The sequence below is a fragment of the Lathyrus oleraceus genome, chromosome 1 (assembly GCF_024323335.1).
Source record: "Lathyrus oleraceus cultivar Zhongwan6 chromosome 1, CAAS_Psat_ZW6_1.0, whole genome shotgun sequence".
Classification (NCBI taxonomy): Eukaryota; Viridiplantae; Streptophyta; class Magnoliopsida; order Fabales; family Fabaceae; genus Lathyrus; species Lathyrus oleraceus.
This window is the reverse complement of record NC_066579.1, coordinates 154286516-154358604: the sequence shown is the minus strand read 5'-3', so window position 1 is coordinate 154358604 and position 72089 is coordinate 154286516. Positions and strand designations below refer to the sequence as shown.

General features: G+C 39.1%; 1 protein-coding gene across 1 annotated transcript; it reads right to left on the bottom strand.

Moving 5' to 3' along the window:
* Positions 1 to 40616: 40616 nt before the first annotated feature.
* LOC127123555 (elongation factor 1-alpha) lies at positions 40617 to 43357 on the bottom strand. The gene is made up of 3 exons (NM_001427570.1): positions 43170 to 43357; positions 41913 to 42384; positions 40617 to 41813 (listed from the first exon to the last, which is right to left on the bottom strand). The coding sequence occupies exons 2-3, from the start codon at positions 42372 to 42374 to the stop codon at positions 40932 to 40934; spliced, it is 1344 nt and encodes a 447-aa protein (NP_001414499.1). The 5' UTR covers positions 42375 to 42384; positions 43170 to 43357; the 3' UTR covers positions 40617 to 40931.
* Between the last annotated feature and the right edge of the window lie 28732 nt (positions 43358 to 72089).

The following is a 72089-nucleotide window of genomic DNA, read 5'->3' as shown; positions in this document are numbered from 1 at the left end:
CTAAATAATTTATTTTTTAAAATAAATATTCAAAACAATTCATTTTTTTAATTATTTTTCAAAGTAATTTAATTTCAAACAAAAAAAATCTCAAAATAAAGGAGGCTTCAATCCAATTGGCGTTTTTGTACAAAACATAAGAGGAGACGTCAATTTAATTAGCGACAGTGTACAAACATATAGGAGAGATAATACATTCCCTCTCCTACGTCTTTGTACATTATCGTCAATTGATTTGACGTCTCCTCTTATGTGTTGTACACATACACCAATTGGATTAACGTCCCCTTTATTTTAAGAATTTGTTTTATTTAAAAGTGGATTACTTTAAGAAATAGTTGAAAAAATAAATTATATTGAATATTTATTTAAAAAAATATGTTATCTAGATAAAAATTTCTAGTAAAGAGTTGAAATTTACTTTGTAGTCAATTTCTAGATGATATTAGTTTATATCCTTCAAAACATACGTGTTTGTACATTGTCGTATTTGTACATTGTCGTCAATTGGATTGACGTCTCCTCTTATGTGCCCGTCCCAGATAATCGAACAAAACCTACGTGTTTGTATATTGTCGTCAATTGGATTGACGTCTCCTCTTATATGTTGTACACATACACCAATTGGATTAACGCCCCCTTTATTTTGAGAATTTTTTTTATTTGAAAGTGGATTACTTTAAAAAATAGTTGAAAAAATGAATTATATTGAATATTTATTTTAAAAAATAGGTTATATGAATAAAAAATTCTAGTAAAGAGTTGAAATTTACCTTGTAGTCAATTTCTAGATGATATTAGTTTATATCCTTCTTTAGTTGAGTTCTAGATTGTTTTCAAGTTATTAATTTATTTATTTTTATTTACATTCCAAGTTAACTTCTTGAAAGGCTTTTGGAGATCAAATTTATTTCAACTTTGGAGTGCAAGTTCTCTCGTATGTCTCTCATATATATATTCATTTATACAATTTTAGTTCCTTTAATTATTTTTGGGCATTTTAGCCATGTTAATTTTTAATTATTATATTTAAATTTATTTATTTTAATGAAAAATAAAAAATTGGTGAATGTTGGTAATAGTCATCGTGAAATCTATCTGGTACAAGGATAAGAGTTTTCAGTAGAATGAGAGAAGTGTATATGCATGGTTAATTTTTTTAACGCTTAAGTTGGTGAGATTAGAGAGACATGGGTTACCAGAATAAAGTGAATCATACTTTGGTATGACATGAAATCACTTTTATATATGGGCAACAGTTAGATCCACTCTCGGTGAGTGCGGTGTGAAGTATGAAAGACCGTTGGATTGACTCTGAAACAATTGCCCTCTTAGTTCTTGCTATTAGATATAAGCTTATGATTATTATAGATTTATCGAGATTGGCCTTAAGAAGTGTCGCATCACGCGAAAAACCGGCGGGAAAAGAAAGAACAACAGAGCCGCCACCGTGCGTTATTTATCCCAAAAGAGGGAAAGGAAACGCTCAGAGTAAACCTGGGAAAGAACATGGTCTCGCGACCAAAGAGGATGGGTTCGGGAGTCGGTTATGCGAAGGGAAGGTATTAGCACCCCTACGCATCCGTAGTACTCTACGGGATCCACGCACAAAAGGAAGGAAAATGGTTGCTAAACACTGCTCATAAACACACACACACACCGGCTGAAAGAGACACAAGAAACTGACTGAAACTGAACTCGGCAGGATGTCGCATCCTGGGCCTACTTAGTCTATCAGGCATAGACATCAGAGTCGAAGTAGTTCGGACTGGGGAAACGACACATGCTCGCTAGGATATCGCATCCTATGCATACGTATCTTCTCGGACGAGAGAAGAATCAGAGCATTCGTAGCTCGGCTGACACGCACACAAACAAACACAGGCAAACGTGGAGCCCGACTGCCAATCACTGGACTTATGTCAGCATCCGAACCTAAACTCACACAAAGAGGCAAACGTGGAGCCTGAATGCCAATCACTGGGCTTACATCAGCATCCGAACCAAACACACGCACACTGGAACCTAACTGCCACTCGATGGACTTACATCAGCTTCCAAGCACACAACAAGACAAAACAAAGACACAGGCGCCCGGAGAGATCTGCTCAATCTCCTGCCTACATACTTCATCTGGTATGAAGATCAGGGCGATGTAGTTCCCCTACAGAGGGATAAAGGACTAGCCTAACCAGATAACAGAGGGAGACACAACTAGGGAGACTACGACTCGAGCCTAGATGTTATCATGCAAATCATCCCTAAGTTAAGGTTTCTAGCTAACTGGCACAGGGAGCCAACCTATCCTAGTCATGACTTGCACAGGAAGCAAGCCACACACACACTTAACTTGCACAGGAAGCAAGTCAAGCAAAACCTACTTGCACAGGAAGCAAGTCTAAACTAAACCTAACTTGCACAGGAAGCAAGTCAAACAAACCTAACTTGCACAGGAAGCAAGTCAAACAATCCTACAAGCACAGATAGCACACACTATACACAAGCAAGTGGCTCAAACAAGGGTTAGGTTTTAGTCGAGGGGTCATATCAACCTCAACAAACAAACCTCTGGAACTGGGTGAAATGTTGCTCTTAACCTTGCCATTGAGAGACTAAGGTGAAGCAGATGAAAGGTGAGTGAAGATAAGACTTCACAGCTCTTATCCCTGGCCTGGGAGAGCTCAAGACAAGAATGTGTGGGTTCAGAAAGTGGGAACCCTTCTACACATTTGATACTGACTCAACTGTACAATTGTACAAGATCTTGGGTTTTTATCTGTAATGCATCAACACAGTGGTGTGAGCAAAACAGAAGACACACTGAATAGCAGGGGATAGGTTGCTTATCCCTTGGTTCTGCCAATTGCCTCTTCACTTAGGAGGTCTTTGACTCTATGCAAGGACAAAATTAAACATCCACAAACATTGCCTCTTAAGGAGGACTTCAGACAGTTGCCTGGCCAAGTAACAGACCAGGTCTTCCAGACTACATGAAGATTAGAAATATACCTCAATGCAAATTGCTTATACAAGCAAAGCAAAGCAAAAATTCACAAGGAACTAAGTGTCGCATCCTGCGAAAAATCAACCGGCGAGCTAAAAATAAAAACACACAGAGCCGCCACTGAACGTTATTTATCCCAAGATAGGGAAAGGAAACGCTCAGAGAAACCTGGAAAGACATGGTCTCGCGACCAGAGAGAAAAGGTTCGGGAGTCGGTTACGCGAGGGGAAGGTATTAGCACCCCTCACGTCCTAGGTACTCCTAGGGATCCACGTTCTAGAAAGATAAGGTTGCTAAACATCACACACACACACGGGGAACGCAGGTGGGATTAAGAGGAACGGGCTCGATAAGGTATCGCACCTTATGCCTACATATCTTGTCTGAACAAGAATCAGAGCCACTGTAGTTCGGCTTACGCACGCCAAACAACACAACACATACAAACAAGCAAGGGTGGCAAACATGGAGCCCGACAACCACTGGATGGAATTATGTCGGCATCCGAACCAAAACACACTCAAAAGGGCAAACGTGGAGCCCGACAGCCAATCCTGGGCTTACGTCGGCATCCGAGCCAAAACACGCACAAAACGGCAAACGTGGAGCCCGACTGCCAATCACTGGGCTTACGTCGGCATCCGAGCCAAACACACAGTCAGATAACAAGTAAACACACGCAAGAAAGAAAAAGGTTGCCCGGAGTGGTCTCGCACGACCACCTGCCTACATACCTCGTCTGGAACGAGGATCAGGGCGATGTAGTTCCCCTGAAAGGGACTAAATTGCTAACCAGAAACCGGGGAAAGATACACAATTAGGGAGCTGAGACTCGAGCCTAATGTTGTCATGCATCGTTAACCCTAAGTTCGGTTTTCTATCCTACTTGCATAAACAAGCCTATCCTAACCAGGAAAGAAGCTAGCACACAAGCATACAATCATACATCATCAAATGAGAACAGGTATCTCAAACAAGCATGTCAATCAGATATCCACATAACACGCACTATAGCCAAACAAGGGGCTCAATCAATCAGGTTTGACTGCCTAAGCAAGTCGTCTGTACAGGCTGGTTTTGCTCTTAACCTTGCCATTACGAGGCTAAGGTGAAGCAGATGTAGAGGTGAAGTGAGGATCAGACCTCACAGCTCATATCCCTAACCAGGGAGAGCTGACAAATGAGCATGGGTCCAGAATAGGGGAACCCTTCTATACTCGATGACTCTGACACAACAGATCTTGGGCTTTTGATCTCAATGCTACAACCATGTAATGGGAGCAAGGAGAAGACTCACTGAATAGTGGGGGACAGGTTGCTTGTCCCTACCTTCCACCAATTGCCTTACTTGAAGGGCTTTTCCTGCTTGGCTTAAAAATAAACATACACAAGCATTGCCTCTTAAGGAGGACTTCAGACAATTTGCCCGGCCCGGTAACAGCCGGGTCTCCAGACTACATGAAGTTTTAAGAAGTTACCTCAATGCAAATTGCTTATGCAAAGCAAAGCAAAGCAATAGTTCACAAGGAACTGAGCAACTAAAGTACCTGGAAACAATCAAACTCAGTCAGTATTCAATCAGACAAATTGTACAGCAAACAATCAAACAGTTTAAACAATACAACACAAAGCAAGCTCAAGGCTTAAGCCCAAGCTCCAACACCTACAAAACAATGTTATGTTAGTGTACAAACATCAACAACACCAATTAAAATGGACTTGTATCATTCTCCATGTACATTATGCTTTTGATCCTGAAAAACCAAGCAAACATTAGCAACTAGACCACTAGGCCAAGCCTAGGGTCCAAAAGCAAGAAAAAAGTTAAAACAGCAAGGTATTCATTAACCAACATCAAATTAACATCAAACACAAGCAAACATCATTGGTCTCATGTTTATATCATCCACCAAGCTCATGTTATGCACAAAACAATCCATATTGGTTCAAATGAAGCACCAAACATACAAACAGAATTATTGCATTCAAATCCATACCAAAACACATCCAAAAATTCTCAAATTAAATACACCTAAACAGGGGTCTATCAAGGTCTACCATGTCAAATTTGAGCTCAATTGGGCAAATGGAACCATGTCAATGAAAATCAACAAAAACAGACACCATTTCATGCTTCAATTCATACCATCAATGCATACATCCACTTCAAAAATTCATATCTCATTGAAAACAAAAAAGAAATGGATGAGACCAAAACAAGGAGGTCCTAAAATGTGTCTAGTTCGTGCATATCAAATTTCATGGCCATACAATACAATGTGAGCATTTCCCAATCATTCTACCAACCTATGTCATATGAGCTTGCACAAATGATCTCCAGAAATGAAAACTCATGATCAAATAGAAAATTCAGTGAAAAATTCTACAAAAATTCATACAACATCACGACATGCCAACCAATCATCATGCAAAATTTCAGCCAATTCCAACATGCATAGGTCATCCAATTAAATTCAACAAGTTGACATCAAGAGGTGTGACACAAATTGTCACACCTAAGTTCCAGAATTTGCTGCTCTCTAACCAGGTATCAAAAATTCATGAAATTTACATGGAAATGACCATTGATGTGTCTAGAATCATCACAAAAATTTTCAAGAATTTATTTTACATTATGAGGATTTCATGATCAAAATGGTGTAAGGTATCACAAATGCACATGTGGAAGAAACCCTAGGCAAAAATGCAAAATAATCCAAGCATAACTTTGACCAATAGGTCAAAAATCATCTACATTCAACCACAAAGTCAACAAAATTATTTCCATATTTTTGTGATTTTTCTATAATTTTCTATGATTTTTCTAAGGTGTTATGATATTTATTAACATTTTTTAGATTTTTATTGAATTAATTAAATAAATAAAGGAAATGGCATTTTGGTAATTAAAGAGGCGGGGGCGGGAAACTCCCAGTTTGAATTTTTGAAACGAAATCAGGATCTACAAGCCTCTTCATCGTCACTTCCGTCCAGAAATTTGAAGAACGTCCAAGAACACGAATTCTCAAATCTTAACCAAAACTAACAAACTTATATCCGTTGGAATCGTACGAACGTGTAGTACATGAATCTCAACTCCAATTAACCTAAAACTTCCTAAATCTCAAGAATCGATGAACCTAGGGTTTTAGATCTAAACTTCGAGTCAAGATTTCTCAGCCTACGATTGATCATTTTCAATTCCGAAACCAGCACCGTAATCTACGCGACAAGACCTTTCTCACGCACACAATTATTTGGCAAAGCATGACGATCGAATTTCGATGATACCTGCTATGGCAGTGGTGGAATCGGTTGAATTCGCGCGCGATTTGGCAAAACAGCAGCAGTATTGGCTATAGGAAGAGTGGTGTGAAGCTCCGTTTTGCTCAATTTTGCTCACAGCTCTTGAATCCGCGATTCACCATGGATGGAGCTTGAAAGTGCAGCAGCTTTTGGCGCGGCTTTGGAGGTTGAAACATGAAAACAGATGGAGTAGAGGTTGAGGCAAGATCAATGCAAAAAGAAATTCGCAAATTGATCCACAATTGGTGAAGATTGATGAATTTGAAGATTTGTGTTCTTGATGGAATTTTGAGAGAATGAGAGGTTTTTAGATCTGAATTTTGTAAATGTGGAGATTCTCTTATGATTAGGCAAGGATTTAGAATTTATATGGATGCTTAATCCTCCACTAATCCACTTAATTAGTTAAATGGTAATGTTAAGTGAAAGTGCAATTTCCTTCAATTTGGCCAAAATGCCCTCTCTCCAAATCAGTTCATGTAGCAGCTCAATTTTGGTTCCAACAAGTCCAAAATGTCATATGCAATGTGTAGAAACAAGTTTCATTTCAATTGGATGCCTATTCTTGAATTTCACTATGTGGTAGAAAAAAGTCCAATTTTGCATTTCCATTCTTCGAGCCAAAACTCAAATTATGAGGCCTAGCCATGAAATGAATATTCAAACATACTTAAAATGCCATTCCTGAGGTGTTGGAAAAAGTCCCATTCAAAAATTCTAATTATTTTGACATTTGGACGATTTTGCCCCTGGTCCAATTCAGCTGTCCAGTTGAAAAGTGACTTTTTGCCTTGGCCATTTTTGAACAAATCCAATGATGCACCCTCAAAGTACATGTCAAATGGAGTTTGTGCATATAAAGAACTTGCAATTTGGACAAACCATGTGGAAGTTATGGCCTCCTGATTACGGTCTTTTCTGAAATTCACTGAGCCATATCTCGCAAACCGTACATCGGATTTTCAAGTTCTTGGACTTTTTGGAAAGGTGAGAACAAGATCTACATCTGTCATGTTGAACAATTTTTCATTTGAAGCTTCCTTGGACTTCTGTTTTTGAGATCAAAAACTTTCCATTTTTGGAAACTTCAATTACAAGTCACTTGCTATTTTTGGCAGTTTTTGTCCTGACTTGATTTTCTTCATTTTTAAGCTTTGCAATGTCATTCAACACTTGTTCCAACATGAATGAAGTGTGTCTAACTCATCTCCACCTCCAAATCCATCAGATCATGTACAGTTGACCACAGTTGACTTTTCATCTGATAGATGAATCTGGCAATGCATTGATCAATCTGAGCCCCAATTTCCAACTGAAATGGCTCAAGGGTGATACCCTAGCCTCAATAAGCACCATATAATCATAGAATGATCCTCATCTCCATCTCAAACACCATCTCCTGATTAAGCCCTGATTGGCCCAATACCACTGATTAGGGTTGACCAGTGGTCAAAACCCTAATCTCAAGGAATCTTCTTCAATCTCCTGATGACATCCAACCATGGTGATGATGATGTATCGATTCAATCAACATGAAGACCAATACCCTTGGGAGTCACAAAACCCTAATTCACAGCTCAATCCTCAGATGGCCCATGATCAATCAGTACAACCCTAGGCTTGCACTTGACTTCCTCTTCTTCTGATCAAGACTTGGGAAGATGGCTTGCATAATGTAACCACATGATATGCAACATGAAATGCCTAATGTCCTAAAATGATATGTAAATATGTTAATGCTAGTCCCAAGAGAGGAGGGCAAATTTTGAGGTGTTACAGCTGCCCCTATTCAATCCACTGTGAACCTGTCGATACGAAATAGCCTCGGCTTTCGGATGATCAGGATGAAGAGTGATTGAATACCAAGAACAGACGAACAATTTGCACTCTGATGAGATAATAATTAACAACGCCTGTCAGCATCGGCGAAGAAACAAACTCAAAAAACGTCGACCTGGATACCAAAATAAATGGTAACGCAGGGATAACCATGGTCTGATCACCACTCATCCACGCGGGATCATTATTCTCTTTCCTTTTATCTTTTTTTCTTTTCTTGAACCCCAAAACTTTTCTTCTTGGTCTGAAACCCACTTCGGTCTGATCACCGGAACACTGGCCTGAATGCCATAAGTACTTCGACCTGATCGTCGGAAACTTCTTCGATCTGAGAATCGGAAAATCGGCCTGAACGCCACTTCGGTCTGAATACCGCCTCGGTCTGAATACCGGAAAATTGGCCTGAATGCCATAAGTACATCGACCTGATCGTCGGAAACTTCTTCGATCTGAGAATCGGAAAATCGGCCTGAACGCCACTTCGGTCTGAATACCGCCTCGGTCTGAATACCGGAAAATTGGCCTGAATGCCATAAGTACATCGACCTGATCGTCGGAAACTTCTTCGATCTGAGAATCGGAAAATCGGCCTGAACGCCACTTCGGTCTGAATACCGCCTCGGTCTGAATACCGGAAAATTGGCCTGAATGCCATAAGTACATCGACCTGATCGTCGGAAACTTCTTCGATCTGAGAATCGGAAAATCGGCCTGAACGCCACTTCGGTCTGAATACCGCCTCGGTCTGAATACCGGAAAATTGGCCTGAATGCCATAAGTACATCGACCTGATCGTCGGAAACTTCTTCGATCTGAGAATCGGAAAATCGGCCTGAACGCCACTTCGCTCGACAGAAACTTTGATGCAACATCACCTCTCAAACGGTAACCACAGCTTGAGACTAGCAGATGCTTTTAATGATGCATGATTGATTTTTCTGCGTAATGCTCCATAATTATGGAAATGCTACGCGATTATTTATTTTTCTATGCAATATGCCATGCTATTTTTTTCATGATGAATGCATAAAAAAGAAATATCCCCCCCAAGGGACTCTTCTAAGGAATACGAGACTCTCTGCTGAGGAACTCGTCACCGCTCCGATTTCCACCCTGCTGGGGGAATAGCACTGCTGCTGGGAATAAGACAACCCTTGTTGGGAAAGAACCTCCTTTGCACACAATTCCCTCGAGAAACGGATGGGGATAAGCACCACCAACACTCTGTGGGGATACAACAGTCTTCGACTTGCTGAGGATATCAATCCTGACTCTGCTTCGGGAAACCCTCACAGATACCTGCTGACTTCACTGGGGAAATGCTCACAAATACTCCGCTGGGGAATAGCAACCTCCAGACTCAACTGGGGAAGCATCATTCTATCACCTGCTGGAGATAACCATCTTGACCCTGCTAGGGAACCACATACTACTCCGCTGGGGATTACCCATGCAATCCATAGGTAGCATCAACTCAGCTGGGGATGCAGAAATTCGTCCGCTACAGGAACTTGTCCAATCCACTGGTAGGATGAACACTGCTGGAGATATATTTCTTTGAAAAAGACCCGCTCCACTCGGGGAGTAACAACCTTCAGGCCCGGCTGCTGAGGAAACACCGTTGTAAACCTGCCGGGAATAACCATCCTAACTCGGCTGGGAACCACAGACCTTAGATCTGCTGGGGATTTGGTCCTCTACTCCTGCTTGGGGACCTAGCCGGGAACTGAGAAAAGTTGGTACCACACCCATCGACTCGTCGAACCACGGTATCCACCTCCCAATCTCGTATCAGCTTTCCACTTTTGAGAACTCCCGGACTCGTCTGGACCTTTTCTGCTCCATCATCTTGTATTTCAAATCGCTCCGCGCTCGACGAGAGACGTACTCCTGGGAGTTATACAGAAATTTCAATTTTCCGAATTTGAAGAGTCTTCTTGATTAATTCCAAAGGTCGTCGTACGCCTCAACGCCTCTTCGCCACTTCTCTACCCATTCACTCATCCCTGATTGGACTCTGCGGGGAATTACACACTTTCAAGTCTTCCGACTTTGAAGAGTCTTCTTGATCAACATCAAGGATCGTCGTACGCCTCAACGTCACTCCGTCGTTTCTTCAGATATCTCTGTCCCTGATCGGACTCTCTGGGGATTTATTACAACGCTTCCACATCACAACTTGCAAGTGAGTGAAAATATCTAACAGTTCCTGCAAAACAGATCGTCAGATAAAACCGTGCCCCAGGCGTGTCCAGATTTCAACACTTGGGTCACCCAACCTTCCAAATAAGATTTCAAGCTTTCAATCTTATAAACATGCATTGGAAGGAACCTGTATGTCTTAAAATGCAAGATTCTTTATCAAAAATATCTGGATGTTTTTGCAATCAAAGCGGTAATGAAAAACAAAAACAAAATTATTTGACTGAATATGCATTTTATTGATCGGCAAAGTGTGTGGCTCAAATTGAGCAATACAAAGGAAGCAATTCCTGAAAAGAGGTAATTGCGCTCAAAAGGAAAAATCTATCCTAATGGCAATGTGAAACCCGTAATCTCATCGAGTTCCAACTCGGTTACACCCCATATGTCCTCAGACTCTCCATGCTTTCTGCCTTCTGAACAAGACAATTCTGACTGATCCCTACCGGGTATTATCCATGATGCTTTAAACCAAAGCGCAAACGATCATGCTAGGACGCAGTTGTTCGTTTCAATCCCTCTTTTGCCTGGACCGCCCTTTCGGGTTTTCAGTCCACCGGGATACCCATTTTTGCCCAAGTCGCCTTTTCGGGTTTTCGACTTGTCGGGTGTACAATTTTTCATTTATATCCCTAATTTTTGCCCGAACCTTTCTTCTGTTTTTGGTTCGCCGGGATGCCCATTTTTGCCTGGACTATTTTATTCTTTTCGTCCAGCGGGTCTCTTTTACACGAAGTATTTTTTAACTGCGTCCGCATTCACATGGGATGGAAAATCCTCACCATCCATGGTCGTTAACCACAAGGCTCCGCCAGAGAAAACCTTCTTGACCATGCTGGGGATTCATGACTGAGTGTCCGTTTGCCCCTTCGATCGTTTTGAGGAGGAAGGATCCTTTTCAGCACCATATCACCTACGTGATATACTCGAGGTCGCACCTTCTTGTCAAAAGCACGCTTCATCCGCTGCTGGTATAACTTCCCATGACAGATGGCTGCCAGCCTCATTTCTTCAATCAATCTCTCTGAGTGAGAAAGGCGTGTGCCCCAGCAGATGTACGTACCACGGTACGGTACCCAGGACACCAGCTTCGTACTTGGTCACCATTGTTGATGCATTCCATCGTGCCCCGGGCAGCACCAACTCATTCACCTTATCCTCCCCATCAGACATCAGAACCCGTTCGGATTCAGGGTCAGGCCCCTCCTCCGGGATCGGCTACTCTCAATCTTTCGATTGGAGCACCTCGAGATGTCCTCATCAGGGAACTCAAACTTCATCAGTTGATAATCCTCCATGGGTTGCGGAGCGATGTAATCAGACAATACACCCCTTGATCGCTTTCTGAGAGTATCCCAAATCAATCAACATTCTTTTGCTCTCCCGCAACCCGTCCGGTCGATGCTGGCTTCTCAAACACATACTCGATCGGATCCATCTCGGAAATCCACAAAATGGCATGAATCAGCATATACTGTCTCAGTCGGCGAGCAGCCTATGCCAAAGTACATCAAGTTTTCTCGAGCAGTGAATGTACTGTTTCACAGTCGATAAACTTTTTGCTAAGGTAAATTGCATGCTCTTTTCGACAAGACGCGTCATGCTGATCCAATACACCTCGTAGACCCCTCGAAGGCTGTCAAGTACAGATTAACAGTCTCTTTCCATAGGAGGCATCAGAGTCAGAGGTTCCTGCAACTTTTCCTTTTATTTTTTCAACACCCCTTGGCAATCATTATTTTGCCTGACCGTTCGATTTTTTTTTCAACATCCTGAATATAGGTTCGCATGTGGCTGTTTAGATGAGATGTGAACCATGACAGGTAGTTCAATCTTTCTAAGAAACCACGAACCTCTTTTTCTGTTTTTCCTCGGTTCAGGCGTTCCTCTCTTTTTTTTTTTTTTTTTTTTTTTTTTTTTTTTTTTTTTTAAGCAGGAGCAACCTCGATTCCTCTCTGACAATGAACCCCCGACAGCTTACCGGACCGCACTCTGATAGTGCCCTTACTTGAATTCAACCTCAGTCTGAATTGTCTCAACCGGTCAAACGACTTGCCCCGGTCTGCCAGATGCCCCACTTCTGTTTGGGACTTTGCTATCATGTCAATAGCATAGCATTTGATTCCATGATGAATCATCTCATGAAACAAAGTCACCATGGCTCTCTGATACAGGCACTGGCGTTCTGCTTCTCTGGAGGACAGTCTTCTTTCCATGGCAGCCTGTGCACAATGACATTGGTATCCGACCCTGACATACCCTGACATGACCAGGCGAAGGTATCCACATGCTCCTCCAACAAGACTACCATTCTGTTCTCGATTCGCCTCTGAAGCGGCCTCATTTTCCCATTTCCTTCCTGACCTCGGCGGTGCTTGGAATAACAATCTCAACCCGCTCCTCATGCGGCTGAATCACCTTCTCCTCTTGTTTAAACAACCTGGCTAATTCCGGCAGATCACAATCTTCTTCGCTTTCTTCTTCAGCCTGATCGCTCGGATTGTCGAAGTCATATGAGGGCGTAACCAAATTGTTATCAACGAGATCCGGAGAATTATTTTTGAAGTTGGGACGAGACAAATCAAAAAAAGATGAAAAATGAAAATAAACATTGCCATTTTTATTTGTTTTTAAACTGCAAAAATAATTGAAAAACAGGGAACACCGTTTTTTGACTGAAAAACATCCATTTATTAATGATGCAGAAATGCAAATTTAAACATGAGGTGGCCCTTACAATGAACCATTACGTGTCGGGCAACACGTATGGCTTTCATGCAAATAAACTGAAAACAAGAAATAATACTCTTCCAGACGAGTAACAGTGTTGATCTTTTTAAGCCTTCCAGCTTCCTGGCACGCACGATTTTATCCACTGATCAATTCCCCAGTCACTGTTAGTTTCTTTACCCACTGCCCGGGTGTAATTTGAATCTTCAGTAATTGCATTCCCCATCACCTGACCATGCGCCGGTATGGGATTAGCATTAACATCTGTCAATAGTGAAAAATGGAGGGCCTTGGACTCCAGCAGGTCTTGAACAGTATGCTTAAAGGCTCTACAACCCTCAATGTCATGCCCCTGCGTACCAGAATGAAATTCACACCTGGCGTTCTCATTATAGTTTGGTGGCCACTGATCTGCTCTCAATGGAGCTAACGTCCTTGGCTGAACCATCCCCAGATCCATCAACTTTTTAAACAGAGCAGCATATGGCATGGGTGGCTTGTCAAAATGACGATCAACCCCTTTTCCTTTCACCTGATTCCCAGCTCCCTGTCTCTTCTGTGGAGTTGGCTGAGGTTGCTGCCGGATTGACTGATTACCAGCAGGGATGGTTACTGCAGCAGTGTGCTGGTAGTAACGACCTCTACCGTGTCCTCTCTGGGCGTACACAACACTCGAGTCACCCTCATCCTTGCACTGGTCATTACCAAAGGATTTCTTCGGTCCAGACAACGAAGTGTTTCCTTGCATGTTCCCCATCTTCAGCCAGTCTTCAATCCTCCTCACCTTTTCGGCAATTACCTTTTGCTCCAAGGCGAACTCTTGCATGACACTGATCAGTTCTCCCATCCTCTTTTTCAGCTCGAGAATGTCAGCGTTGGACGAATTCATCATTCCTGTGTCAATCAAAACAGGTTAGAAACTGACACCTGCAAAACAGAAAACAAGTTATTATGCATGAATGCAATGTCTATCCATATGAAGAACACTTTGTCTCTCGATCCTGGCTTCATTGAGACATATAACAATCGGCGGCAAACTTCTTATATTCAGCATTCAATCTCATCGTGCAGATCGGAGATATGTGATTTGGCATGAATACCCCCAACCATGTGTGTGCTTGTGTGAGTGCATACGGTAAAGCAAATAAAGCTTGAAGATCAATCACTGACTGAAAATCACCATCCATAACCAAAAGAGTGCACTATCAGTGCCATAGTCATACATCAACTCAGATAAAGTCAAATACAATCCTCCAGAATCAGGAAAAGAAATACAAACAAGTGAATTCCGTCAACAAGCCTGACGGTAATCCAACACAAATGAAAGATCTAGCTAGATGAGGGTCCCGCAGGTGGCCCTATCTCATCTTCCATCCTCGCGAACTCTGCGGCGAACCTGAGCTCGGTGTTCTCCTGCTGTAGTCTTCCAACTTCCTTCTGATGAATCTTCATCTGCCTGAAGTAATGGTCTCTCTCAGCTAGGTAATGATCTCTCTCAGCCCTGATCTTTGCCTTCTCCGCTTCCCACTCTGCAGCAAGAACTCTGGCTCTCTCATCTCTCTGTTCCTTGACAAGGATTTGCCTCCTCTTCTCATCCTCAATCACCTTCGATGCTCTGAACAGCTTCTCCTTGGTGATGTCATGCTCCTTGTTAGATGATGCTAAGGCCTGGCTGATCTTCCCATAGTAGGTTGTATCCATCTCGAAGCGTTTGGCCTCCAAGGCATGCCGCTTGTCCTGATCTTCCATCTTTACTTTCATCTCTTGGTTGGATGTCTGAATCCGAGCAACAGTCATCTCTAACTCCGCTTTCTCCGCAAGTAACTGATCTCTAGCCCTCTTCATCTCAAGGAATTCTTCCATGCTGACAGAAGAACTTGGACCCTCGATCCTAGGACACACAGAGTCACCTCCAGGAAACGGTAGAAATGTAGACTCAATCCTCTTCCGCAACCAATCCTCAAATAGTGGAAAATACCGGCAGTTGACTTTGCCATAAGGAACCTTACCCCTCCTCTGGATATCTCGCCATTCGTCCAATACCTGCCTCAACTTGGTCTGGTTACCATCAATCGGGAAATAGAAGGACTCCTGAATCTCTCGCCCGAGAGGAGGACCCTCTATAGCAAACCCCATCTGTCTCCGGAGAAGCATCGGGTTGTAATTAATGCAACCCTGAACTCCCACCAAAGGCACATTAGGTAAACTCCCACAACTACATATGAAGTCCTGACCAGCTAAACCATTATGAGTCCAAGCAATGTCATCAGCCCGCAGACCCATCAATCGGAAGGACCACTTGACACTAGGGTCAATCTGAACAAAAGCACCTCGGGAAGGCAAATACCCCATGAACCATCTAAAGAGCAACTGAGAGCAGCATCTGACCAGACCCCCACGCCTCTTCTCATTCCTGTTATGCACTGAATAGTAGACATCTCCAATCAGGGTAGGAATAGGGTTTCTCTGCATAAACAATCTGATAGCATTATGGTCCACAAAATTCTTCTGGTTAGGAAACAACACAATCCCATAAATGCTCACAGCAATCAGAGCACAGACCGTCTTCCAGTTACCCACAGCAGCATGTTCCTTGGCATTGGCCTCCAAGAAACTCAAATGAAACCCGGGTAGCTTTCCTTTTTCCTTCAAACCTTCCTTGACCATTTCCGGACTCAAATAAAGAGCACGTGAAATTCCAAGGACATCTGGCTCTGCTCTGGTGACATGAAAAGGAATCTGATCACGGATCTGAATACCCAGGATGCTGACATAATCCTCCATCAGAGGTCCCAACAGATAGTCTGGAAAAACGAAACACCTCAACCCAGGGTCATAGAACTGAAGAAGAGTGTGGATGGCGCTCCTGTCGCAGTCAGTGAGTCTGAAAACCATCTTCAGAATACCGCCGTACGACTCTCTAAACATTCCCACATGGTCAGGAGTAATCAATGCTATCATATCCTTGAGCACACCAATCTCTGGATCAAAGAAACTGTAAGCAATGTTGTTCTTCAAACCGGTCCTCATATTGGAGCAGAAAATCTCTCAACCAGAATCTCGATCAAAAGTGTCCCTGCATATGGGTAAACATGGGTTAGATGCAATTAATGCAAAATGTAATGATGCTGATGAATGAGTGCAATGCGTTGCCATCCTCCAAGCCATCTGATCATTTGCACTAAATCTGGGCTCTGAACTGATCATAACCATCTGAGGAATGTACAATCCCAATTCTGACCCACGGGTTCCGAAATAAACGGAAGACAGATACATCATCATCACCATCATCACCAAACCATATCCGAGTAGACACATCACCCCTATCTGAATCGGCCCGGGGAACCCGAAATAAACGGATCCCCACTGATAAAATATCTCGGCCCGGGGAATCCGAAATAAACGGATCCCCACTGATAAGTCACGGGCAGCACTCCGGCGTCACGGCAATAAATGACCATAAATCCGACTTATAATTATGTCTCTGAATCACAGATCAAAAGTCACCATCTGGAGGCTATCTGAACAAACATCTGACAGAACAACCCTCCCCTCACAGGTAAGTTCTAATCAAGTCATCCTAAGGCGGATAATGGTCTCGACAATCGGGCGGAGATACTCAATGGGTTTGCCCTTTCGGGTGTGCCATTGTAGCTCCCTTAAAATCGTCTAAACCAAAGATCCGGGAATGATCGGTCACCAGAGTCAACAACTCAAATGGAGTGACTCAAACAAAGCGGAATATCCACAGAGATGAGCACTATCAAGTGAGCCTCGTCCGGCTTGTGGCACATCACGCCGCCAGGCACATGTTGACTTAACATGAAAGAGGCAACGTGAGACCACACTAGTCCTAGGTGTATACTCGGGCCTGGGTTTTAGCCCCACTCAGAACACCCACCCCAAACAACAGAACCACCTGCAGAGGAAGATGGCAACATGACAGTAATGATGCATGCACATATTTAATGCAATTATATAAACAAGGGTTAGTATAATAAATGCAATAAATAAACATCACAAGCAACCTAAACTAATCCTAGAACGCTAGGAAGGACTCGCTTAGGGACGATGGACCAGCACAGGTCTACATCAGTAAGTCCCCAGCAGAGTCGCCAGCTGTCGCATCCTGCGAAAAATCAACCGGCGAGCTAAAAATAAAAACACACAGAGCCGCCACTGAACGTTATTTATCCCAAGATAGGGAAAGGAAACGCTCAGAGAAACCTGGAAAGACATGGTCTCGCGACCAGAGAGAAAAGGTTCGGGAGTCGGTTACGCGAGGGGAAGGTATTAGCACCCCTCACGTCCTAGGTACTCCTAGGGATCCACGTTCTAGAAAGATAAGGTTGCTAAACATCACACACACACACGGGGAACGCAGGTGGGATTAAGAGGAACGGGCTCGATAAGGTATCGCACCTTATGCCTACATATCTTGTCTGAACAAGAATCAGAGCCACTGTAGTTCGGCTTACGCACGCCAAACAACACAACACATACAAACAAGCAAGGGTGGCAAACATGGAGCCCGACAACCACTGGATGGAATTATGTCGGCATCCGAACCAAAACACACTCAAAAGGGCAAACGTGGAGCCCGACAGCCAATCCTGGGCTTACGTCGGCATCCGAGCCAAAACACGCACAAAACGGCAAACGTGGAGCCCGACTGCCAATCACTGGGCTTACGTCGGCATCCGAGCCAAACACACAGTCAGATAACAAGTAAACACACGCAAGAAAGAAAAAGGTTGCCCGGAGTGGTCTCGCACGACCACCTGCCTACATACCTCGTCTGGAACGAGGATCAGGGCGATGTAGTTCCCCTGAAAGGGACTAAATTGCTAACCAGAAACCGGGGAAAGATACACAATTAGGGAGCTGAGACTCGAGCCTAATGTTGTCATGCATCGTTAACCCTAAGTTCGGTTTTCTATCCTACTTGCATAAACAAGCCTATCCTAACCAGGAAAGAAGCTAGCACACAAGCATACAATCATACATCATCAAATGAGAACAGGTATCTCAAACAAGCATGTCAATCAGATATCCACATAACACGCACTATAGCCAAACAAGGGGCTCAATCAATCAGGTTTGACTGCCTAAGCAAGTCGTCTGTACAGGCTGGTTTTGCTCTTAACCTTGCCATTACGAGGCTAAGGTGAAGCAGATGTAGAGGTGAAGTGAGGATCAGACCTCACAGCTCATATCCCTAACCAGGGAGAGCTGACAAATGAGCATGGGTCCAGAATAGGGGAACCCTTCTATACTCGATGACTCTGACACAACAGATCTTGGGCTTTTGATCTCAATGCTACAACCATGTAATGGGAGCAAGGAGAAGACTCACTGAATAGTGGGGGACAGGTTGCTTGTCCCTACCTTCCACCAATTGCCTTACTTGAAGGGTTTTTCCTGCTTGGCTTAAAAATAAACATACACAAGCATTGCCTCTTAAGGAGGACTTCAGACAATTTGCCCGGCCCGGTAACAGCCGGGTCTCCAGACTACATGAAGTTTTAAGAAGTTACCTCAATGCAAATTGCTTATGCAAAGCAAAGCAAAGCAATAGTTCACAAGGAACTGAGCAACTAAAGTACCTGGAAACAATCAAACTCAGTCAGTATTCAATCAGACAAATTGTACAGCAAACAATCAAACAGTTTAAACAATACAACACAAAGCAAGCTCAAGGCTTAAGCCCAAGCTCCAACACCTACAAAACAATGTTATGTTAGTGTACAAACATCAACAACACCAATTAAAATGGACTTGTATCATTCTCCATGTACATTATGCTTTTGATCCTGAAAAACCAAGCAAACATTAGCAACTAGACCACTAGGCCAAGCCTAGGGTCCAAAAGCAAGAAAAAAGTTAAAACAGCAAGGTATTCATTAACCAACATCAAATTAACATCAAACACAAGCAAACATCATTGGTCTCATGTTTATATCATCCACCAAGCTCATGTTATGCACAAAACAATCCATATTGGTTCAAATGAAGCACCAAACATACAAACAGAATTATTGCATTCAAATCCATACCAAAACACATCCAAAAATTCTCAAATTAAATACACCTAAACAGGGGTCTATCAAGGTCTACCATGTCAAATTTGAGCTCAATTGGGCAAATGGAACCATGTCAATGAAAATCAACAAAAACAGACACCATTTCATGCTTCAATTCATACCATCAATGCATACATCCACTTCAAAAATTCATATCTCATTGAAAACAAAAAAGAAATGGATGAGACCAAAACAAGGAGGTCCTAAAATGTGTCTAGTTCGTGCATATCAAATTTCATGGCCATACAATACAATGTGAGCATTTCCCAATCATTCTACCAACCTATGTCATATGAGCTTGCACAAATGATCTCCAGAAATGAAAAATCATGATCAAATAGAAAATTCAGTGAAAAATTCTACAAAAATTCATACAACATCACGACATGCCAACCAATCATCATGCAAAATTTCAGCCAATTCCAACATGCATAGGTCATCCAATTAAATTCAACAAGTTGACATCAAGAGGTGTGACACAAATTGTCACACCTAAGTTCCAGAATTTGCTGCTCTCTAACCAGGTATCAAAAATTCATGAAATTTACATGGAAATGACCATTGATGTGTCTAGAATCATCACAAAAATTTTCAAGAATTTATTTTACATTATGAGGATTTCATGATCAAAATGGTGTAAGGTATCACAAATGCACATGTGGAAGAAACCCTAGGCAAAAATGCAAAATAATCCAAGCATAACTTTGACCAATAGGTCAAAAATCATCTACATTCAACCACAAAGTCAACAAAATTATTTCCATATTTTTGTGATTTTTCTATAATTTTCTATGATTTTTCTAAGGTGTTATGATATTTATTAACATTTTTTAGATTTTTATTGAATTAATTAAATAAATAAAGGAAATGGCATTTTGGTAATTAAAGAGGCGGGGGCGGGAAACTCCCAGTTTGAATTTTTGAAACGAAATCAGGATCTACAAGCCTCTTCATCGTCACTTCCGTCCAGAAATTTGAAGAACGTCCAAGAACACGAATTCTCAAATCTTAACCAAAACTAACAAACTTATATCCGTTGGAATCGTACGAACGTGTAGTACATGAATCTCAACTCCAATTAACCTAAAACTTCCTAAATCTCAAGAATCGATGAACCTAGGGTTTTAGATCTAAACTTCGAGTCAAGATTTCTCAGCCTACGATTGATCATTTTCAATTCCGAAACCAGCACCGTAATCTACGCGACAAGACCTTTCTCACGCACACAATTATTTGGCAAAGCATGACGATCGAATTTCGATGATACCTGCTATGGCAGTGGTGGAATCGGTTGAATTCGCGCGCGATTTGGCAAAACAGCAGCAGTATTGGCTATAGGAAGAGTGGTGTGAAGCTCCGTTTTGCTCAATTTTGCTCACAGCTCTTGAATCCGCGATTCACCATGGATGGAGCTTGAAAGTGCAGCAGCTTTTGGCGCGGCTTTGGAGGTTGAAACATGAAAACAGATGGAGTAGAGGTTGAGGCAAGATCAATGCAAAAAGAAATTCGCAAATTGATCCACAATTGGTGAAGATTGATGAATTTGAAGATTTGTGTTCTTGATGGAATTTTGAGAGAATGAGAGGTTTTTAGATCTGAATTTTGTAAATGTGGAGATTCTCTTATGATTAGGCAAGGATTTAGAATTTATATGGATGCTTAATCCTCCACTAATCCACTTAATTAGTTAAATGGTAATGTTAAGTGAAAGTGCAATTTCCTTCAATTTGGCCAAAATGCCCTCTCTCCAAATCAGTTCATGTAGCAGCTCAATTTTGGTTCCAACAAGTCCAAAATGTCATATGCAATGTGTAGAAACAAGTTTCATTTCAATTGGATGCCTATTCTTGAATTTCACTATGTGGTAGAAAAAAGTCCAATTTTGCATTTCCATTCTTCGAGCCAAAACTCAAATTATGAGGCCTAGCCATGAAATGAATATTCAAACATACTTAAAATGCCATTCCTGAGGTGTTGGAAAAAGTCCCATTCAAAAATTCTAATTATTTTGACATTTGGACGATTTTGCCCCTGGTCCAATTCAGCTGTCCAGTTGAAAAGTGACTTTTTGCCTTGGCCATTTTTGAACAAATCCAATGATGCACCCTCAAAGTACATGTCAAATGGAGTTTGTGCATATAAAGAACTTGCAATTTGGACAAACCATGTGGAAGTTATGGCCTCCTGATTACGGTCTTTTCTGAAATTCACTGAGCCATATCTCGCAAACCGTACATCGGATTTTCAAGTTCTTGGACTTTTTGGAAAGGTGAGAACAAGATCTACATCTGTCATGTTGAACAATTTTTCATTTGAAGCTTCCTTGGACTTCTGTTTTTGAGATCAAAAACTTTCCATTTTTGGAAACTTCAATTACAAGTCACTTGCTATTTTTGGCAGTTTTTGTCCTGACTTGATTTTCTTCATTTTTAAGCTTTGCAATGTCATTCAACACTTGTTCCAACATGAATGAAGTGTGTCTAACTCATCTCCACCTCCAAATCCATCAGATCATGTACAGTTGACCACAGTTGACTTTTCATCTGATAGATGAATCTGGCAATGCATTGATCAATCTGAGCCCCAATTTCCAACTGAAATGGCTCAAGGGTGATACCCTAGCCTCAATAAGCACCATATAATCATAGAATGATCCTCATCTCCATCTCAAACACCATCTCCTGATTAAGCCCTGATTGGCCCAATACCACTGATTAGGGTTGACCAGTGGTCAAAACCCTAATCTCAAGGAATCTTCTTCAATCTCCTGATGACATCCAACCATGGTGATGATGATGTATCGATTCAATCAACATGAAGACCAATACCCTTGGGAGTCACAAAACCCTAATTCACAGCTCAATCCTCAGATGGCCCATGATCAATCAGTACAACCCTAGGCTTGCACTTGACTTCCTCTTCTTCTGATCAAGACTTGGGAAGATGGCTTGCATAATGTAACCACATGATATGCAACATGAAATGCCTAATGTCCTAAAATGATATGTAAATATGTTAATGCTAGTCCCAAGAGAGGAGGGCAAATTTTGAGGTGTTACACTAAGCAACTAAAAGTACCTGAAACAGTCAAGCAGATGTTAGTATACAAGTCAGAGTTAAATCAAAATGAAACAGACATCAACCAGTCAACACAAGCTAGTGAATGTGCAAGGCACAAAGCTTAAGGCATGTGAGCCAAGCCACCTACAAAACAAAGAGGTTAGACAATGATATTTAAGCGAGCTCAGTCAAATGAATTGGTCTTAATGGCCATTTGATGGTCAACCTGAAAACACAAGCTCAAAGGTGAGTAACAGGACCTCTAGGACAAGCCTAGGGTCAAAAATGAATGAGAAAGTCAAAACAGCAAGGGGTAAGTATCCAAAATCATGTTCAAACCATTAAGAAACACAACCAATTGGGTTCACATCCATATCAATCATCATCATCATTTCATGAACAATTTAGGTCAAAGTATGGCAAACAGAAGCTCATAGAAGTCAACAGCAAGACTTAACTCAAAAGCAATCTAAAACAATCTCAAAAATCATCAAATAAATCACATTCAATACTAACATCTAGCATGGCAAGCATGTCAAATTTCATGGCATTTGGATGAGAGGAAGGCAGTCAATTAAAATCAAGAAGTCAAACCAAATTCAAGCATGCACAAAGAAAGTCAACAAGCATGGGTCAACTTAGAAAAATCATAAGTCAAAGATGGTGTATGATAAATGAATGGGACTAAAACCATGGCAAAGATGAGGATGTCTAGTTATCACATGTCAAATTTCATGTCCATCTAATAAAGTATGAGAATTTCACAAATGAAATGGGAACAAGTGTCACACAAGGTCAACAATTGACTAGGCAGGGGAGAAAATCTCAAACAATTAGGAAATGCCACAAATAATTCCAAGAAAATTCACATGTAAACTAGACATACAAGAGTAGGTTCATGCAAAATTTGGGGTCATTTGGATGTAAGTAAGCATGGTAATGAAAATCATGAAGTTGGACATCAATGGTGTGACACAAATTGTCACACCCTAATTCAAAAAATCATAACTCACAAACCACAAATGATAAATTCACAAACTCTACACCAAAATCACCATGAGTGTGTCTAGTTTGAGCACAAAAAATTTGGGAGCCATTGGATACATTCTCATCATTTCACAATTGATTTGGCAAAGTGTACAAAATTTGGTCACATGTCACAAACCCTAGCAACATTTAAAAACCACTCATCCAAAAATTCTGGAAAAATAATGATAAAAAAGTAGAGATCATGATGAACACAACACAAAAAATCCCATTCAAATTGGATCAAAATTGAAGCATTTATGATTTTTGGAAGATTGGTTATAAAATGTGAAATTAAAATGGAATAAATGAAGCAAGAATGGCAAAGTTGTAATTCTATGATTCACTTAATTAAACACGGTCGTTTTGGCCAGGTAATGAAATGTTTTGATTGGCTGTTGGAAACAAACCAGGCCATGCACGTGAAAATGGAGGAAATTTCTGGGCAATGCAAGTTCTAGGGTTTTTGCTACTAGTAGTGTTTCACATGACAGGAAATGAACATAATCTGCTCCTTCATGTTGCTTTTGGCAAGGCAGGGTTTTGGTGCTTTTGTGTTTTGGACCAGAAAATCTTGAAAATGCAAACAGCAAGGTGAGTTAGGCTTTCTTTTTTTTTGGTTGGTCTGCTCCTAGCCAATGTGTTTGTCCATGACAGAAAAATAATGAGATATACTCTGCTAGGTTGTGGTGCAGTCCAAGGCAAGGTCTTTGTCCTTTTGGAAATCCTTTTGACAGCTTTTGTAAAATGCAAGTAAGATGATCTTTTAGAAAATGAATCAAGTTCTGTCTTTTTGCTGTCAAAATGTGGCTGCTTATGACAGAAAAAGGATGGTAATCCCTACTGTTTTTCTGAGTGCCAAGCATGGTTTTTGGATTTGTGAGATGGATTTCATGAAAACATGTACTTGCTCTCCACATTTCAAGCAGCTAGGGATGGCTCTTCTGTTGGTTTAGGCTGCTAAAATGTATTCATAATGACAGCAAATGTGCTTCTAAAGTTCTGTTTTAGAGAAGTACAAGGCATGGTGGATAGCATGGAGTAGCATGGTGAAAGTGTACTCTTTTCAAATTCCAAGCAACTAAGTAATGGCTTCATGTACTGCATAATTTGACTTGGCAAACATGTTTTAAATGATATTTCTGAGCTGTTCCAATTGGCCAAATGTTAGAAAAATGTTTATATCAAAAAGTCAAACATTGGTCAAACTTGCATTTAAATGAGAAAAGTCAAAAAATGCCATTTTGATTGGTGAAGTTTTGGCACATGAAATTTATATTTTTGGAAATAGGGGATCAAATGTGACTTGTAGGAAAAAACCCCACCAAAATTGGCCAAACGGTTTGAGAGATATGGCCTTTTGAAGTTCAAGAATTTCTGAAATCGATTCGATCATAACTTGCCAACCACACATGGGAATTGAGAGTTCTTGGACTTTTTGGAAATGGGAGAACAAGATATTCAACTTTCATGTTGGGCAAAAATTAATTTGAGGCTTGTATCATGATGTAAGTTTGAGGATCAAGACTTTCCATTTTTGGTAAGTTTCAGTTACAGGTCCAGTTTCCATTTTTGGAAATTTTTGATCTGGCTTCAAATTCTTCCATCATGGTGTTTGACATGATATATGAGGCCTATTTGGACATGAATGAGCTCTCACAAACCAATTCCAATCATCAAATCACTGATTAAATGGACAGTTGACTTTTAGGGTTTCTGGCTGTCTGCTCATTGACTGAGGACTTCCAAACCCTAATTCCTTGAGAATTTGACTTCAAATGATGTCCCAAGTTGTATGAACTCTTGATTATTGATCATGGTGCCCAAATTCCACAAGAATGGTCACCATCCACTGCTTTGACTGACTGTTGACTTTCTTTGACTTTTGACTGTCTGTGCATGAACTGATGACCTCTGAGCCTTCAACCCTTGACTTTAACACTTCAAATGGACCTCCAAGTCATGTGAACTTGTTGGACAAACCCTAGGGCCTTGGCTCCTTGAGAATTGTGCTTGCTTGCTTGACTGACTGATCTCCTGATCAGTTTGACCTAATTCCTTGATTGGCTTGCACTTGAGGCAAGAGAGGCAATGAAATGCTATGCGGTGGACCATGATATGCTATGACCTAATATGAAAATGTATGCATAATGATAGGTGCAAATTTGAGGTGCTACAAGAAGGCTCTACTTTGATGTTTCATAGGCTTTGTTCGATTATCCAGGACGGGCAATAGAACGGTGGTGAAGTGAATGGAGGCAAGTGGTCTTGGGAACACCCACATTAAATTAAATGATTGTCTTTTTACTAAGACATTTTACTGAGAAAGTCTTCCATGTGAACCTAGACCTCTAGGATAGGATAGGCGATGACACTAGAGCACATTAGAGGTGATTCCCAAAACAAGTAGCAGATTGGAGCATGTTAGCTAACAGAAGAGATTGTTTAGTTGCTTTATTGTTCTTGGCTTAAAAAGCCATTGTTGTGGATAGTGGGTTGGTTGTTTAAAGAAAAAGAATTTTGGAAGATGAAGTTTCTGATAACAACGGACGGAAAAAGAGAAGAAGAGTGAAAGAAGAGGAATTTATATTGAAGGAATAAAATATTCTTCAGTTTTTTACTTGATAAATGACACAAACTTTATTGACACGTGCCACCATTTTACTGGATAGTATGTAGAGCTCTTTCTATGTTGGTTGGATTGGGAATATTTTCATTGAAAGCAGTAAGTTGCAGCCTTAAGCCAAACAAACTTGGTTGTTGATGCCTAATAGAGCCATTTACTTAGGCCTAATTGTAGGAGGGATACATGAAAGGAGGAGCAACTGTGTCTTCCCTTGTTGCCATGGATTGTATTACTTTCATTGATGTCCATGATGTGACACTCTTAATCCCAAATTTATATTTACTCTAAATTTTAAATACTTTTAAAATAATTACTTTGCCAGGTAGAAAATTTAAAATTATATAAAATAATTACTATTTATCAGAGCAGGTTCAAGATATCATATTTTCACTTACACTTTAAAATTAAATATTCTTAAATTTAATAATTTTTATAACGATAAAATGTGACAAACTATTTTTCTTTTTCTTTCTTTTTTAAAAATACATTAAAATATTTTAACCAAAGTTAGGTAACCAAATACATCTACAAGCATTAAGTAGAGACCATCAACTTCAAACATCTACAAGATATAAAATGTCAATGTAGAAGCATTCTCATATAAAGACAACCTTAATACAAGACACTAGATATAGAACATTGATATAATATTCATGACAATGACCGAGTTTAGTCACAATTAAACAATGATATGCATGCTCTTAGACTCTAAACCTCTTCTTTTTATTTGGTATCATTCTTGTCTACTGAGTGTCGTGCTTCTCTCTATGATACTACACTATATAGTACTTCTCTTTATGATGTTACACTACACTCATAACAAAAATAAAGGTGTTTTTCTCAATTGATATTGCATCCGTGTAATACTCCTCTCAAGTAATACAGTATTACATCATATGATTCAATTTTAAGTGTGTTTCTCTCAAGCGATATTGTGTCATATGGTCACTTGTCTCTAGTGATATCGTTCCACATCAGGTATGATGATTCCTTCTATTTGATATTGCATGATATCAATCATATAAGTCTGTTACTTTTATAATATTGATTAGGCTTGTCAGAACCATGGTGATAAAATAACTTCCACATCAAAACTCCTAACATTTAGCCCCTCCCATTGTTGGTATAGGTTACTCATTAGGAGTACCGTCTTCACCACTGGATGAAGCCTGCGATATCTCATAATCTAAGGGCAACATCAGATATATTTACATATCAATTTTATCATGTCAATTTCATCACTTTTAGTCATCATTATGCACTTTGTATCATTGCACATCACTTAACATATAAATATGCACACACAGACATACACACACAGACATACACGCACATACACACACACACACACACACGCACGCAAGCGTACATGCACACACAAGCGCACACATACATGCACACACACACATACACACATACACACGCACACACACATGGACACGCACACATACACACACACGCACAAGTAAAGCAATCCATATACAACGTGTCAAATATTCACATAAAGTCATTCATAGACATTAAAACATTACTAGTATTAGTAGTATATCACAACCAAAAATTATCACATCAACTCTTCAGTCACATATAATCAACACACAATTAATTATCACATAATTGTGATAATAACAACAATTTACACATGAATAGAATAAAAACATAAATTTCCACAATAACATTAATCGTCACACATTCAACATAAATATAATCAATCAAGGACTCCATAATATTTTTAATTCATGTTTTATCTCACAAATCTCATAGTTACACATTAATTTAAATATTTCTTCTATGGTTATCATCATACGTAGTAATTCAGTCGATCGTTGACGAGTTGCACGTGCTCGTTTGGATATCCCTTTCCATTGTACTATCCCATATTGGGTGGCTTCTCCATAGGTTTTGGTATTTTGGTGTCCAAAATACGGGTGTACGGAGGACGCTTCAGTTGATTCTTTGACGGTTGATTCTTCGTTAGACCTGAGGGAGGAGTATGGCGGCCTCGGTCTCCCTCGGGACTTTAGGGAGGACTTAGTTGCTTCTGTCTCCTCTAATGATTATTTGACTTAGGAGTTCCATCTCTTTCTGCTGCGATCGGCTCATGGGTGACAATTTGTATCCTCCTGGATATGACCTCTTGAACAATGTTCCCTCACTGAGGCGCATTGTGGAGGTTTTCTTCAAGGCGGGGAAACCTTTCTTCTATCACTTGTGAATTTTATTGTCGAACGATGTTATACATCTTGTTCAGCAGCTTGTTAACGCCTTATAGTTTGAGTTTAGCTCGCAATAATTGGAGGTTGGGTAAGGCTTCAGGTTGTGAGGCTATAGTAGAAATTGAAGGTGCGAATAAAGGAACTTGGAGAGATCAAGCCATCTGAGGAATTTGGACCAAATTTGGATGTAACAAAATTTATTCTTATGTATTCGCCACGCCTTGTGGAGAAGGTTGAAGTGGCTGATTAACCGCTCTTTGAATGGCAAGAATGGCTTCCCGCGAAGTGAATGGCTTTAGATCCAACCATTAGCTAGAAGCGTTGAGAATAGAGATCTGGAGATTTTGGAAATCGAAATAGAGATGCTACTTGATCAAATCAAACATGGTGGATATCCGTGTTCAATTTTGAGTGCTCTTGACTCGAAGGCCTGAGAAGGTTTCGAACTGATGAATCAGAGAGCGAACGTGAGATCGTGAAAAATGCAGAAAACAGAAGTCGATTCCCACAGATGACACCACTATTCCATACTAGAATCAGAAATGAAGTGAGGATCGGAAGTAACGGTGGATCTGAGTTCAGTGCGGTGGAGAAGAGGCTGACCTACAAGGTTAGCACTCTAACGATCAAGCCAGTATGTGAGAAAGAAAAATGAATGAAAATTAAATTTACTACTTAGTACTTGAGTTGTCGCCTTCTTTATATATAGTAAAGAGAAAATAACTAATTTACTATCAATTATGCGAGAATTGCATAGCTCTGTTGTATGCTCTTGAAGTTTGGATCCCCTGTTGAGAAAATTCTAGAAGAGTTGCAGCTCTTTCGAAGCGATCGACCAAGGTCAATGTGGTCGGCTCAAAACAAATTGATTTTAAGTAAAAGTGATTTAAAAATAAATTAATTTATGTTTGGATAAATTTATGTAGAATTGAGTTGAATAATAAATTTCAATATAAAAATTATGCTTAAACTCAAAAATTATAAATTATAATTTAATTTTAAATAAAATTAATTCTAAAATTAAAATCTATTTTAAAATTATTTTATCTTTTTTCAATAGTTAAACCAAATATCCACTCCTATGTCTAAAATCAATTATTCAATCACGAGCAACCATACATAAGAAGTAGTAAAAGTTGCTAATAATTTAATCATTTTAAAGAAATTATTTTAAATAGTTAGAAGAGATGTATTAATAGTATAAATTTATTTTACAATGTCAATCAATAATAATCATTATTGAAAATTTTTAACTAGTTATTAGATGACAATGAAAAAAAATTATATTGTTGAGTGTCATCATAAACCCTAGTCAGGAATGAATATGGCAACATGATTTTTTTTTGCGTAACCAAGCAATGTGAATAAATAAGTAGTTCGTGTAAATTAATAAATAAATCCCAAATAAAAGAAAGCATATGTGAAAAACAACTAAAAAAATCCTAAGCAGTAGAAATGCAACTAAAAGACGACATCAACGTCCTCAAAACCGATCCACGACGCCGTAACGGCCGGACAAGTTCCCAGTAACTCTCTCCGCCGTCATCCTTCGTCGTAAACTTTGGAAGCGGCACCGGCTCCCCCCGTTCCTGCCTCATCTTCATATCACTCAGTTCCATTTGTAGCGGAAACTTCACTGTCCCAAATATTCCACTGTAAGTCTTCCTATCACTGTTACTTCTCCGCCACAGGTTTTCTCTACCGGACGGCGACCGGAGTCCGGCAACAAAGACATTAATCCGATCGGAAGTGTTTTCTCCTTCCGTTTGTGTTTTCTGCGATGCTGAACCGGGTTCAGTTTTACGACTAATTACTTTTCCGCAGAAAACGACGTCGCTTGGTGGTGAACTAATAAAACCAGCGTTAAATTCAAAATCGGGTCGGGTTAAATCAGGTTTAAAAACGGATCTTGATTGAAGTAATTTATAACCGTGTTTCATTGTTTATGGAACAAAAGTGAAAGAGTTGTGAACGTTGTTTGGACTGAAACACAACACTTGAGTTGGCCACATATTTATAATATATAGTTTTTTTTTTCTCATGAATACTTTTCATTTTCCTTATGAATAATATATATTGGAGTAGTTAGTTGAAGAGAAAATGAAGGATTATTGACTGGTACTAGATCTTATGTAAGTAACGTTATTGATTTCAGTTTTTTTAATTTCTAGAACTTCTAGAAAAAGAGGATTATTGACTTGGTCATTGGTAATTTATTTTGTTTCTAGACTTTTTCTTGTGAAACATCAACATATGAGTAAGAGGCATTCTAGTTAGTAGTTCTAGATAGTAAAATATTGAAATCTACTTTGGTAGCCAATTCTAGATGATTATTATGTTATTATTTTCTCCATATTAAGTGTTGGGGACAACTCCTTCAAGACGTTGAATCTCTTTCTCTTAACTTTGAACTGAAAGATTTTATTATGAAAAATAAAAAATAAAAAGATATGTCCATTTAGTATGTTTAATATAGCTAGTATTTTTAAATTATTTTATCAACAGTAAATTTTATGATATGTTTGGATTAAAGATATAATTGAGGAGAGTGAAATGGATCATAACAATAATAGAATAGAGTGGAGTGAAATGAAATTCAAATCTTTTTTTGTTTGAATAATATTTTCTTTATTTCATTGCATACACTCAAAATAGGATGAAATGAAAAATAAAAAATTTAATGAAATAAGATGGAATGAATTTCATCATATTTCATTTTATTACATTCATTATTTACATATCTAAAGAAGTGAATCACACTATTTATGAGTTTATTCCATTTTATTTTATCACATATCCCACCAATCAAAACATATCCTTAGTGAAAGCTATCATGTGAGATAAAAAAAAACATAATAGAATAAATTGAAATGAGTTGTATCCCTTTTTTCTACTAAGCAAATCAAATAAAGGGGTACAAATCAAATGTATGGAGGAAAAATTAGATTCAATATATATTTGAAGGTTTGAAGAAAATGTGAAATTTAAAAATACTAAAAAATGAAAGATAAAAAGTGTTATGAATCGGCAAAAGACCCGATAAAGAGAGACCCCTTATTGCTCCAAAGGAAGTCCAATGAAACACTTGATTTAGAGGTATAGATATCCACATGTGCAAGACTTGAGGTACACATATACTTTTCATACTTCACTCTACCCCTTTTGTATTCGGTAATTGAATCGGACATTGGAGTCTTAACATTGCATGTTAACCCCCGTGTTCCGCTACACTAGAAACTTGCAACACCATATAAATAGTCTAACACCATGATTCAATCATAATTTTGGTTCCGATCCAAAACAGTGGTGTCATCTATGGGAATCGACTTTGGATTCTCGTGAATTTACACTATCAGATCTCGTCTATTGCAAAAGCCAGTTTGTCGTAACTGAACATCCAGTTAAGAGAGGATGGCTTATGTTTAGAGTCCCCTCGTATCTTTTGACCCTACGCCTCTCCTAATTTCTGGCATCGAATAGGCCATGAGAAAATCCCTATGTAAAAGGAAGTTTTTGCAACCAAATTTTTATCGATCTACGTAATCGAAAAGTGAAACAGAACTGAGAACCTTGATACCATAAAAAGATCGACAAGATCCTCAATAAAAAAACTTCAAAACCATGACTCTTGCAAAGATAGAGACTTCATCATTCTAGCGTGCCTAGAGATGGTCGGGGTGCAAAATACCAACGCATAGTCCAAAATGACATGAGAGATAATGCCTTGAGACGCATGTCAATCTCACCATTCATCATATGGAAAGTACATTTCTGCAAAAGTTGAGTGCAACACAAACAAGTAGAATAATATCGAGCATATTTTGTATCGTTGTACTTGTCAATAAGTCATCGTCGACGCTCTCAAGATAACCGTGATTGACCGTGCTAGAAGCAACATTACCCTCAATCGACCAACGTGGAAGCTACATGATAAATGCAAATATTGATTACCATCGTTTCTAGCCCTCAAAAAATGAGGGTCATTTTCTTCATGAAAAGGTTGTGAGGGTTCTCACACCCAGAACGTACAATACCTCGTAGCCGCAATGGCGCAGACTTGAGGTCGATCAAAACATTGGCGGTAGAAGGAATATTTACGCCCACCTAAGCATGGTTGATCATTCGCATGTGTCTATCATTAACCATTACCCAGTTCTAGCAACGAAAGTGATAACGTTTGAAGGAGCCCCAACAAACATGAAGCAACTCGAAGGTGTTGGACATGATACTCCAAATACAAGAGGGGGTGAATTATGAAGGTTTGAAAAATATTGATTAAATATAAAAATCTTTGCGAAAATAAAAGTTTGAAAACATTTGTAAAACAAACAAGTAAATAAGCAGCGGAAGAGCTAGAAAAACAAAAGAAGTAAAATAAAAGTGATAAAAGAAAGAGAAAGACCAGATATTTATACAAGTTCAACCTAACTAAGCCTACTTCTTCCCCCAAAGAATTCTTTTTTAGAGTTTCCACTATCATGAGAGATTTTAATAGGAAATGCTTGTGAAAGTCCTTTTATAAGGATTTGAAGTTTAATGACTAACTTCCAACCAAACAATGAATAGAGTTTAGAGTGGCTATCCTCCAAACCAAACTGAATTTTGCACGGGTTGATCTCAAACCAAGACAGATTTTTATACTAGTTATCCTCCGAGCCAAAATGGAGTTTTTTATGGGTTATCCTCCAAACTGAACTAGGGTTTTACACGGGCTGACCTCTGAATTAAGATGATATTTTACACGGGCTAATCTCGAACCAACAGAGCTTTTACACCAGGCTTAGCTTAGGAACCAAGATGAGATTTTACATTGGCTAATCTCGAACCGAAAAATCGTTTACATCGGGCTAAACTTAAGAACCGTTGTGGTGATTTTACTCTCTGATCTTCACGAACCTAAAAAGAGCTTTTGCAGCAGGAAAAACTCACGAACAAAATAGATACTTCCTAAGATAATCCCCAAACCAAACAAGAGCTTTTATTGGTTTAGTTCATAACCAAACAGCTTCTTACAGAAGATACTTTACTAAAAATTAATACACTCCTGGGTAAATTACAACTATGTCCTCACCCAAAACAATGGTCCTCACTAAGCACAACAACACTCTCAAAGCACTAAGGAAAAATATATATGAGAGTGAGAGATTTGTAGAGAAAAAAAAGGAGAGAATGAGCAAGTTTGATAAGATATCCTTTTTTGAGTGATTTGAAATGATAGAAAATCTCTCCATTTATTGGCTAAAATGTGGTTTAAATTTGGAAACAATCCATAGGCGAAATAACTCTCATAATTGATTATGCCAATTGATTATCACACATGAATAATCGATTGTTCAAATCATAAACAAAAAGTTTTGATATTTAGTTGTTACCAGTCATTAAGAGATTTGTTCCAATAAATTCTGAGTGTTATAGAGAAAATCAGTCGATTATAGCATTAGGGCTAATTGATTATTTAGTTGTAAAACATATCCTAATTGATCAGAGAGTTCCTTAATCAATTAGTTAGGCCTTTAAAATATTTTCATGTGGTTTTAACAAAATTAAATAGGCTTCTCAAATGTTTTTTTTTTTTTTGGGGGGGGGGGGGGGGTCTGTGTGTGTGCGTGTGATTTTGTCGTAGGAATCCTAGAAATAACCTTGTGCCTTTGAAATCCACTAGTCACTCTGAAGGACACGATCATACAAGATTTCACACTTCCTCTCTTTCACAATTCTGAAGCTTCAATTATTAGCTTTAAGAACTTTGAGTCTTCTTAATAGATGAGGCTTGATATGTCTTCAAGTTGATTACCATCATCAGAGAGTTGAGAGTATATTACTCCCCCTTTGACATAATAAAAAATGAGGGAAAAAGATGTTAGAAAAGACCGATAAACAAATAAGCACATAGTTCACATAGATCTAACACGATTTAAATGGAAAACACTACTTCATTAATTAAAAGATAATTCAAAATATTGAAAGATGGAAAATTCAGAAAAATTAAACACACTTAATTGCTAAAAAGTAAACACATAAGTGAGATCATTATTGAGTATTATCATCATCATCATTAGTGAATAGCACAAGAGGTAAATACTATATGTCTTGAGCAAAGTGATGAGCCAGAAAGTTGATCTTCTTATTAGTCATCTTCTGTCTTTTGATGATTTTCTTGAGTAAAGCTTCGACAGAGGGTGTTTCGGGGATATCATAGTCAAAATCATCTAGAGTTATAGAAGCTTCTTGCTAAAGAGATGTATGTTGTTCTATAGAATTTTTTTCCTTTTGGAGGCTTTTGAAATATTTTTCCATTGACAATTTTGAACCGTGTTAGTCCTAATTTCGCATTTGCTATAATTGTTACATCTTATACCGCTACTTCTCCTTCAAAGTTGAACCCAACATGTTCCATGATTTTTTTAATTTCTCTTTGTCCCCTCCAAATCAGTATTAATGGTGGATGATTCTCCTTGTAAGTTATGGTATTTTAGTTTGAGATGGACCGGTGATGATACATCTTCTAGCATGGTCGCAAGTAGTCATCCCAAGATGCATTTGTATACACTCCTTCAAGGAACAACAAGAAATTGAGAGTTTACTATTTGAATGTCTTCCCCGCTGCCAACGAAAACTATTAGTTCCACATATCCCCAGGGACGCGTTGTGGTTTTGTTAAACGCTTGGAGGTAGCCTTTGTATACCAGCAACTTACTTTGGTCCAGGTTCAATTTCTCGAATAGCTCTAAGTATATGATGTCACCGGATTTTCCTCCATCGATAAGGATCACAGACACGTCAAACTTCCAAATCATGGCGATGATCATGAGGGAAAAGATCTCATTCAGGATACCTCCTATTTTTTCCGAGTCCCGGAATCCCAGCATAGATCATTCAGAAATTTGTGCATATGTGTTTCCTTCTTTATGGTAGACAACCATCATCTTATCGATCTTCATTTTCATAGTTGCTTTTAAGGGGAGATTCGTCTTAGGTTCCCTCCTTTAATGGCGAAATATAGGGACGTTTTACTTTGTTGGCCTCTTTGTTCTCCTAGCATGTCCCTATTGTGGTAGTCTTCATGGGGGATTTACCTCTAGGAGATTCTTCTCTTTCTCTCTTGCCTCCTCTCACGTATTCATCTTGTCGGCTTCTCTTTATCATTTCTTCGGTAGCATCCTTCAACTGGATGCAGTCATTGGTGTTGTCGTTGTAGCTTTTGTCGCATCGATAGTATTTTAATTTGTCCGTCCGGGATGTCTCTCTGAAAGGATATGGAGTTTGGATTCCCACCATCCAAAACTCAATGTTCACGCACTCTTGATAGATCCTCTTAAGAGAGGCCTTTGATAGGGTGTATCTATCATACATCCTTTACATGTTTCGGTCAGAATCATCTCGACGTCGATGAGATTATTTTCTAGATGGGCGACCAGAGTGAGACTCACTAGACGCGGGGTTATCGAAACGTGTGGTCAATTTTTCTTCTAAAGTCATAAAAGGTTCAGCCATAGTCAACATCTCTTGAACATATTTGACTTTCCTCTTTCCCAACTTTTGCTTGAAAGGATGGTCCCTCAGAAGGTCGTTCTCAAAAATCCAGGATTGCATGCCTTCTTAAGCCTCGTCTACTTCAATTGAGACTTAAGTAAATCGATTGATATATGACTGGAAGATTTATCTCTTTATTTGATTGATCTATGTCAAACTGTCTTCATTGATAGGAAGTCTCTTACGGATTCTCAATTGCCCAAAAACCTCTTACGAAATTCCACCCAGGAATTAAGTCATCCATCAGGTAGGTTGTTGAACCATAATTGAGTTGGTCCGACCAAGGTTAGTGCGAACAACTTGCACTTGGAAGCATCATCGACACCAATGTAACTTAACCATTTGTCCACTAGTTGCAAGTCTTCATCAGGATCTCCTTTTTCATCATAATCATTTAGCACGGGTGGCTTCTCCATAGAATTTAGGATCCTACTTTTCAAAATTCGTATTGACGGTGGGTGATTTGGTTGCACCTTATCTGAGTGAATTTCTTCTTGGACCGGGACTCGAAAGGGGATTCTGATGTTTTCTACTTCTGCATCGGTTCTTTAACCAGGGAACCTCGTTTCCCAATGTCACAGCTAGTTTTGGGACCGCAACGTGAGTCTTTCTTGAAACAGCTTCTTGAATTGTATTCTCGCATGAGGGAGCATTGTGTAGGCTCGTTGCAATGCGTTGAAGCCTTTCTTCAATAGCATTTGATTTTTGTTGTCGAACAATGTTGAACACATTTTTCAGTAACTCATTGGCGCCTTGTACGTAGAGGTTTGCTTACAATATGTGAAAGTCAGGTAAGGTTTGATGTTGCATAGTTGGAATCGAAACAGAAGTCTCCACCGAATTGATAGAAACCGACCTTGCCACTTGTAAAACTCGAATTTGATTTGTATGTGAAGAAACTAACGCTCTAGGATCTACGGTGTTTTGTTGTGGAGGAATAAGCGGTTGATTACTTACTACTAAGGCAACAACAATAGTTTTTTGTGTGGCAGTCGATCTGGTAGTCTTGGATCCAACCATATATGTTGAAGATGAATATCGTTGATCCGAAAACCTTGAATAAATGAGACTGAAGTTATGCTAAGTCGAATCGGAACACGATGGATCTTCGTGTTCGATTAAGATTACTTGCTCTGGTAATTGGAAGGAGTTATGAACTGCAAAAGTCGAATAACGAACGCGAATTTTTTGAAAAAACGTAGGAATTCAGAGTCGAATCCTACAGACGGCGCCACTGTTCCACCCTAGAACCAGAAATGAGAAGCTTAAATAGAGGTGATGGTGGATCGCAGCCTCTGATCGGGTGGAGTGGGGGTACCTACAAGGTTAGCACTTTAACATTCAAGTCAGTATATGAAGAAGAAGAAGAATAAGAAGAAGAAGAACGGATGAAAATTGTATAAAAAATATTACCTTGATTTTGCGCTTACTTTATATAGAGTGAAGAAATGACGAACCTGTTATTACTCGTAGTTCTTTACGGATGATCGTTGGACATGCTTTACGGTTGATATCTCTTAAGATCGTAGAAATAATCATCTTCATTCATTGGGAAGATTTGTGATGGACCATGACCTTTATTAGAATGCATGTCGAGACGATGTTGTAAGATTAGTTCGTTTGGGGCCTTTCGAGTCTGCCCAAAACACAACCATTTGACAGTTGTCCTCATCAAAAACATTTGACAACATTACCTGAATGCACATATAACCACACAGTATGATACATTTTCATGATTGGAGCAGCTTCAATCTCATTGAACTTTAAGAATTAAGGAATAATGGATATATCATTATGTGAAGTAAAATATGTCACAACTTCATATTGCCCTTTGTTAAGCATTTTGGATGAAAATGTTATTGGAAAAATTAAAAATCACTAAAGCATTGAAGATCAAGTTATTGGCCGATAACAAATCAACAATTAATTTGACTAATCATTCATTAAGTTATGATAAGATCAAATATATCGAGAAAAAATATCACTTCTTAAGAGATCAAGTAAACAAGAAGAAGTTAGAGGTCGAGTACTGCAAAACTGAATTACTAACTCACAGACATATTCATTAAATCATTGAAGAATATAAGGTTTGGTTGCCTTAGAATGATAACAAATATGAGTTATGAGGAGTATTATGTATGTAATTTATCCTTAATAGGAGTTTACTTTTATTCAGTTTTTTGAAAAAAGTATAGGAATATGCAGTTAGTTAGGATTGATGGCTTTCTAATTGTATATAAGTCGCACATGTAATTCACTTGGTTATCACTCGATCAATATATGCTTCCAACAATTTACTTGCATAAGTGTTGTTATTCTCTTATCTCCCTTTATTGACATTCAAAACCTTCTCATTGCAAATTATCCCAACAAGAACGAGCTGGCCACATGAACAAACATCACGTGAACAATGAAAAAACAATCAATAGACATGATTTATAATAGATTAGTATAACTTATAATCATAATAAAACTTCCAAACAGAATTGTTGGCAGCACTACTAAACATGCTCAATGAACAGCTCAATCTCACCATATTCATTGACAAGTATTTTCAACTAAATTAAATAAATAATAATAATGAAGGTTGACCAGAATTTTTAATAATGTAGATAAAATGTAATTGAAATTAGTTTATTGTAGTTTTAATTATCTATCTATTTATATAAAATCAAGCTTTTTAATTTACCAGCCATCTTATGTATTGCAATGTTTATTTCATTAATATAGTATAAAAAAAAATTAAGCAAATTATATTATTATAAATTAATAATGTTTTACTTTATTATGTCTCAAACTGAAAAAGTTATTTGTGAAAATTTTTTAAATCCATTTATTGATCATTTAATATCCATTACATTAAAAAAAACTCTTATGCAATAAATTTGTGTACATTGATCCAACCATATATATATATATATATATATATATATATATATATATATATATATATATATATATATATATATATATATATATATATATATATATATATATATATATATATATATATAAACAAAAAAATATATTATATTTAAATTTTTTTAAAATAAATTATTGTACTTGCGCGACCCGTACGAACGGACGGGTCCTTTACTAATTTTTAATAAGAAAAAACAAACTTTATCAAAAAAAAAAGGTAAATTTTGACACACAAAAATTGTATCTATCCTTAGTATCTATTCTTAATTCAAAAATTGGGCAGTAAAATAATCGTCTATAGAAGGGAAAAATTTGTCCTCAGGCTGGAAATCTGATCATCGAAACTAAAATTGTACTAATAAGACAATTAAGAGACTAATTTTCTTTTTTAAAAAATAACTATTTTAGTTAGAAAGATAAAATATGCAACTAAAAATATAATTTCGTTTTTTCATTTATATTTTATTCAATGAAAAGGAATATGCGCACATGGTATGATATAGAAGGTCAAATAGTACCGTAAAAGGCGAATACCTAACATCCATTAATCAATATACATTATACATGTGACATGTCCTTGATAGAAATATTTCATGGATTTAACAAATAAAATCTATTTTAAAATAAAAATTATATTTACAAGAATTAATTTTTTTATTATGGATTTCATTAACGTAATTGATTCATGTCATATTAATTTATTAATATAATTGATTTATAGGATTTGACAGTTTTATGTGGTCGTTAACTATCTAAAATAATTTTTTTATTTTGTTCGAATTTGAGATTGGTTATGTATAGTAATGCTAACTTTTGAAGGGGATAATATTGAGATGGATTCTTTTTGAAAATTATATAATTATATTTGAAGAATCAAATAAGATGGATGCAAATTATTGAATTCATGTTGGGTGATTGAAATATGGTCTCAAAAGATGTGTAACACAAAATACCACTTAAGTTGAAGAGAAAACTTTATCGAATAATAATAAGATTTGTGATGTAGCACAGAACAAAAATGTTGAATGATTATGAATCAATGCGAGAATAAGATAGATGTAGTAGATATGAGAATGCTATATTGAAAATAAGATAAGATTGGACGAGATAAGAAATGATAATATTATAGAGTATTGGTGTAAAACCTATAAAGAAAATATATGGTGGAGAATGTATTTAGATGGTTTGAACATGAGAAGACTTATAAATTATCTTCTTTGGAGTAAATTAGTAAAAAAAAACACAAAATATAGAAAAATTTATCAAAAAACACAATCTAGAAAATTTTATAAAAAAAACACTATTTAAAAAGATAATGATAAATTAGATAAAACATAATTTTAAAAAGAATATTGTGGGATAAATTGAGATGTGGTTTGTTTATTATTGTGGAACCCGTTAATTAAATATTATTTTTAGAAAAATAATTATAATAAATTATAAATATATGGTATAAAAAATTTATAGTTATGATTAACAGTAAAAATTCTACACAATACTATATCAATTAAATTCTTTTTCTTGAATACACTGAACAAAATTATAAAAAAACATATAATTTATATTTTTCACATGTGTAAATCTTTAAAAAAGCAGACAACCATAGTAATAAAAAGAATTTACAAAACCAACCTAGTCTAAAGTCTTATAATTTTTTCAATAAAATGAAAACGGTGTTGAAGTATTATGGCATCTCTCCTTTTATATCTACGAGACTGTGTCCATCCTATTTGCCTTCAAGAGTTCCATTGTGGAACATTTATAAAAGCTGCAAATTCTATTTTCCAGTGCAACAAATTGCTGAATTTAGTTGAAGATTGAAGACTTAGATGAAGATTGAAGACTTTATCATACTCATCTCACTATTCTTTTCTTCAAACTTTATAAACAACAAGCTCCAAAAGATTTAGCCTAGTCGATTAACTATTCCATATAATTGTTGAAAGAAGAGTACTGAAAGAGTACAGCTATAATTTTTAGTGGAAATAATTTTTAATTGTTCAGTCATGAGCACAATTAATTTTCCAGGCACTACCTGCTGCAGACACTAATCATGCAAGTTCAATAACCTGATCAGTCAAACAACAAAGACATATATAAGTATTATGAATCATAATCATAACATTACATGACAAAGGGTAGACAAAAATGTCTAAATTAATACAATTTAAACATCCCTCGGCAACAAAATGTACTTCTCAAACATAAATTAACACCATAAAAACAGTAACAGGAAAATCACAAAATGGAAAATTGACCACCGCCGATCAAGAACCCAGTTTTGTAAGTTTAGTTTAATGAAACAGGCAAAAACTTCAAAATTAAACTGGAAAGATAAACTACTATAAAGGAACAACTTGTGCAGAAGCAACCATGGAGTGAAATCACTTCTTCTTGGCTGCAGCTTTGGTGACCTTGGCTCCAGTTGGGTCCTTCTTCTCCACACTCTTGATGACTCCGACAGCAACAGTTTGTCTCATGTCCCTCACAGCAAAACGTCCAAGAGGAGGATACTCAGCAAAAGTTTCCACCACCATGGGCTTGGTTGGAATCATCTTAACCATACCGGCATCACCATTCTTCAAAAACTTGGGCTCCTTCTCAATCTCCTTACCAGATCGCCTGTCAATCTTGGTGATAAGTTCAGCAAACTTCACAGCAATGTGAGAGGTGTGGCAATCGAGCACTGGTGCATAACCATTTCCAATCTGTCCAGGGTGGTTCATGATGATGACCTGGGATGTGAAGTTGGCAGCTTCCTTGGCAGGGTCATCCTTGGAGTTGGATGCAACAAAACCACGCTTGAGATCCTTCACTGCAACATTCTTAACATTGAATCCGACATTGTCTCCTGGAAGAGCCTCGGTGAGAGCCTCGTGGTGCATCTCAACGGACTTAACCTCAGTTGTCAAACCAGTAGGAGCAAAAGTCACAAGCATACCGGGCTTCACAACACCAGTTTCAACACGTCCCACTGGCACAGTTCCAATACCACCAATCTTGTAAACATCTTGCAATGGAAGCCTGAGGGGCTTGTCTGAGGGTCTCTTTGGCTCATTGATGTTGTCAAGAGCATCAAGTAGAGTTGGTCCCTTGTACCAGTCAAGGTTGGTGGACCTCTCAATCATGTTGTCTCCCTCAAAACCAGAGATGGGAACGAAGGGAATTTTGTCTGGGTTGTAACCAACCTTCTTCAAGTAGGAAGAAACTTCCTTCACGATTTCCTCATACCTGCCCTTGGAGTACTTAGGAGTGGTAGCATCCATCTGAAACAAAAAAAATTGAAACCAAAGTCAGAATCTGCAAACTTAAATCAACAAATGATAATATTGAACGTACAAAAAACAGAATAGATAGAAAATTACCTTGTTACAACAACAAATCATCTGCTTCACACCAAGAGTAAAGGCAAGTAGTGCATGTTCACGGGTCTGCCCATCCTTAGAGATACCGGCTTCAAAACCACCAGTGGTGGAATCAATAATAAGGACAGCACAATCAGCCTGGGAGGTTCCAGTAATCATGTTCTTGATAAAGTCACGATGTCCAGGAGCATCAATGACAGTGCAGTAGTACTTGGTGGTTTCAAATTTCCACAAGGCAATATCAATGGTAATTCCTCTTTCACGCTCGGCCTTAAGCTTGTCAAGCACCCAGGCATACTTGAATGAACGCTTGTTCATTTCAGCAGCTTCCTTCTCAAACCTCTCGATCACACGCTTGTCAATACCTCCAAGCTTGTAGATCAAGTGACCAGTCGTGGTTGATTTTCCAGAGTCGACATGTCCAATGACAACAATGTTAATGTGAACCTTTTCCTTACCCATGATGTCTTAACTGCAATTCACAGAAGCTTCACATGTCAGATCTAATATAAAATAATAATGACTGAACAGCATAAACAAAATAACAATAATAGTTAGTCCCAGAAAAAATAACAATAGATCAAGTTCAAAATCAGATGAACATCAAAAACAAGTATAAAATAATAACTGAACAGCAAAATCAAAAAAGTTCCAAAAGTAAGTTCTCATAATTCATGTTAACAACAAAGCAATGATTAATAAAGACAGAAAAACAACAAGCTAAATCACTATCAAAATCAGACAAACAGTAAACAACAACAAGCTCAAGATCAGATAAACAGCTAAAAGCACCATTCAGATCATAAAAACCCAACTTTGATAATTAACAGTTAACAGCAAACAGCATCATGTTCAAAATCAGCTTAACCAAATAAGATCCATTCTAACAGATGAACCAAAATCCTTAGCAGAGCAACAAAACAAATTCAATTATCAGAAAACCCCAATTATCAATTAAATAGAGAAACTAATAAATACATAAGAAACAACATTCAGTCTACAATGTTTAAGAGATTAAAACATATCAACTAGATCCAACTATGATAAATCATAAACAGGACTCAGATCAAAACTTTTCACAAGTAAAGCATGCAACTGATTAAAGCATCACCGAACATACACAAGAAAGTTTACAAATTCAATGAAATAAAATAAAACAACCGAACAAAATCATCTAACAGAGTCATAGTATACGACAGCAAATAAGAATCTTAGAGCATAGATCGAATCAGAGAGACAGAAGTTGAAGGATGTTACCTTAGCAGAAACGAAATTGAAGTATGTCACTCGTTCGGAATCCTCAGCCGCAGAGAGAGACTGAGCAATCGAGAACAAGTTTTGAGAGAGTGATAAATGTTAGGGTTTCAGTATTTTTATAGTTAGGTTTTAGGTAAGGATGAAATTGAAGATTGGAACGACGTCGTTTTGTTGAGGTTTGCTAAATTGACAGCATAGTTTGGGTTCTTGTTCGACCAAGGCCCAAATTAAATGCCCAAAAATATCTAATATACTTGCTATCTAAAATTTGTTTAATTCCATCTTGTCTTGGTAAATAAATATACTTTATTATGTTAGTGATCCGATAGAAATAACAATAGAAATAATTTGCGGTAAGTTTGTTAGTGGATCTTAGATCTATTGAATTTATGATGAATACGTTCATCCGTTTTCTGTCTCTGACCTTAAGATGAATCCAAATAAATGTAAAATTTATTTTGGTGGAGTAGATAACATCATAAAGTAGTGCATCAAAAATTTGACTACTTTTGTTACCTTTCGGATATTTATGGGTGCCTTTGACTAGCAAAAAGTTGGTCATTCATCATTACATGAATCTTGTTGATAAGATTGTAGGAAGAATCAAACATTGGAGTACTAAGTTGTTGAGATATGCATAGAGAATCCAGCTAATCAATAGTGTGACTTTTGTCATCTCTAATTACTAGATGTAATGCTTTCTTTTCCCTAAACATGTGATCCATAAAATTGAGAGTATATGCATGTCTTTCATGTAGATTGGAAGTGTTAAGATTAGCAGGAAGAGCTCTGTTGCGTGGAAGAATGTGTGCAGACCTAAGATCCAAGGTGGGATGAGAATCATTGAGTTGGAGAAATGGAACGGAGGCTACTATGTTGAAGCTGCTTTGGAACCTCTATGGAAAATCCGATAACTTATGGATGAAATGAATTTCCACCTATTACATTAAACATAACACCTTGATGGATGTGAAGACCAAAACTAGTTACTTTTGGATAATGAAAGTCATTCTGCAGTTGAGGGAGAGTATTGAAAATTTGCAGTGTTGGGAGCAAATGATGCATAGGAGAAAATTCACCACGAAAGTCATGTACTTGGCCTTGAGAGATGAGGAACCTAAAGTCAATTGGAGGAAATTATTCTATGGCAACAAAGTTAGGCTTAGATCGCAGATGATCTTATGGCTTGTGTGTCATGGCAAGCATAAAGGCTAGACTACAGGTGTTTGGAATGTCTGACAGACAAATGTTGGTCATGTCCTGAGATTGAGACATCAATCACTTGTGTTTTTGGATGTACTTGAATTGAGGTTTATCTGGTGCAAGGTGCTAGATTGGATCCAAGTCAAGCATGTACCTAAGGAATGGAATGATGATCTTACTTAGATTTTGAAACATATTCTTTTTGAAGCTTTAAATCATTAGTCTTAAGCTATAAACATCTTGTTTCAATTTTAAGAAGCATATTCTTTTGATCAAGACGACAACAATTTCATGCCCTATTGCATTTGAGGCACCATCGAACACGGGCTTCCATCGAGCCCTTGGTTCAGGTCCCTTATATGGGCCTGGAATTTCATAGTCTTTTACAAGTATTACATCCTCATCAGAGAAGTCAAACGACATTGATTGATATTCTTCCAAAGGTTGGTGAGCAAGATGATATGTTAACACGCTTCCTTTGATGGCCTTCTGGGTAACATATTGGATATCATACTCAGTCAATACCATTTCCCAACGATCTATTCTTCCAGTGACAGCAGTTTTTTTGAATATGTACTTAATTGGATCCATTTTAGATATGAATAAAGTAGTATAACAGACAATTGTCATACCCCAATTTTGTTCTACTTCTTGCTTTCTTTTCCTCAAATTTAGTCTCACATATTGCACTGCATATTCTTGTACTTCAAATACGACCATTCAGTTTTGCTTACTTCTAATATTAAAGTCGCTTGCATGTGCACTTTGGTTGAGCCATTTGGCCTTTGGCCATGTCATCCAAAGTCATTTTTTGGACTTGGGGCTATGGGTAAAACTCTAATTTCTTAGTTTACGCTTAGTCACACTTTAAGTCAGATGGGGGTTTTATTTGAATTGCATTAATAAAACTATGATTTACATGTCTTCTCCATCCCAAAACATTGACTATTGCATTATTACATTAGGCAATATGTAAGCCCATTTACATTATGTCATGAGCTATTTGGATTACAAGTTTTGGTGAACTTAATTTGAAGGTTAAAAGGGGTTGCATTCTTGGCCATGAGGTTGATACATGCTTCGTTTACTTTTAGAAAAAGAACTTAAACCTCTTAAAGTTGGGGGTTTGGAGTTTTCTTTGGATTAAACTCCTTTTGGTCATATATCAGAACTTCTTCGGATCCATTTTAAAATTACAAGGCCTTAGGATGATGGAAAAGAAACAAGTAAAATATATAATAGAGAATCTATTGTCATTATTAAAAGTAATTATATTTGCTACAAAAAATTCTTTTGACATGCCCAAGAATCACGTAAAGACAATGACAAATCTCATACAAAATTACAAAGAACGTTAAAGGATGGTGTTGTCATTCTTGAAGGTGGAGAAAAATAAGAAGGGGGATTTGAATTGTTTTCACAGGAATTAAAATATTTTCGCAACAACACACCCAAATAAGAAATAATAACAACACAAATAATTTATCCTGGTTCGCTTGAAAATCAAAGTTACTCCAGTCCACCCGGCCAAGGTGATTTCTCCTTCAACAAGGACTTAATCCACTAATCTCAATAGATTATGAAGTTCGTCTAAGGGTTCAACAACCTCTTAGCCCTCTCAAGTCTATAGACCTAAACAAGTCACTTGAGGAATCAAAAACGGTTACAAGAATTACAAGGTGCTTTGTTTGATGCTTCTAGATAAGCAGTAGAGGCACAATTTAAGCACAGTGAAATATAACCACACAATATTGAGCAGCAGCTCTTGTATGGAAAATTTTTCTTACAATAATAATGGTGAAGAATTAATCAGTGTATGCAGAGCGTGAGTTGTTCTTCGTAAGAGTGGTGAAAAGTTGTATGATGAAGTTGTTGTATCAAAGTTGTATATTTTAGCAAGTTGTGAAGAGACCCTTATATAGCACTTGAGATGATACCGTTGGGGGGAAATCAATAAGGATTCCGTGCCAGCTGTGGGAGATAAATGTAGTAAATTCCTTGTCCTTTTCATAACAGACTAGGAGCATAATCAATTATTTCCTTAAAAGGATTGTACTATAATTTGAATGCTTCCAACTTAAGTTTCTAACCAGGTGACATCTGATGGCGTGTTTCTGAGCATATGTCAGAGTGAGGTGAGCATGATCAGAGTCTTCAGAGTTAAAGTCTTCAGATATCTCTTGCAGAGTCTTTATATAGAGTTCTCAGAATCAGATCATTAGAGCTTGAACTTCAGAATCAGATTCTTCAGGTGATTGCTCGTCAGATGCATTCTGTTCAGAGTCAGATGTGATTTCTCTTTGCGTTGGGTCAGCGCTTATGGACTACTTCAGATGCCAAATATTTGTTTCTTAAGAATAAGAAGGTGACTTATTAGATTCATTTCAACTTAGAATCCTGCATACTTAAGAAAACTGTTAGGGTACCAAATTTCTTCATTCTTTGTTATCATCAAAACTTAGAGATACAATGCAGAATCAAAATCTTGTTCTAACAATCTCCCCCTTCTTGATGATGACAAAACTTAGGATTTTGATGAAACAATAAGTACTTTAAGAGATACTAAACTGAAAATGATCAGAGTTAGATAGAAAAGTGATTCCCTCTGAGATTAGCAATCTCCCCCTAAGTCTGATACTTCAAAAAATTTAAAGATGTTTAGTATCAGATATGGGTTTCCGGGGTAGAGAACTTCTTACCAGATCTTCTTAGGTTACTTGACTTGATTTAGTAGTTTCTCAGATGAAAATTCAGTTTCCCTTGGTTCAGATAGGTCCTGGAAAATGACTTAGAACTATGCAATAATTTTATGTCAGAATGTAAGTAGTACATTTATGAGATTTAGGTAAAATAATTCATCAAAAGACTTCTATCTAATTCTCCCCTTTTTTTTCAGACTCAAAAAGTAAATAAGCCATAATTTCATTGATTAGAAAAAAACTTCAGAGAGTACAACAAGAAAAGATCAGAAACTAAGCCTTAGAACTAAAAAAAACTTAGAAAATATTAAAGAGAAATCCTAAAGTGTCTAAGGTTTAGGTGGAGGAGGCATCCTCTGAAGTAGCTCAACTAGTAGGTTCTGAATGCTGGTGTTGACATGATCTTGTTTGTCGATTCTGGCTCTGACCAGTTGATGTTCCTTCAATAACTATTCCAAAGTTCTGATTACCAGAGGGGCAAGATCAGTTGTTGATGACTCTCCCCGAGTCTAAGCAACCTCAACAACTTTCTCATATGCAGCCTTTTAAGGAGCTTCTGCGACCATTTTTGCTTCTGCTTCTTGCTCAGTTTTCTCTTTGGCAGCAGCTTCTGCAACTGCTTTCTCAGTAGCCTCATTGGCAGCTTTCTCAACTTCTTTCCTTTCAGCCTTTTCTATCGCTTCATTCGCCAACCTAGCTTTTATCCTTTCCTCATCGCTTCTGATGAAGTCATTTTTGACTTGTTCAGAGAGGCCTTTCACCTTAAAGATCTCAGATGTCATCCATCTGATGAATCTGTTCTAGTTAGTCCTTACTTCATAAGGATTCTCATTGGTACTGGATTCATCAGAGAGCTTCTTGAACCTAGAAGTTGAACTTCCAAGAATTTGGCTAATGCCTCATCAAAGGTGGGTAGGGTGAGTTTAGGTTCAGAAGGTTCAGGAATTAGTTGGTCTGCTAGTACAGAAGGAGTTCTTTCCGAATCAGTTGTGGCTTGAAAACCTCCAAGGTTTGGGGAGGTTGGGTCGGGATAATCTAAACCAAAGTGTTTAGATTCTGTGGTGAGGTCATATTAAGGAGGGGAGTTGTGGGTGGTGGAGAGGGTTGGTGACAAGGGTTCATTGAACAAGAGTGCTTCAGAGTGTGGGATGGAGGTTGTTTGTGTTGGTGTAAGCCCTAGAGGCCAATACTTTTTGGTACTTGTATCGAATTATTTATTAATAATAAAAGGCATTTTCTTTATTATGGTTGATTAATAAAGTCCCTGGAATAGATAGTCCGTTTAATGTATTAAGTGTGACTTAATCATGAGAACACATTAAACATAAGGATACTATTCTTAAAGTATCCGTAGTCGAGCTTTAGTGTGAAGTGGGATAACATTAAAGCATTAAGACTATTATGTTTGTAGACTGATGATCACATCTCATGGATCATGGATAAAGAGTTATCAAGTCTTAAACATAGGTATGAATATTAGGAGTAATATTTATACCGGATTGACCCGCTATGAGAATACTATATAGAAAGTTATGCAAAGTGTCATAAGTTATTCTCATGGTGATAATAGTGTATTCCACTCTTCGACCTGAAACCACTATGGATCCTAGATGTAGAGTCGAGTGCTTTATTGCTGATCCAACATTGTCCGTAACTGGATAACCATAAAGACAGTTGATGGGTACTCCACGAAGCATGCTGAGGGACATGAGTGACCTAAATGGAATTTGCCCATCCTGCATAACAGGATAAATGTCTATGGGCCCAATATTGAACTGGACAAGGATGACACGGTCTATGCCTTGTGTTCAATATAGACATAAGGGCAAAAGGGTAATTATACACATAAGTATTATCACAGAAGGAATTGTCAGATCACTTGACATTTTCGTGTCTTGGGTAGCAGTGATGTGTTGCTAGATACCGCTCACTGTTTATTATGTTAAATGCGTGATTTAATATAATTGCCAACGTCACGAAAACCTACAGGGTCACACACAAAGGACGGATTGACGAGAGATAGAGTAACTAAGGAATACCGTAAGGTACGGTGCCCTTAAGTGAACTATAGAACATCGTAAGGTACTGTGTACTTGAGTAGAATGCGAAATATGGTAAGGTACCATGGGCTTAAGTGATTTTGGGCATATTATAAGATATGGGCCAAAATACACTTAAGTGGGCTTTTTAGCTTGAAGCCCACACAAGTGGTTCTATAAATAGAACCCTTGTGCAGAAGCATTCATGGCGGTTGCATTATTTTCGTTTTCTCACTCTCTATCTCTCACTCAAAGCCTTCACTCGTACCAGCTAGCACTGAGATTGAAGGAACCCGTTCGTGTGGACTGAGTAGAGACGTTGTCATCGTTCAACGTTCGTGATCGCTCCGTGGATCTGCATCAAAGGTTTTGATTGTCACAAGAGATCTGCACCAAAGGTTTCAATCGTCACAAGAGGTAAATATTCTATCACTGATCATGACCATTCGTAAGGATCTCTAAAGGAGAAAATTTTAATTTCCGCTGCGTTTTGGACCGCAATTCTCCTTCAGTTTGGAGGTTGAAGAGAGGTAATTGAGGAGAATGTGTGATGGTTCTTAGAGGGACAAGGTCAAAGGTTGTAGGTGTTGATTCTAAGTGTTGGCTGCAATTTTGGTAAAACAAAGAATGTTCACAAGATGTTATGTGTGATGTCTTAACATGAGATATCCTATGTACCTGCTGGAGTTCAAGAACATGTTCATGCAGGATTGTTTCAGAATGCCATATACAATGCCATGGCTTCTGATATTGGATGTACCTGCTGGAGCTTAAATGAAAGACATGTTCATGCAGGATTGTTTCAAGATGTCATACACAAGGTCATGACATCTGATTTGGTTGTACCTGCTGGAAGTTGTAAAAGGAATTATTGGATTATGCAGGATTTTTCCAGGATGTCAGACCCGATGTCATGACATCCTGTACACAGAACATTCAGTGTGAATGTCTGGTGTTTTGTGATTGCACAATTAATGGCAATCTTTATATGATTGAAGATCTGATTAGCTGGCGCATTCTATCATGGATTACAACCAGATTTACTTATTTTCCAAGGAGATCTAACCAGCTGTTATAAAAAGATTTGATTGGAAAATAGATTTAGGGTTTTCAAGATGTCCAAGCCCAGCTGGATGCTTCTATAAAAAGGGACTTAGAAAACCTGTTTGAACACACAACCAATACTGAGCGAAATATAGAGAGAGAGCTAGGGTTTATGTTTGTTTAGTCGTGAGACTTGTAAGCCATTCAAGTCATCCATTGATGATTGAATTGGACTGATTTGTGGTTGTAATTTGTCACTCTAAAGCTATTAAGCAAGAGTGTGTGTCTTTTTGATCAAAGCTGTGAAGCAAGATCAATAGTGTGTCTTCTTGATTGAAACTGTGAAGTAAAATCAAGAGTGTGTAATTGAAAAGCATTTTCTTTTCTCAAGGGATTGTTGTTTAAGATCACATGTGTGATTGTAGGGAAGTGAGTGGGTTCTGATATCTAAGAGTGCTTAGGTAGAAATTGCACGGGTAGAGATTAGGTGAGAAAGACTGTAACTTGTTGAATTGTACGGAGAGTCTTTGAACTAATTCTATTTTAGTGAATTTCCTTCCTGGCTTGGTGTTAGATGCCCAAAAGTGCTTATTAGAGCTATCACATGTGGGCATCTTTCACTCTTTTTCCTTGCTAAAACTGTCAAAACCACATTTGTTTTACATGGAATGCATTACATTGATAAACAAGCTTGGTGCCTTTGAGTTGTGTGTTATTGTGCAGGAAAGACATGAACTAATTGAAAATGAAGACACAAGAAAATTGGCAAAGGAACCAAAGAATACAAGCATTTCATCAGCCTGCTCGCTAGGCGAGGCTGTGGCGAAGCATTGGTTCGCTAGGCGAGTTCCAGGCGAACAGCTCCAGTAAATTGTCAAATTAATTCGCTAGGCGAGCTGAAGGCGAAGGTGGTAGCGAGTTCATTCTGTTTTGGTGAAAAACGCAGCTAGCACTCACTCGCTAGGCGAAGCTCTAGCGAGTCCCCAGCGAGCATTCCAGTAGCAAAACCTCTCAACCTCGCTGGGGCGAAGGTTGAAGCGTGTCCTTCGCTAGGCGAAGGTATGTTCGCTAGGCGAACATCACAGTTCAGCAGGCCCTGTTTTCTCTGGGCGCAGGGGCCTTTTGTGCCCATTTTAGACCCTCGCTAGGCGAGCCATTCTGCTCGCCTAGCGAGCATGACAGACCTGCTGAGGTCTATAAGTAGCAGGTGCCACTTTTGAGCACCATACCTCATTTTTACCAACTTTTTCCACTTTTGTACTTTCTTCTAGATATTTTTGCAGCATTGTTCTTGGGATCTTTATGCCCTAGTTTTCATTTCTCTTCATCTTAGAACCATCTTCTACAAAAAGAAGGTGGATTCCCATCCAACTTCGATTATCCGACTTGGATGTTGATCAACCTTCTTTCCTTACTTGCCGACCAAGCTACCATGAAAATGAGTAGCTAAGTCATCCATTTGTCAAGGTTAGATGTAGGTGATTACTAGCTTTGTGTGTAAATGTAAGGATCCTCATATGTAAACTCTTTAACGGTAAATATATGATGAAAACTTTGTTTCTATTTACAACTCTTTGTGTTGGTTTATGATCGAGAGATGTTTACCGACTCTTGACCTAGGTTTTCATCCAAACTTGTTTGTTAGCTAGAGATAGTAACGAATGATTTTGTTCACCATAAGGTTGAACCAAAAGTTGTCATTTTGATAGATTGTGTTCGAGAGAAACAATGGATCAAAATGGCAAAACTCACAATATGTGTTCGAGAGAAACATATTGAGAGGACTTTGTGAAATGATTTATCATCTAAAGGAGTTTATAAGATTGTTGACCGAGCAAATACATGCAAAGTGATCATTGAAACCTAACTTTGACAATATTTCTCATTTAATCAAACCATAACTTTTACCGAAACTTATTACTTTTTATGCAAGATAACTTGATTAAAACCAAAACCCTATTGTTACATTGAGCTACGATTAATACAACCATCGAACGGCGGTGATATCTTACAATCCCTGTGGATACGATAACAAAAACCCGACACGAAATATACATTTCAACAAAATGGCGCCGTTGCCGGGGATTGTAAATTGATATTGCGAGCATCGCAATGGTTGTTTAAGTTTTAGCTTGTGAATTTTTGACTTGTGCTTGTAATTTGTTTGGTTTAGTGTGCAGCTTACGTTTTATGCGAGGGCAAATCCCTGTGGACGAACTTCTTTTTGATCCTGAGATCGAGAGAACCGCAAGGAGGCTCAATAGCAAAACGAGACGTAGGAGGCAACAGGCTAGACAACGCCAAGAGCAAGGAGAAAGTTCTTCAACCAAAAATCCACACCCATTCATACCAAACATGGAGCCATAACCACCACCACCTATTTCTACTCCATGTATCAATAGTCCAAGGAACACCGCTCAGTTTGCCAACCAAACAGGAAGGCAAGCTGAGATGAAGACGGGAACTCTGAATTTATTATATGGGAGTCCATTCACCGGAATGGACCATGAAGACCCATTTGCTTTTCTCACAAAATTTTATGAGATAGCATTGGCAGCCGGAGTGGATCAGGCTCAGGAGCTTCCGTTGTTCAGACGATTATTTCCCCACGCTTTGCTCGGTAAAGCAAAGGATTGGTATCTCGATCAAACACCAGCCGTAATGACAGACTGGAACGTGTTAGAAGAGAAATTCATTGAAAGATTTTTCTTCCATAACCGATTCATGGAATCAAAGACGGCCATCTCGGTGTTTTCTCAAGGAACCAGTGAATCTTTGAATGAAGCGTGGGAGAGATTCAAGTCCATGCTTAGGAAATGTAAAGGGCATGGATTTGATGAATTGACTCAAATCCATATCTTCAGAAATGGACTTCAACCAAACTGCAAGACGTTGTTGGATGCCACCTCGGGTGGCTCGTTGATGTCAAAAAGTGCCGAAGAAGCCACCAACATTATCAATCGAATGGCTTTGAATGATCTTCAGAGTCAAAGTCGTGGAAATTCTTCGAAGAAGGCGGGAGTGCTTGAGTTAGGGACGAATGATGCCATCCTTGCCCAAAACAAGCTCATCTCACAACAAGTGGAACTCTTAACGCAACAAATCAAAGAGTTAAGAGAACCGTCAAAAGCTAAACAAATAGCTTGTTGTGAACTTTGTAAAGGTGAACATGACACCGGATTTTGTCCACCTCCCGGTTTTGACGAAGTAAACTACATGGCCAATCAACGGGACTATCAACCGAGACAACAACAACCTTATCAACCGCACCCTCAACAACAACAACAACAACAATTCCAAGGGAACCAAGGGTTCCAACCTAGAAGCAACTATTATCATAACCAAGGTTATGGGGGTGGTTCTTCTAGCCGTCAAAACCCTCCCCAAAATCCGTATCAATCTCAACAACCACCGGTCGTCAATTCTAAATTGGAAGAGACATTGACGCAATTCATGCAAATGTCAATGGCCAATCAAAAGAGTAATGACGCGGCCATAAAAAATCTTGAAACTCAAGTTGGGCAACTTGCCAAGCAACTCGCTGAACAACAAACTGGTCCTTCTTTTTCGGCTAATACGCAAACAAACCCTAAGGAGCATTGTAAGGCGATTATGACGAGAAGTGGGAGGGAGTTGGGTAGTGAGAATGAAAAAAGAGTTGAGAGTGAACAAAGAGAGAAAGAGAAAGAAATTGAGGAGGAAATAGTGGAGGAAAATGTTGATGGTGAAATAGGAGTGTGGAGTGATGAGGAAGTAGTTGAAAAGAATAAAAATAATGGTGAAGTTGAAAAAGAAAAAGGTGTGGAGATTGAGGAAAATAAAAGTGATGAGGTAATAAGGGAGGTAGTGAAGAAGCCTAGATGGAAAAGTGCTAGAATTGCAAAGGGAAAGGAGGTAGTGAGCGCTACTCCTATCCAAGACCTTCCTTATCCTCATGCTCCTTCCAAAAGGGAGAATGAACGGCATTACGCCCGGTTCATGGATATTTTTAAACAGTTGCAAATCAACATTCCGTTTGCTGAAGCCTTGGAACAAATGCCAAAGTATGCCAAATTCATGAAGGACATACTAACCAAAAAGCGGAGGTATACGGAACCGGAGACCATCGTCCTTGATGCGAGCTGTAGTGCCATTATTCAAAGGACGCTTCCTAAGAAAGAGGTTGATCCGGGAAGAGTTACATTGCCGGTTAAAATTGGTGACGTGTATGTCGGAAAGGGACTTATTGACTTGGGGTCGAGTATTAATCTTATACCTTTGTCAATTATCAAGAGGCTTGGCAACATCGAGATTAAGTCCATCCGAATGACATTGCAATTGGCGGATAAGTCGACGACCCATCCTCATGGCGTAGCCCAAGATGTGTTGGTGAAAGTCGACAAATTCTTTTTCCCGGTGGATTTTATTATAATTGATATGGAGGAAGATGATGATGCTCCGCTCATATTGGGCCGACCATTCATGAAGACCGCAAGAATGATGATAGATGTTGATGACGGTTTAATGAAGGTGCGGGTTCAAAATGAGGAAGTCACATTTGATCTATTCGAGGCGATGAAGCATTCCAAGGATAGAAATGATAGCTTTCGCATCGATGTGATCGAAGACGCTATTATAGAGGTTTCAAAGCATATTCATGAGATATCTCCTATGGAGTTAGCTCTTGACGACTCATTGGAGGTTTTCACTGTTGAAGAGGAGCTAGCTCTTGAGGAATGCTTAAAGGAACTTGATAGTTTGGAAGACCTACAACCGTGGGAAGTAGAGGAAGAAAACTTGAAGAAGGAGGTCATTGACGAGAAAGCGCCAATTGAATTAAAAGAGTTACCTTCGACTTTGAAATATGTGTTTCTAGATGAGACCGAGGCAAAGCCGGTCATCATAAGCAACCTCTTGACAAAAGAAGAAGAAGCCCGTCTAATCATTGTGCTAAAAACCAATCAAGAAGCTATGGGTTGGACTCTTTCCGATCTAAAAGGAATTAGTCCATCCTATTGTATGCACAAGATTTTGATGGAGGAAGATTTTAAGCCGGTGGCTCAACCACAACGCCGCTTAAATCCTACGATGAAGGAGGTTGTAAGAAAGGAAGTGGTGAAGCTATTGGATGCGGGAATGATTCACCCGATCTCGGATAGTCCGTGGGTTAGTCCTGTGCATGTGGTTCCGAAGAAGGGTGGAATGACCGTAATCCGAAATGACAAAGACGAATTGATCCCGACTAAAGTTGCCACGGGGTGGAGAATGTGTATAGATTATAGACGGTTGAATACCGCGACTCGTAAGGACCATTTCCCACTCCCATTTATGGATCAAATGCTTGAAAGACTATCAGGCCAACAATACTATTGTTTTTTGGACGGCTACTCCGGGTACAACCAAATTGCGGTTGACCCGGTTGATCATGAGAAGACGGCTTTCACGTGTCCGTTTGGAGTGTTCGCATACAGAAAAATGCCCTTTGGGCTGTGCAATGCACCAGCGACCTTCCAACGATGTGTCCAAGCCATTTTTGTCGATCTGATAGAGAAAACAATGGAAGTCTTCATGGATGACTTCTCGGTATTTGGTGGGACGTTTAGTCTATGCTTGGCAAATTTGAAGACGGTGTTGGAAAGGTGTGTGAAGACCAATTTGGTGCTAAATTGGGAAAAGTGTCACTTCATGGTGACCGAGGGGATCGTGCTAGGCCACAAAGTCTCTAAAAGGGGGCTTGAAGTGGATAGAGCTAAGGTTGAAGTAATTGAAAAATTACCCCCTCCGGTGAATGTGAAGGGCATCCGTAGCTTTTTGGGGCACGCGGGGTTCTACCGGCGCTTCATCAAGGACTTCTCAAAGGTGGCTAAACCTTTGAGCAATTTGCTCGCCAAAGACCAGGTATTTCTCTTCACCGAAGATTGTTTGCAAGCTTTTGAGGTTTTAAAAGAAAAATTGGTTACCGCTCCAATAATAGTCGCTCCCCGATTGGAATGAAAATTTTGAACTAATGTGTGACGCGAGTGACTATGCTGTTGGAGCGGTACTTGGCCAAAGAAAAGACAAAACTTTCCATGCGATACATTATGCGAGTAAGGTTCTTAACGAGGCTCAAATAAATTATGCCACAACGGAAAAAGAACTACTCGCAATAGTGTATGCGCTAGAAAAGTTTAGGTCTTATCTTATAGGGTCTAAAGTCGTTGTGTATACCGACCACGCGGCGATTAAGTATCTGCTAACCAAGCCGGATTCGAAGCAAAGGCTCATCCGTTGGATCCTCTTGTTACAAGAATTCGATGTCGAAATCAAAGACAAGAAGGGGTCGGAAAACTTGGTAGTGGATCATTTATCCCGCTTAGTGAATGTCGAGGTTACCGCATCTGAAAAGGAAATCCGGGAAGAATTTCCTGATGAAAAACTGTTTAAGGTTCAAGTTAGGCCGTGGTTTGCAGACTTTGCAAACCACAAGGCTAGTGGTTTTGTGCCTGCCGACCTAACTTCGAACCAAAAGAGGAAGTTCCTTTCGGATGCGAAGTATTATGTTTGGGATGACCCATACTTGTTTAAGTTGGGTAGCGATAACCTGTTAAGGAGATGCGTAACTGGTGATGAAGCCCAGAGCATCCTTTGGCATTGTCACAACTCGCCTTATGGCGGACATTATAATGGGGTTAGAACGGCCACTAAAATTCTTCAATCGGGATTTTATTGGCCAACTATTTTCAAAGACGCACATATCCATGCGCAAAGTTGTGACAGCTGCCAAAGAAGCGGTGGGATAGGTAAGAGAGATGAGATGCCTCTCCAAAATATCCAAGAAGTGGAAGTGTTCGATTGTTGGGGCATAGATTTCGTAGGACCTTTCCCACCCTCTTATGGGAATGAGTACATGCTTGTTGCTGTTGATTATGTCTCTAAGTGGGTTGAGGCGATTGCCTCACCTCGGGCGGATGCCAAAACGGTGATAAAATTTTTAAAGAAAAACATCTTTTCCCGTTTTGGGACCCCCCAAGTGTTGATAAGTGACGGAGGGTCACACTTTTGCAATGCACCTTTGGAAACAATTCTAAAGCATTATGGTGTATCGCATAGGGTGACAACTCCGTACCACCCTCAGGCTAACGGGCAAGCGGAGGTCTCTAATCGAGAGATTAAGAGAATCCTAGAAAAAACCGTGTCTAATTCTAAAAAAGAGTGGTCCCAAAAATTGGACGAAGCATTATGGGCCTACCGTACGGCCTTTAAAGCTCCAATTGGCCTAACTCCCTTTCAATTGGTATTTGGTAAAACTTGCCATTTGCCGGTTGAATTGGAGCACAAGGCCTTGTGGGCCCTAAAGTTTTTAAATTTTGAACATGAGTTGGCCGGTAACAAAAGGAAAGTACAACTACTTGAGTTGGAGGAGATGCGCAATGCCGCATACCACTCAAGTTGGTTGTACAAGGAAAAAGCAAAGAAGTATCACGACAAGAAGATCCGTAACAAAGAATTTGTGCCTGGACAATTGGTCCTATTGTTCAACTCCTGGTTGAAGTTGTTTCCTGGGAAGTTGAAATCAAAATGGTCCGGGCCATTTCGGGTGAAAGAAGTAAAAGAGTACGGGGCCATTGTCATTGAAGACATGGACGAGAAAGATAGTTGGACCGTGAATGGTCAACGATTGAAAGTGTATCTCGGCGGTCATGTGGATCGCGAGAGTTGTGCTCAGCCGCTCGATGCTCCTCTGTGAGCATCGCACCGTCGAGCTTAGCCGACGTTAAACAAGCGCTAGTTGGGAGGCACCCCAACATTGTAAGTATTTACTGCTTTATGTTTTATGTTGTATTGAGTACACTGTGCTAAACCCATGCTGGATGACTTGCAAGTGCTGCATTTGCCAATGCACTTGCTGTCATGCTCGCTTGCAGCTCGCTAGGCGAGGCAGTAGCGAGCATGCTCGCTAGCTGCTCGCTAGGCGAGGCAGCAGCGAGCGCTGCAGTACTGTTTACTATTTAAATCTCAGCAGGGCCATTTTGCCCCAAACCTTCAAAAAAAAATTCTGAACGGCTCTGCTGAGGATTTTGTGCTAGGCTTCTCAAACTCTCTCATTTGCATCCTTATCACCGACACTTGCTCGTTTCGGTCGATTGCGAACTCTTCGCACTTCACATTTCCGAATCCGTGTACCTAAGGTTTGCCCTACTACATTTTTCTTTTTGTTTGAACTCTTAATTTCCAAATGTGAATGGCAAATAGGATGAGTGTGGTATGGGAACATTGAGGTTGCATGTGGTATTTTGGAGTTTGCAAATTTTTGGAGATTTAGGTTTTCAAATTGGGGATTTAGTGTTACTTTAGGTTTTGCATGCAATTAGGCAATCCCCAATAGCATAGAACGATTAATTTTCATGAGAAATCATTAGGTTCTGATGTGGGAACCATTAGAGTATGGGTATTGGGGGAAAAAACTTTGAAAATGCAGAAAACCCCAAAACCCGTAAGGTTCGCTAGCACTCGCTAGGCGAACCTGGGGCGAGCGTTCGCTGCCACTTCGCTAGGCGAAGCAGCAGCGAGCAAGGCAGTATTTTGAATTATGCTTTGATGGCTAATCTGTTTGTTGGTGTGTGTTGTTTCTTTGTATATTTTGCAGATGAAGTCAAGATCTGGAGCAGGTAAGAAAAGAAAGGGAGCAACTACATCTCGGACAGTTCCTATTCAATTCGACCAAGACAAGTTTGTCGGCCCGAAGCAGGCCGCCAGATACATCGCTCTGGAGAAGCGAAAAATACTTCCAGAGAAGCGATTTCTGATCAACCCACAGGGCACTTACAGAACTTTCGCCGGGTTGATAGACGCAAAGAAGTGGGATAGGTTGATAAGTCCCTTAGAGCATTACGACATTGCGACAGTGCGGGAGTTTTATGCTAACGCACTGCCCGACGACGACGAGCCCTTTACTTGGGTTTCTAGAGTTGTCGGGCGTGCAATTCCATTCGACCGGGATGCTATCAACCGAATCCTAGGGGAACCGCTCCAGCTGGGAGCTGACCAGAGAGACCAATACCACACCGACCTCAGGCTTCACCGAGATGTCCCTGCCATTACCGCCGACCTGCTTTTACCTGGGAAATCGGTTGAGCCGAACCCATCTGGGGTTCCAGTGAGGTATCACCGGGAGGACATGACTCCCATGGCTCAGCTGATACTGCTCTTGGTTTTGACCAACATCCAGCCTAAATCACATACCTCTACTGTGCCGATCCCAGTGGCACATTTGGTCCATTCCATCCTCACAAATGTCGAGATAGATGTGGCGAGGATAATCGCCAATGAGCTGAAGACGGTGGTCGAGAGCGGGCTTAAGTCGGGGGCTCGTGTTAATTGTCCCCTGGCTTTCCCGTGTTTGATTATGAGCTTATGTGTTCAGGCAAGGGTGAGACTTCCGTCTCGTGGGCAGGTGAGGATCCCGGCACCTATCGATGATAGGTATGTGGCTAAGTATTGTAGACCTAAGACTACCGGTGGCAGTGCAGCCTCGGGAAGTACTCGGGCTTCTGATGGTCCTAGTGCTTCTACTCCCGGGCTGGATCCCTACCTACGAGCGGTGTGTGACTACAGTTTTGAGTGGATGGCGGCATCCCAGAGAGCTATGATTGATATGTACAACAGTATGCAGAGGTTGGAACTGCAAGGTAATGACCCCTCCGGTGCTCGAGCATTGTTGGCGCGTGAGCTCATAGACAGGCCAGTCTATGGTGAGGGGGTGGACGCTGATGCTGATGGTGCTGATGATGATGATGTTGATGATGAGGCTACCGGTTCTGAGGCCGGTAGCGAGGAGGAGTCCTGAGCCCTTAGTGGGTTAAGTTTTTGTGTGTTTTCAGTTTTTATGTTATTTCTATTTGTATTTTCGGATTTTGTATTTTGACCATGGTGTTGTACTATTGGGGTGTTTTGTCCCCCATGAACAAATTTATATTTTATGTTAATGTTATTTATTTATGTTTTTAATTTTGTGTGTTTAATAAATTTTTGGTTGATTGAGTGGCAAACCCTTCTAGATTGGTTGCTCCTCAAGAAGTACCCAATGAAGGTGCATCCGAGCTTGGATGGCAATGATAAGAATAAACAAGTGAATGAAGCTAAGGTACATGGTTACCGTCGGCTAGAATTTTAGAATGCATTAGGAACTTTACTCTTTTTGGTAAATTGAATATTGTCTTTTTGCAACATAATTGAATGAATGCTTCATCTAGAACTTAAAACCACAAATTGTGAGGAAACCTCCATTGTTCACTTAAATGCTGGATTCTAATAAGTTTTGTTGATTCATGTGATTCATTATTTGTCTTTTATTATTGTGAAATTGTGGAAGCAATTAGAAATGATCAAGGCACTTGTTTTCTTTCGAGCACAACTACATCCAAAAACAACTTACCTGTGAGCAGAGAGAGTATTTGTTAACCCCTTTGAGCCTAAACAGTTGAATCTCGGCTTGAAATAAAGCGAGATCTCAAAAATCTTTTTTTACAACCCGGAAAATCTTGTTTATTGTTCTTTTGCCGTAAAAAGTTAAGAGCATTCACTTAGGGTGTGGAAGAAATAAGTTGGGGAGAACGAAAAAGAATTGGTAAGTACCACAACTCTTGAAAAAGAAAAGAAAAACCGAGCAAGCATAGAAAAATATATGTATAGAAAATATAGAAAAGAAATATCTGTTTTGTATATTTGATGTGAAAGAAAAGAACAAAAAAAAAAAAAATGAAAATGAGTGCTTGCTTGGAAGAAAAATAGTGAAAAATAAAAATTGAGTTGTGGAATATGTGTTGTGAAGGTTTCAAATAAGAAACAAATGAAACAAAGTCGAGTAGTGTGAATAATACTGTGAATGTCTCTTTTGCATCGGCACTTTCGTTTCGATGGCCTTAGAAATGACCCTTGTTTGTTAACCTAACCAAGCTTCAACCGAAAAGCCCTTAGTGATCTTTATGCTTCCACAGTACCATTTTTAATTGTTAGACATTGTATGAATCTATTTGATATCTTCATTATTTGTTAGTGAGTGAGATTAGTCCCGCGGTTGCAAACGCGCAAAATCTTCATTCCTTATTCGAAGAGGAGAGATAGGATGATTCATTCAGAATAGTATTGTTGTAGATAGATAAATATTTTGCATTGCTATTTAAGTTTTAGTTCTTATGTATTATTTTATTCGAACCGTTGGGAACTTGTAGTTGCTGATTTCGCTTGTGTTTGAGCCGTTTATCCAACTTCGGAGAAACCAGTTTCTTAAAGCAAATCCTCTTGTCCTTCAAGAGGCATACTTTGCTTGAGGACAAGTAAGAATCTAGTTGGGGAGAGTTGTTAGATGCCCAAAAGTGCTTATTAGAGCTATCACATGTGGGCATCTTTCACTCTTTTTCCTTGCTAAAACTGTCAAAACCATATTTGTTTTACATGGAATGCATTACATTGATAAACAAGCTTGGTGCCTTTGAGTTGTGTGTTATTGTGCAGGAAAGACATGAACTAATTGAAAATGAAGACACAAGAAAATTGGCAAAGGAACCAAAGAATACAAGCATTTCATCAGCCTGCTCGCTAGGCGAGGCTGTGGCGAAGCATTGGTTCGCTAGGCGAGTTCCAGGCGAACAACTCCAGTAAATTGTCAAATTAATTCGCTAGGCGAGCTGAAGGCGAAGGTGGTAGTGAGTTCATTCTGTTTTGGTGAAAAACGCAGCTAGCACTCACTCGCTAGGCGAAGCTCTAGCGAGTCCCCAACGAGCATTCCAGTAGCAAAACCTCTCAACCTCGCTGGGGCGAAGGTTGAAGCGTGTCCTTCGCTAGGCGAAGGTATGTTCGCTAGGCGAACATCACAGTTCAGCAGGCCCTGTTTTCTCTGGGCGCAGGGGCCTTTTGTGCCCATTTTAGACCCTCGCTAGGCGAGCCATTCTGCTCGCCTAGCGAGCATGACAGACCTGCTGAGGTCTATAAGTAGCAGGTGCCACTTTTGAGCACCATACCTCATTTTTACCAACTTTTTCCACTTTTGTACTTTCTTCTAGATATTTTTGCAGCATTGTTCTTGGGATCTTTATGCCCTAGTTTTCATTTCTCTTCATCTTAGAACCATCTTCTACAAAAAGAAGGTGGATTCCCATCCAACTTCGATTATCCGACTTGGATGTTGATCAACCTTCTTTCCTTACTTGCCGACCAAGCTACCATGAAAATGAGTAGCTAAGTCATCCATTTGTCAAGGTTAGATGTAGGTGATTACTAGCTTTGTGTGTAAATGTAAGGATCCTCATATGTAAACTCTTTAACGGTAAATATATGATGAAAACTTTGTTTCTATTTACAACTCTTTGTGTTGGTTTATGATCGAGAGATGTTTACCGACTCTTGACCTAGGTTTTCATCCAAACTTGTTTGTTAGCTAGAGATAGTAACGAATGATTTTGTTCACCATAAGGTTGAACCAAAAGTTGTCATTTTGATAGATTGTGTTCGAGAGAAACAATGGATCAAAATGGCAAAACTCACAATATGTGTTCGAGAGAAACATATTGAGAGGACTTTGTGAAATGATTTATCATCTAAAGGAGTTTATAAGATTGTTGACCGAGCAAATACATGCAAAGTGATCATTGAAACCTAACTTTGACAATATTTCTCATTTAATCAAACCATAACTTTTACCGAAACTTATTACTTTTTATGCAAGATAACTTGATTAAAACCAAAACCCTATTGTTACATTGAGCTACGATTAATACAACCATTGAACGGCGGTGATATCTTACAATCCCTGTGGATACGATAACAAAAACCCGACACGAAATATACATTTCAACACTTGGTAGCCCCCAGACGTAGGTGAGTTGCACCGAACTGGGTTAACAATTGCTTGTGTCATCTGCTTTACCATTATGTATCTTTATCCTATGTGTGTTAACAGATATTAGTGTCGTGACATTTCCTTCGACATCTTATATCTGATACCAGAATTTCAGTAGGTTCTGATGAAAAAGATTGAGAAGGAGTATGTTCTGAGTGGGTTTGGTTAGATGGGTTTGGTTCAGAATGAATCGATATGGGTGGTGTTAGTTCATATGAGGTAGGGAGTGAGGTTGTTGGTTGTTGAGATTTGGATTTTTCTGTGGGAGCATTAATATTTATGGTATGTGGAGTGGAGGAAGTTGTAATTGTGGTTTAGATTGTAGGAGGTGGTAGAGGAAGTGATAAGGCAAGTTGCCTAGAACCGGAGGTGGATGAGTTCAGATCTTCTGAGATAGGGCTCTTACTAGAAGGTGTTAAAGAAGAGGTTATAGGCACTAGCTTCTTCTTGGTTGCTGAAGACTCTCATGTCAGGCCCCAATTTTGTCTGGACATTTTAAATATTTATAAATTCAATTTCATTTTCGGTTTGCATCATATGTACAACTTAATATGCATTTCTTCATAAATAACACCTAAAATATCCGTCGGAATAAATTCTTGAATATACAGATAATTCGGTTAAATTATTTCTCGAATGCGTGTAAAATCAGTGGGTAAAAAGTTTCGAAATTAAACTTGCAGACACCAGTATTATTAACCTACGGTTCGCGTAGTTTAACCTGGTGTGCTCGTTATATTTTTCGACGATTTTTTCAGTGGCATTTTAATCCATCTGAGCCTTTTAACCAGTGAAAATTTATTTCAAAATTAAAAGAAACGTTGTATTTTTCAATAAGTATATTTCGTGTTGATCATTTTAATGCATCCGATTTAATTTTTTGAGCATAGTTATGCCTGACTTTTATTTATAATCAATTATTTTATTTTTATCCATGTGTCAAAATAATAGAGTTTTTGGTTATTTTATTTATATTTATTTGTTTATTTTACTTGATTTTAAAGAAAATATTTTTTAAAAAAATCAAATAATAGTGAAAAGGTTAATTAATCCAAAATCCACAAAATAGGAAATATATTGATTCTCCTCTTAGTGAATGGATGACAGCTAGCGATGACAGCTAGCACTCCATATATCTCTCCACACCCAATGGTTACATAAGAAAAAAAGAAACGAAATAAGGGAGGTGATGACACTCATGTTGAACAAACACACACGTTACCTCTCGCTCTCCATGGCCCATTAAAAACAAAAAGGAAAAAGAAAGTAAAGGGAGAGGGAACGAAAACCCACCAAGGGGGGCACCAAACACCTACTTTCCACGTTACCTCTCTCTCTCTGGTCCTCCAACGGAAAGAAAAGGAAAAAAAGATTCCTTATGCTCTCTAAAACACCAATACTCACCCTTTTTCTAAATACTCTCTCTCTAAAAAAATGTGGCAACGAAAAAAAAAGAAAAAGCTCTTTGAAAAGAAAAAAAGGAAAGAAGAGAGGATTGTTCCTCTTCTTCTTCAAACACACCCAACCGTGAATCCTTCCGACGACCAATCCATAATCCCCACCATCCTTGAATTGCATCGTCAACCTTCGCGCAACCCTTTGTCTTCACCTTAACCATCGCACCACAAAATCCTCCGTCGGCGAATCCGCCATCACCGTGATTCCACCACTATAACTTCACAACACCTCCTTCACACAACAACTTCATAACGCGCCACACCCTCCGCCTTCCACCACGCCTTTACCGTCGACGACCCAACCTCCGTCATCCACGGCCGGAAACCCATCGTCTTCTACCTTCCTTTCCATCGACGATCTCCTTCTTCCTCCTCGCCAACAACAACCGTCACTCACACTCCCTCCATTTTCGTCCTCTTCACAACCACCAAACGTCGGTCAACCTCACAACCGTCCAGTCGTACAACAACTCCAACCGCCAGAAACAACCACAACAACGACCCCTATCGCACCCCTTCATCTTCTCCAATGTTCGCCACCACGAACAACAACTCTGTCAATGCCGCGATTCCTCCTTCAACCTCAAGATCTGATTCGCGCTTCCGCGATTAGTGTAACACCCGAGGTTGGAGAGGCCGAATAGTGGTTACATGTAACACCCGAGGGCGATTGAGTGGTTGTCGATGCATGAGGCATGACAATGAGACACTCCTAGCAGCTTCTAGGGGAAAAATCGAATTCACATCGGAATGAGAGGGATCCTGAGGCTATGCAGGTATGAGACTGCATGATTGAATGAAGGCTTATAAAGATTAATTGGTATTACCTATACCAACAAGATGCATCTTCTTTTCGGTAGTCTAACAAATAAGAACTCCATAGTTAAGCGTGCTTGACTTGGAGTAGTATTTGGATGGGTGACCTACTGGGAGGTTTCCCGGGAAGCGTGTGAGTGAGGATAAAACATGCTGAAAAGACCCGTGTTGGTTTGTGGGGTCGGTCGGTAATCCTAAAAGCAGTTTAGGGTGTTACAAACGGTATCAGAGTCATACCTCTCCCAGTACAATGTGGTTCGGGGACGAACCAAGCGGAAGCTGGTGGGCATGTAACACCCGAGGTCGGAGAGGCCGAAGAATGGTGATCGGTCACCATTTCCATTGAGTTCCCACCTTTGATCCGACATATTTTCATCACTTTGGTAAGATTTGTGGTTGTTTATAGTTGTTTCATAGTCATTTATCATGATTTGTTAGTTTGTTATCGCATTTCATTTTGTTACATGTTTGTGTCAAAAAGTCCCTTTTATGCTTCGATTTGGAAGTGTTATTGTTACAGGTTGTTGCACAGGTTTAAAAGGACTAATAGTTGATTGTTGGATGCTCAGAAAGGCAAAAATATGAAGATACAACAGGTCAACACGGGCCCCCGTGTGCATCAACACGACCCGTGTTGTTTGTCAGGAAAATGGAGCTCAGGGAGGAAAAACAGAGGGTTAACACGGGCACCCGTGTGAATCCACACGACCCGTGTTGATGCCTTTGTAGCTTGCTCTGAAAATACTAATGTTGGAGAGCACACACGGGCACCCGTGTGAATCCACACGGCCCGTGTTGATGGGTGCGACTGAGAAACTTTACTTTTTGTCGTGTGGATCCATTCTGCTCATGAAGGGTATTTTGGACTTTTTGCTGGGAGAAAATCCATCTGAAGCTATTAGAAGACTTGAGAGAGAAGAAGAAAGACACTTTTTGACGTACGAAAGAAAACACTGCACTGAAAAGATAACTACTACGGAGGATTTGAAGACGGCGAGATTCAAGGGCATCCACCATTGAAGATCAAAATCTCCTAGTTCTTTGTAATGTTTAATTTTCACACTATGATTTCTTTGAATACTATGAGAGGCTAAACCCCCCAATGTTATGGGGGTGGTCCTGATTTGATCTGATGTTATGAATTCTAACTATTGATTTCCTTATTACGATGTTACGAATTTCAATTCAATTGTGTGATGTGCTTATGCTTTTGTATCGGACAAATACAAATAGATCTATGACTACCAATAACAGGATTGTGATTGTTAGGGTTTTCACACAATTGGGTTTATAATTGCATCACCTAGGACTAGGAACTTTTGCAAATCGCCATAAACCTTGATATTGTTTATGATTAAAACCAATGATTAATTGAATGGACATTTGAGTAAGAATTGGTAGTTTAATAGTTTCTTCCTTAAGGACTTAAGGAAGAACATTCTGAGGTTAGGTGATTGAATGTTTCATGTGTATTAAGGAAATCTTGACTGAATTCATAACTAGTTAAATCAACCACTCACCCTTGCATGTTTAATCTTAATCAATTATTTTTACTAGCTTTTTGTGTTTATTGTTATAAATTCCCAAGCCAACCAAACCATTATCTTTTTGTTCTAATAGAATCAGAAGTAAAGTAAGTATTTCTTATGCAATCCCTAAGATCGATACTTGGGACTAAAACTCCTTATTACTACATCGGCAAAAATAGTACACTTGTTATTTTGCCAGTCAAGTTTTTGACGCCGTTGCCGGGGATTGCCAAAATACCTATTTTAATTTTTATTCTATTGAAATTTTGTTGCTCGTCAACCAAAATTTATATGTGACAATCTTGTTATTCAATTCTAATATTTATCTAACTTGTTTATGCGAGGTAAGGCCTCAGCGGATTTTTCTTTTGACGCAGATCCAGAAAGAACTCTTCGTGCTAGACTGAGACAAGCTAAGCGAGAAAAACTGGAATTAGCAGAAAAAGCAGAGGAGGAAGTTGTTTCAGTGCACTCATAGAATTCAGATTCAGACGCAAAAACAACTCCTGAGGTCATGGCTGCAGAACCACCACCACCAGAGAGACTTCTCGGTGACTATGGTGGAAACAACACTCCTGGTGGTCGTATGACAATTGTAAACCAACCGGTTAATGTAGAATAATTTCAGCTGCATCCTAGCATAATTAATCAACTCGAAAGGCGGTCCTTTTCTGGAAGAGTGAATGAAGATGCCAACAAGCATCTCCAAAGGTTTTTAACTATGAGCACAACGCTGAAAATGCCTGGACATAACGAAGAAGCAATAAGGCTTCGTATGTTCCCATTCACTTTAGCAGATGAAGCTGAAGAGTGGTTCTATTCCTTACCTGCTGGCAGTATCACTACATGGGAGGAGATGGAAACAACATTCTTGCATGAATATTTTCCTACATCAGTGTCACTGAGAAAAAGATACGAGATCCTAAACTTCAAGCAGAAGGAGGGTGAGTCACTAGGAGATGCCTATAAAAGATTCAAGAGAATTCTAGTGGCTTGTCCTACTCACAACATGGATGAAACTGAGCAGATGTAAATGTTTGTTAATGGTCTTCGAATTCAAACGAGACAAATCCTTGATTCAGCAGCTGGTGGCTCAGCTAACTTTGCAACAGCCACCGGTATGAAGAAGATAATTGAAGCAATTGCCTCAAATGAGAATTTGAAGTTGTATGATAGGGTGTCAAGCAAATCTGCAGTAATTGATTTGAAGCTTGAAACAAACAAACAGGTAAAAATTGAAGAAGCATTTGCTACAGAGGTGGAGAAAAGGTTGAAGGCACTAAACATAGGTGCTCAGAAAGTGGCTCAAGTACAACAGGCACCAAACGATGTGTGTGGCATTTGTAATGGACCATACAATACTGTTCATTGCTTTGCAACACCACAGCAGATAGAAGATATCAAGTTTTTAAAGCAAAACAATCCCTACTCCAACACATACAATCCGGGGTGAAAGAATCATCCCAACTTTGCGTGGAAAGATCAGAAGGGGAATGTGCAACAGCAAGTACAAGGCCAATATCAAAACCAATATCAGCAGCAACAACAACAACAAGTCCCAAAGAAGGCAGATTGGGAGATTGCAATTGAAAAGATGGCAGCTTAAAATGGGCAATTTGAAGAAGATACTAGAAACAATCAGAAAAATACCGCCGTATCCCTAAAGAATCTCGAAGTTCAGCTGGGGCAGATAGCCCAACAACTGGCAAGTTCTCGAACACCAGGTGATCTACCAAGTGAAACAGTTCAAAATCCGAGAGGTCAGGAGAATGTTAATACTGTCACGACGACAGAGAAAAAGGCTGCTAAAAAGAAAAAAATTACATCACCGAGCGAGCCGACTAAAGAAGAATCTACAAAAGGAACTAAACTGGTGATTAAGTTGCCCTACCCTCAGAGAACGACAAAGAAGGAACCTAGTGAGTCGGACTTGGAGAAATTCATGACAATGTTTAAAAGGATTGAGGGTCATATGGCCTTGTTTGAAGTACTTGAAAGGATGCCCATGTACAAGAAATTCGTGGAAGAGGTAATGGCTGAAAAGAAACCAACCACTGAAGAATAGGTATCCGGTAAGGAACAATATAATGCAAACTCCCTGGAGCAGAACATTCCTAACAAACAAAAGGATCCAGGAACCGTTACAATACCATGCACAATCAAAGAAAGAACCTTCAAAAAGGTACTAATAGATTCTGGAGCTAGTGTGAATCTGATGCCATTATCGATCTATCACAGGCTAGGTATTAGAAATATCAGTGATATAAAGACCAATCTTAAGTTTGCGGATCACTCAAGAAAAGATGCTTATGGTATGGCTGAAGATGTGCTGGTAACAATAGCGGACTTGATTTTCCCAGTCGATTTTGTAATCCTAGACATACCTGAAGACAATAAGGCACCCATCATTCTGGGTAGACCTTTCATGAAGACGAGTCGATGCAAGCTCGACATGGATGAGTGCATGTTAACCCTGAAAGTTCACAACAAGGAAATAACATTGAATGCTATTGAAGACCAGGAGATGGAGGAAGATACAGAATCTCAGTATCAAGTAGGCTTAATTAGGACATTGAATACTATCAAAGTCTCACCACTGCCAGTAGCCACCCTAAACGGGAATATTCCTAACATCGAAAGGAAGGTTAAAAAGGAATTGTGGCACAAAGGAGTCCACACTGATAAAAGAGACAACGTCCGAGTTATAGACAAGAGGTGCAACAAGGTTTTGAACCTGAAATACCCCCCATGATAAGGGAAATGAACCGTCGAGCCATGCGACGTTAAACGAAGCGCTTCGTGGGAGGCAACCCACACGTTTGATTTCTAATTTATTTCGTTTTTCTTTTTCTTTGTGTGTGATAAAATTTTGTTGTAGGGGAGGAGGAGAATTAGAAGGGCACATTCACAAACACTTCAAAATGGAAGGAAACCACACAAGTGCAGTAAAACAACAGTAGTTGTTGTGAGTCCCCTTTGTATCTGTATTTAAACATTGAGGTCAATGTTTAGTTCAGGTGTGGGGGGTTTTTCCTTTCATGTTTTATTTTGTTTTCATTTTGTTCATGTTTTCCTTAATCGTTTGTTTTTATTGTTTACCTGTGCGTATAGAGTGATGAGAAATTATGGACGAATCCGGGATCGGTTGTAGTGGATGAAAGACACCATTCATACTTGTTCTATTAAGGTACCCCGGAAGTTGATGCAACCATGAGAAAGTAAAAGTCTGACACAATTTGGTGACACTAGACCAAGAGAGCGGTATGGTAGAACCGAATCGGAAAAGAAACCACATGACACTAGGAGGCTTCAGAGCTTGTAAGTTTAACCAACATGGTGAGAATACAAAGGCCAAACACTAAATATCATGAGAGTTCATCCAGGTATGACTCTATCACTCTGATTTTGCGTATGTTCTTTTGACACTTCACAGCATGACAACACACACTGAGGCAAGTTGTTTGTTTAGCCAGAGCCTTTCTAGCCAACCCTTTTTGTATGTTTACCCTTCGTGAACCCCGTTGAGCCTTAGCCTTTTTGTTTGTAATAAACCCCATATTAACCATTAATCATTCATTCTTTCCATTATTCGGCATGATTGTTGTGAGTTACAAGATGTGCAAAAAGCTAAGTTTGGGGTGGTAATATTGAAAGAAAAGGCAAGTGCATAATAAGAAATCCATAAGTAACACAAAAAGAAGAGATATGTGTATGTCCAAAAATAAAAAATAAAAAAAAGAGAAAAATGCACTTGCCGAGACTTAAGACTCTAACATCTATAAAAATGCTCACAAAGAATTGAGTTGAAAAGAGTCAAAAGTGAATAAAACCCCAGAGTTATGAGTTATGCACGAAAAAAAGAGAGAAAATCAAACAACATGAATGTCGAGTTCAAAACCATTTGTTATCCATTTCTGTGTTTATCCCACGTACCCAAGCCCCGTTACAACCGAAAAGACCTCATAAAGTGTGTGGAATCTGTTGTTGTAGTGAAATTAGAATGTATTCAAATTTAAGAGTTTGGTATTGCATGTTGTGGTGTGAGTGTAAACACCATAACCATGAGAGATATTGTGAGTGTGTGAAAAAGCTTGCAGGTAACGAGGCTTCTGATGTGAAAATGTGGCGAACAGTCTGAGTTGGGAAAAGCGGAAACTTGATTGGAAAGGAAGAACACATGTTGTGAAGGACAAGGTTACATTATGGAGCATGAATTCGTGGGTGACCTTTGTTTGGACTCAATACATCACTTGAGGACAAGCAATTAGACAAGTTTGGGGTTGTGATCGGTCACCATTTCCATTGAATTCCCACCTTTGATCCGACATATTTTCATCACTTTGGTAAGATTTGTGGTTGTTTATAGTTGTTTCATAGTCATTTATCATGTTTTGTTAGTTTGTTATCGCATTTCATTTTGTTACATGTTTGTGTCAAAAAGTCTCTTTTATGCTTCGATTTGGAAGTGTTATTGTTACAGGTTGTTGCACAGGTTTAAAAGGACTAATAGTTGATTGTTGGATGCTCAGAAAGGCAAAAATATGAAGATACAGCAGGTCAACACGGCCCGTGTTGTGTGTCAGGAAAATGGAGCTCAGGGAGGAAAAACAGAGGGTTAACACGGGCACCCGTGTGAATCCACATGGCCCGTGTTGATGCCTCTGTAGCTTGCTCTGAAAATACTAATGTTGGAGAGCACACACGGGCACCCGTGTGAATCCACACGGCCCGTGTTGATGGGCGCGACTGAGAAACTTTACTTTTTGTCGTGTGGATCCATTCTGCTCATGAAGGGTATTTTGGACTTTTTGCTGGGAGAAAATCCATCTGAAGCTATTAGAAGACTTGAGAGAGAAGGAGAAAGACACTTTTTGACGTACGAAAGAAAACACTGCACTGAAAAGATAGCTACTACGGAGGATTTGAAGACGGAGAGATTCAAGGGCATCCACCATTGAAGATCAAAATCTCCTAGTTCTTTGTAATGTTTAATTTTCACACTATGATTTCTTTGAATACTATGAGAGGCTAAACCCCCCAATGTTAGGGGGTGGTCCTGATTTGATCTGATGTTATGAATTCTAACTATTGATTTCCTTATTACGATGTTACGAATTTCAATTCAATTGTGTGATGTGCTTATGCTTTTGTATCAGACAAATACAAATAGATCTATGACTATCAATAACAGGATTGTGATTGTTAGGGTTTTCACACAATTGGGTTTATAATTGCATCACCTAGGACTAGGAACTTTTGTAAATCGCCATAAAC

Excerpts from the sequence above, each read along its gene's own strand:
- LOC127123555 (NM_001427570.1), bottom strand. The coding sequence starts at position 42,374 with ATGGGTAAGGAAAAGGTTCACATTAACATTGTTGTCATTGGACATGTC. Across the intron at positions 41,814-41,912 it reads TGATTTGTTGTTGTAACAAG|ATGGATGCTACCACTCCTAA; the intron begins GTAATTTTCTAT and ends TTTTTGTTTCAG.